The 72089-nt window shown below is 38.6% G+C and overlaps 1 protein-coding gene across 1 annotated transcript; it reads right to left on the bottom strand.

Annotated features, from left to right (window-relative positions):
* Positions 1 to 5796: 5796 nt before the first annotated feature.
* On the bottom strand, positions 5797 to 47911 carry cul3a (cullin 3a). Its single transcript, XM_079819951.1, has 16 exons — positions 47673 to 47911; positions 25213 to 25410; positions 24597 to 24710; positions 20604 to 20764; positions 20397 to 20511; positions 19231 to 19459; positions 18997 to 19142; positions 18606 to 18782; positions 17225 to 17395; positions 17040 to 17147; positions 16697 to 16821; positions 16362 to 16458; positions 11855 to 11989; positions 11569 to 11755; positions 7569 to 7714; positions 5797 to 7464 (listed from the first exon to the last, which is right to left on the bottom strand). The coding sequence occupies exons 1-16, from the start codon at positions 47754 to 47756 to the stop codon at positions 7333 to 7335; spliced, it is 2325 nt and encodes a 774-aa protein (XP_079676077.1). The 5' UTR covers positions 47757 to 47911; the 3' UTR covers positions 5797 to 7332.
* Between the last annotated feature and the right edge of the window lie 24178 nt (positions 47912 to 72089).

Consider the following 72089-nt stretch of genomic DNA (forward strand, 5'->3'; position numbering starts at 1 on the left):
AAGTATTAGTGTTATAAATGTACATACATAAAAATACAAAAATACGTTGCAGGATTTACGATATTGATGACCATTAAAACACGTCATCACAGTCTGTGAAAAGGGGGAAAAGCTGCTGCACATTGGACACTGAATGATATTTATTTAATATGTCAAATGTTTGTATAGTCATTAAACCTACACCCATGAACATTTTATGCTTAAAGCTTTACCTGATTGAATTTTGCCTTTTGGATACCATGAAAATTAAACTTAATTAAAATAATTAAGAATAAACTTACATATTGACCCGGAAGTATGGGAACGTCTTTTTGTTGGGTGCTGTTGCCATGGTGAATCGTAATTTCGAAGCCCCATTGATCGTGGCTTTTCATAGTTGGAGTGCATGAGCTTAACTCAGAGTCAGTCTACTCAGAGTTGATTGAACTACCTCAATTCAGCTGTTCTGAAACCCAAAACTCAGAGTTTCCCATCTCAGAGTAAGTCAACTCAGAGTTCAGGTTTAAACTCAGAGTTGGTTGAACCTCCTTACTGAAACGGGCCCCTGGCCCTCTCTCGTCCTCCACTCTCCGGGCTCCCTCATGAGAGGACTCGAGACCAGTGACTCGCAGGTGGTGCTCATTCTCAATCACCCACCGGTCCCGCTCGCTCCTCCCATGACCCTTGCCAACCTCGAGTACTATTAAATGCATTACATATGTCCTTATTAGGAGAAAATATGTCATTTTAACGAGAAAAATGTTGTTTTTACGACATAAGATCTCGTTATTACGAGAAAAGATGTCATTAAAACGACATATCTCGTTATTACGACATAATTGAGTGAAAAAAATTATATGTATGTGGCAGCAATGCGTCACCGTATTATCAGACTGATCTCATGAAATAGCGTATGTATGACACGCAAATTCGCTATGCCATTTTGGCGTGCTATCAAGACGCATAATCGCTTTTTAGCGTGTTTATCAACGCCGTTTCATTCTATCCCCCTACACTGCCCCTACCCCTAAACCTACCCATCACACACACACACACACACACACTGCCCCTGCCCCTAAACCCATCACAAGAAACATTCAGCATTTTTACATTTAAAAAAAAGCATCATTTAGTATGTTTATAAATCCATTTACATTGACGCGGAATCACACGGCGTACACATACACGCGGAATCACACGGCGTACACATACACGCGGAGATGATGTTCGTTTCGGCGTACACATACACGCGGAATGACACGGCGTAGACATACATGCGGATAGCTCAAAATGCGTACAGATAACACGCCATTTGGCTTTAGAAAGTGGCGTGTATGTTTACTCAAAGTCATGATGTCATGTTGGTAGTATTGTACTAAAAACATACTCAAGTACATTTTTAATGCATTTAATAGTACGTATTATTCACTTGGGGAGCCCTTTGAAACTGCAAATTGGACCTTCAAACTGTTGTACCCCATGAAGTCCAGTATATGGAGAAAAATCCTGAAATGTTTTCCTCAAAAAAACATAATTTCTTTCTCTCGACTGAAGAAAGACATGAACATCTTGAATGACTTGGAATGACTAAATTATCAGGAAATTTTAATTCTAAATTGAACTAATCCTTTAAGAACTCCATGGTCTCTGTCTGAATCAAAGTGGTTTTGGTGGCATTAGCCACGAAGGAAAGTCATTTCAGGTGGAAGAAGTTGTAACATTCTGAAAACAAACATTTTTGTCTTGAGAATAACATACATCAATGATGTATGCACAATTAAACCCGGAACATTTAAAAGTAAACGGGATCGGTTTTGATTTTATATCTAGCCTTATCTCAGGCTAGATGAGAAAACTTGAACACAAATGGTTCTTACAAAGTACGCAACCTGTGTCATTTCCCGTCTCTTTCCTTTGTCTCCTCCAATACTTTCCGCTGCACTATCCCATAAAGGCAAAATGCTCATAAATAATAAAACAAAAACAAGTGGGCGTTTGGCTTTGTCAGTTATTGTTATGCTGAAAACATCCTGTGTGTGGTTATACGATATGTGATGTGACAACCTCCAGGTGCACTTGAGTTATTAGCACAACATAACTACAAATGCTGCACATAAAACGGTGGTGTTGCCTCTTAAATTGCTTATAAACAACCTCCATGTGCATCATCATTTCTCCATGAGTATGTTTCTTGCAGCGGTCGTTGTGACAGGATGAAACAGATGTAAATCCTTAATTTCCTGTGCTGGTAAATGATTCATCACAGTCACTGTATGACGCACATGATGCTCTCACATCGCCAAACATCAAAATCATATTCAAAAAACACTACTGAGGCAAACGAGCACTGAAAGCGACACACAGCATTGTCTTCTCTCAGATCATCTGACTGCTAAAGTAGGAGTATTTTAGTAATAAACAACAGATGTTTGCTGTATTGTGTCTCTGTGTTAAAGAGTATAAATCCTAAGCAAACCCGTGCAGATCAAAGTCTGTGATTAAAGTCCACCTCATGCCAAGTCCAGTTGGAAAATGAAATCTGCATCTCCATAAAGTTGGTCAGCAGCAGGAAGCATGAAGTGCTCTAAAACTTCCTGGTATACGGCTGTGTTGACCTTGGACCTCTGAAAACACAGTGGACCAACACCAGCAGATGACATGGCACCCCAAACCATCACTGACTGTGGAAACTTTACACTGGACCTCAAGCAACGAGGATTGTGTGCCTCTCCTCTCTTCCTCCAGACTCTGGGACCTTGATTTCCAAAGGAAATGCAACATTTATTCATAGGTTTTCATACTCAGGTGCTTTAGTCGGCATTCAGAATTCATACATCTGCTGAAATATAAATCAATAAACATCACAATCATGAATGCCCGGTTTCACAGACAAGGCTTAGGCCTAGTCCCAGACTAAAATGCACGTCTTAGCTGTTTTAACATAAAGTAACTTGCACTGGCATGTCTTAAAATGTCAGTGCCATTGTTTTGTCTCAAGATGCACACCAGTAATGTTCTTTTCTAAGGCGTCTTTATAAAAGCTACGTAAATGCTCAAATTGAACTAAAGCCTAATCCATCCTGGCTTAATCTAAGCCTCGTCTGTGAAACCAGGGTTAAGCCATTTTTTCAATTACTTTTAATCGGCTGCTCTTAAGATGACTTTTAGCAGATGTATGAAGTGTCCAAGCAGAAGCAGGTGTAGTTCAGCATATTATTGGGTGCGTCTGACTATAGGGAACTGATTGAGACGCACTCTTTGATTGACATAGTGACCAGATATTAATTTGAACAGTAGCCTATATCAATGTTTTAAGAAGATGAAACAAAATGTTTCTAAGAAAATGGGGGAAAATTCTGTTTTTGAAAGAGATTTCTTATGCTTAAAGGAACACTCCACTTTTTTTGAAAATAAGCTCATTTTACATTTTACTCATTTTCCCCTAGAGTTAAATAGTTGAGTTTTACCGTTTTTGAATCCATTCAGCCGATCTTTGTATCTGGCGGTAGCACTTTTAGCATAGCTTAGCATACATCATTGATTCTGATCAGTCCATAAGTATCTCATTCAAAGAATGACCAAAGACACTTTCAATATTTTTCCTATTCAAAACTTGACTCTTCTACAGTTACATCGTGTGCTAAGACCAACTGAAAATGAAAAGTTGCGATTTTCTACACCTTTATGGCTAGGAACTACTTTCTCATTCCTGCGTAATAGTCGCGGCCGTACCATGGCTGCAGCAGCGCAATGGACTGATTAGAATCAATGATGTATGCTAAGCTATGCTAAAAGTGCTACCTCCAGATACAAAAATCGGCTGAATGGGTTCAAAAACGGTAAAACTCAACTATTTAACTCTAGGGGACTTGTAAAATGAGCCTATTTTTTTTTTTAAAAAGTGGAGTGTTCCTTTAAGACTGCATAGGCCTTATGCACCAGAGAAACAAGCGCGCAGCCATCTTTAGAATGTTGTCTTTGAACATCCGTTTTTGCGACAGCTCTGTATTTCTCTGGCATTGCTGTCGAAGAATTAGCTAACGTAAGTTATTATGAGCATTGTAATGTTTAAAGCAGATGTCTTGAATGTCAGTAGACTAATGCCGCGTTCCAGGCAACCCGTAACCCATGTTTTTCCAACCTTCTACCCGTGAAAGTGCACTGGAACGGCAGCCAAACCCGTGATTTCCCACCCGTGAACTCGTACAAGATCAATGTACTCCCAGTTACGAGTTTTGACGTCACATAGCCCGCGAAGCAACAATGGCAGCCCCTACGGATGCGGTGTTTATGAAACAAATACGCAAATAACGTAAAATAAAAGGTTTAACAGCTTTTCTTGCCGTCTGCGCTGTTTTTCTCCTCCGTTTCCCTCAAATAAGCAAGGAGTAAGCACCTTTGGCGATAGAAATGATTGTAAATGAGCATACACCCCGTCCGGTCCGCCATGCTTTGTTTACATCTAATTACCACACAATTCCTTGCGCTCAGGCAGTTTGGCGTGACTTTGCCTGGAACACTACAAAGTCGTGAGTCGTGGTTTGAAGTTGTAATTTACGGGCTCAAAAACTTGCCTGGAACGCAGCATTAGATATTAAAATGAACAGTTCATTCATAAATACTATAAGATCACTGTGGAAATACAAACCGGAAGTCAAAAGAACAGCGCAGCGCCAAAATTAGGAGGGGCTATAAGGTCGACAAAGTAAAAACAGCAATGTTTTGTTATTAATATTAAAAACAATTGTTTTCCATTTGAATATGTTAGAAATACATTACATTTTAAGTGATGCAAAGCTGAATTTTTAGCATTATAACTCCATGCTTCAGTGTCCTTCAGAAACCAATGTACCAATGTCCAACTCAATAAACATTTCTTATTGTTATGAATGATGAAAACCGCAGTGCTGCATACATACAGTACCGGTCAAAAGTTCGGAAACATTACTATTTTTAATGTTTTTGAAAGAAGTCATCAAGCATGCATTTATTTGATCAAATATACAGGGGGGAAAACGGTAATATTGTGAACTATCATTACAATTTAAAACAATGGTTTTCTATTTGAACATATTTTAAAATATAATTTATGTGATGCAAAGCTGAATTTTCATCAGATCCAGTCTTCAGTGTCACATGATCCTCCAGAAATCCTTCTAATGATGATTTATCATCGAAGTTGGAAACAGTTGTGCTGCTTAACTCTTAACTGTCACCGTCCCACTGGCGGGACACCTGGCACTCTTTTTTTGATCGCCTTTTTTTCGTATCATATATTTTAGTAATTATCATAAATTAGGTATAACTCGAAAGCTTACGAACTCAAAATTCATCCTGTGAAAACCGTTTTGAAATTGGACGTTGCGTTACCATGGAAGTGGTACTTTAAATTCTTCTAGCAGGCTCCTCCCCCTAGTGGGCGGTGTCATGCTTCATATTACAACATTTATTTGAACTACTTTATAATCAAAATCTTTGAGTCTTGAAAAAACACAGATCGTCGGAAAGGTCTGAGTCTCAAGGTTCCATATTTGGTGACCGTTTTGGGATGGAAGTGACATTTGGACAGAAATTTACAGGAAAATGCATCAAAAAAACAATCAATGGAATTTCAATGACACCCGGTGGCTATTTTTGGTATAGCGCCTAAAAAAAATCTCATGGGAACTTTAATTTTTTGTGATATCAACTTCAAATTTGGAACACAACTTGATTAGACATATGGCTTTGGTTTTATAGTAATTTTAGATTAATTTTTTTTTGTAAAATATATATTTTATATAAAATAAAAAATATTTAGTACAGTATTTTTTATTTACAGTAAATTTAAACTTCCATAACTTTTTCATAATTTCATATTTTGAATTTCCTTCACTTCAATCACATCTGCCGAGTGTCTGCTTTAAAACAAGATCAAACTTAGGTCTATATTCCAAAGCATTCTTGAATTACAGCCCTTTAAGTTTGGATAGTGCATTTTCATGTGTATTCTCAAAAAGGGGGGGTGACAGTTAAGGTTTTTTTTAATAACATGTGATGCTTTTTTTCAGGTTGTGTTAAATTGATAAAAAGTGATTCTGTTTGGAATAAATGCTGTTATTTATATAAAAAAAAGTATCACAGTTTCCAAAAAAAACATTAGGCAACTGTTTTCAACATTGATAACAGCGACTGACTTACAAGTTAGTCATCAATTAGTTTTCTTTAAGACTGTCTTTACTTTTTAAAGTCAGTTACATAAAAACATAGATTTGCCTAAATTGGTACGGAAAAGTAATTCCGATTACCCCGAACTAACTGCTAGTTGGCCATACAAGTTCTTAAGACACAGTCTTCACATAATGGCTGTTTATGCAACTGGTCTCTGATCAGTCGGTCTATCGCTACGTACACTGTTTACACAGAAGGAAATCAAAGCTGTGGATTTTGCTCCCTGCTGCTTTTATTTATTTTTTGGCAAACCTTTATTTCATCAGGGAGTTTCAGTGACGTTGTAATTCTTTCTTCAAACCTGTTACCCGCTGTGCACATGTGCAGCACTCATATCTGCTCTGCCCATTTCTGAAAACAATTTGATTGTGTTTGGACCGGGGCCACACATAATTCAAGCTTGGCAGTAATGGCATTTTAGAGGTTTAATAGCAGGAAATTGGAGATAGTGATGTACCGTCTAATTCTCTGAGTCATTTGGCTGCTTTTTATTACACGTGTCTCGGGAGGCAAGGCCACCTGGGACATTGTGGAATGTTTGTATTTGTTTAATAAACCAAGAATGAAATTACATCGACATGTACAGCATCCGTTTCATCTCGAGGTTACCATGGAAACCTCAATGGCATCTGCAAGAAAGCGGTAAGCGGTTCAATATCCACATTTTTATTGAACTTTTTTGAACTTATTTCCGTAGCCATATTTTGGCTGTTTTGTTAGGGTGTTTAATAATTCTGCCTTTTATACAGTATTGAAAAAAAAAAAAAAAAAACAACAACATGTGCAGTGCATTCACATTTTCCCAAGGGATTCTTTTGATTTTGATCTCTACGAGGGTAAAACGGTGAAGAGACTGAAGCTGAATCCATTCATAGCTGAGATTCTCATAAGAGTGGGATTGATCTAATTAAAAATAACCTACAACACAATTATGGATTTTCTTATTTTGCTTCCCGATTATTTCTCCAGATTGTAAGGTTTATGATTTCTTGGTTTGCTTTTCTTTTAAATGAAGTCCGCTACCCAGAGGTCATCTTTTGTTTAAAAGAAACGTCCCAGTCCATGCGAAGAGCAGTCCAGAATCTTTTTAATTTTCCTGTCTTTGTGTTGCTCACTCGTCTCCTTGTGCAGACATGTGATCCACTACGCAACATACGTGTAGACTTTACGATCCTCCGGCGTCCGGGCCAAATATTCTCTTTCTATTAGTCCTTCAATGCGCTTTTTAATTACCACGGGGCTCGGCAGGAACCGCGCCCTCAGCTGCTGGGTCACCTGACAGGAGACAACCAATCAGATGTTTAGAAATGTGCAGATACAACTTGAACCGTTTTTGAAATGTCAAACAAAATAAAGCGTGAACAAGAACACGCGCTCACCTCTGCTACCAGTACGTTGTGCTGCATCTTCTTCCTGGACTTCATGATGCGTACGATGGCAGCCTCGATTTCATGTTTCCTGTCATCGTCGACTTTCTGCCGCGTCTCCTTGCGCTCTGGGTCTGACTCGCCTTGCTTAGCAGCAACTGCAGAAGACGGATTCAAAGAGTTTGTGAAGCACATTTCAATATTAAAGACATCTAAATTCAGATCACTTGACACGTCGTAGGACCATATCTCTGATTCAAACGTTATCTACACCAAATATTTCATAAAATCAAGAGTATAACTCCAAAATAGAGGTATAAATATTTAAAGGCCTCATTAATTGTTTTGACAAGAGCATTGTTGGTGTATTTCCTATTTAAAAAAGGAAGTTGGAGCAAGAAGTAGAATGAACAGCTCATTCTAAAAAGCCAAAAGTGTAGCTATTGTTTACTAAAAGTATTGGGGTGTGTTCACACTCGTGGTTCGGTTTACTTGGTCCGGACCCCCATTGCGACTATGATGAGAAAAAACAGGTGTGCTTGAGCATTCTGTCCTTTTTAAAGTCGCATCTTGTGACATCTAGGGATGGGCATTTCAAGCAAAAAGAATATTCATTGATCGCTGGGAATTTTTTGAAAATCACAACTCCTTCCCCACGCATGCACAGGCTACACACATATAAAAAGAGAGATAGAGGGAGAGAGACCATTCACACTCTCAATCTGTGTGATGATAAACTGTTTAATTCATTAGGGAATAGGCTCTCAACTCAAGCCATATAATTATTGTAACATGCTGAAACATAACTGTTATTTGACATCGCCCCAAGTTACCGTAACCGTTATGCCATACATATGCCACGCAAGTCTACAGTGTGCGTGTGAGACAATGTGTTTTTACACTGGCAGTTTAGTTCGAAATGGGGCACGGTTCGCATGAAAAATTGCTAATGTGAAAGCGGTCATACAGAGATTGGTGCGCACTGAGGTACCGAACCCGAGAACCCACAACCTGAGCACAGTTTGCACTCGAAATGTGCCGCGATTCGTGTGAATGTGAAAGCAACACTCGGGTGCGCACTTGTTCAGGAAGAAAAGTAACCAACGCACGCGCTTTAGCCGATTACAATGTCATTAGTTCAATAACATGCATGTAAGAGATGATAGTGTTGATGATTTACCTTAGATACGATACTGTAAACCCAAGTGTCGTTTTCTCAGTTGCGAATAATAGCACCAAATTAGTAATAAAAAATAACAAAAGATTTATATATATATATTTTCTATATATATATATAGACCCGCGTTCTGTTTTCTATCATGCCTGTGCATGTTTGTGATGATGCAAGATGAACGCAAAAGCACAAAGGTTTAAGTTGAGTGTGAAACCAGACAAATGCTGTGGAGGCGCAAAGAAGAATCATGCTCGGACCGCAGCAAACGTGCCCAGTATAAAACACCCTGAGAGTCGATTGACAGCTTTTAGGTGCGTTATTGGCAGGGTCACTCTCTGATTACATGAACGCGTCACCACCACACCAGCACCGAAAACATGGGGATTTTTTAAGACGATAATCGCACAACCTATTCCGATATTCTATAATTAAATCATCTAATCGAATATTTAAAAATCGCGACTCATCCTTAGGTGACATCATGCCTCGTTTTTGGTTCGTTTACATGTCTTTGGTCTGTGTTGCGTTCATATTTCAGTCAAACCGTCAAACAGGGCTGTGTGCTAAGCCCGTTTCTCTACTCCCTCTTCACCGCCGACTGCAAGCCTGTGTATGGATCTAATTCTATCGTCAAGTTTGCGGACGACACTACGGTGATTGGTCTCATCAGCAACAACGATGAGACCGCCTACAGGGAGGAGATCCAGCACCTGGCCACATGGTGCGCTGATAATAACCTGCTCCTCAACACCACCAAAACGAAGGAGCTCATCGTGGACTTCAGGAAGGAGTCAAGAGGCACACACGACACCATCCACATCAATGGAATGGCTGTTGAACGTGTCTCCAGTTTCAAGTTCCTGGGGAAACACATCTCGGCGGACATGTCGTGGACGACCAACACCTCCAGCCTGGTCAAGAAGGCTCACCAGCGCCTCTTCTTCCTGAGGACACTGAGGAAGAATCAGCTCTCCTCGGCTATCCTGGTGAACTTCTATCGCTGCGCAATAGAAAGCATCCTGACCAACTGTGTGGCAGTGTGGTATGGGAGCTGCTCTGTTGCGGAGCGCAAGGCACTGCAGCGGGTGGTGAAAACTGCCCAGCGCATCACAGGGACTCCACTACCTGCCATCGAGCACATCCAGAGGAAACGCTGCCTGCATCGAGCTCGCAGCATCCTCAAGGACTCCTCTCACCCAGCCCACAGACTGTTTTCTCTCCTGCCCTCCGGCAGGCGTTTCAGGATCCACCGGACCAGGACCAGCAGACTAAAGAACAGTTTTTTCTCCAGAGCTGTCTCCTTACTGAACTCTAACCCCCGTTGATCCACTCCCCTCTTATACTGATAACTCTCCTACCTCACATCCACCTTCACTTTGTTATTTGCACTACCGACTGTTTATCACAGTAACAACTGTTTACTTATTCATTTTGCACTACCACACCGTAACTGGATTATGCTCATTTGCACTGCCGACTGTTTACAGTACCTACTGTTTACATTTGTATTTTGCACTGTACTTCTAACTGTAATATGCAACCACTTTCCACTGCACTTTTACACTTTTTTCGGATAGCTTCTGTCCATAATTTATTGCACTACCTTAATCCACTGCCATATTCCTCATTTTAGCCTAACATATCATTGTATACCTCTATCTGTAAAATGTATATTATATTATATTCATAGTACATATCCACCTGTAAATTCTGTTTATAGTATTAACCATCTGTATATTATTCACCTGTAAATTCTGTTTATAGTAATAACCATCTCTCTATTTATAGATATATTTATATATACTCAGTACATATCCATGTCCTGCACTTATGCAAACGTTGTATATCCTGCACTTGCTGCTATTGCACTTCTGGTTAGACCTAAACTGCATTTCGTTGCCTTGTACTTGTACTTGTGTAATGACAATAAAGTTGAATCTAATCTAATCTAATCTAAACCGCACCAAATTCAAAATAGCAAAACACCAAATGGCAGGTGGTGTTTATAATTGAGAGGGAGGGGACATTCTAGAGAACACTTTATTGGACCTGTATATGACCCTTAAGGCTGACCCCACACTGAAAGATATCAGATTTTCACAATGTGATTTCGCTAAAAATGATGATAAAAAAATAAATCCTATAGATCCTATAGTGCATTGAGTGCCGCGATGTGACCAAGACAGCACGTCACACAGAATCCATTCATAAACAACCACATTCCCAACTATGAACATGGGAAATCTTGCAAAATCTCTTGTGGTCAAATGTGACTTTAGAGTAAACAAACAGGGCGGACGACAGGTAAGAAGAAATGGCATTAATAGTGTTTGGACAGCTTTTTACAGAGAATTAGTGAAAGAAAAAACCCCCCAAAGGTTTGGATGAATTCGTGTTATGTTTCTGTCTGATCAATTTCTGCGTTTGTCTCGTTTCGTTCCGTGACAACCTACACAGTGTGGGCGCGTTTGTCCGCGGGGTTCCCCTTAAACAACAAAATTTCTGATTTGAGCAGATTCACTCACTCTTAGCACACATCACGGCACAGGAAATTCTGATAAGACAATCAGGACTTTACCTAAGATTTTTGGAAGGGGAGAATTAGGCCCAAAATCAGCCCGATTATCTTGTAGTGTGTGGATGCCTTAAGATGAATCATAAATATATTTGGTCTATTTTAAACGCATGTATCTGCTAAAAATATACATAATTCTCTCTACTTTTAGGAGAACACTAGCATATAGATGACTAAAAATTCCAATGTTGAACTCTGATTTCTTTCAGACAAGAAGTAATTTCTTTCTTAGTCAACAGCGCCCCCGTGTGGCAGCACAATACCTGTTTGTATTTTGACTCTGTGCAGTTTGGAGGTGAACTGGTCGTTGACTGTAAACACATGGCCGCTTTCGATCTCTTTACTCTTGGGCTCTTTCGTGAGAACTCTCTGGGTGGGTTTCCCGCAGGCTAGAGACTGCAGGGCCCGGACCAGTTCGCGCTCAGGGATGTCAGTCTCCTGCTGGATCTCCTGAGGGGGTTAGAGGTCAACAAGAGTGAAGGTTAAACCGATCATGTAGGCATGGCTTCATGGAGTTCAGATCTGGAACATTTGGATGGGAAGTTTTACCTCAAAGGTAAACTTGTCTCTGTTGTTGAAGAGCATGAGGATGGTCATCTGGAAGGTTGACACCTGCAGAATGTGCTTCCGTGTGTTTGAACCTGTTAGCAAAGCCCCGCCCACACCTACATCTGAGCCATCCTCCTAGAGAGAGAGAGAGAAAAAAGTCAATTAAAACAACACATTTTATAAATATTATTTAAAATGGCAAAAAAGCAACAAAATCACAGCCAATCAGAATATACTTGGGGGTTTAGTTTAATATGGATTTTGGACCAATGAGATTCCACTGTGGGTGGAGCTACTTAGCACAACATAATAAAAAAAACAACAACTGGAAACTGAAAAGTGCCTGATAAAATGTCGCGTCACCTGTCTTCTCATGGTCACGGCTGGTTAGGACAACAACAAAGATTAGATGGAACGCTTTATCAATTTATTAAGTCGTGCTTTCTGCTGTCTTAGGGTACGCTTCAAAGTTTACAGTTTAATCACTATATTAAAGGTGACTGAGAGCTCAACACGCTACAACTCAAGAAAACACATGCAAATAGAAAGAACACCAGGAAATTAAGAAAACACCTCTGATGAAGTGATTTGGACAGCCCTGATGAGTACATATATCATATTTATAATATTTTATTTGGGTATTATATAGGGCTGCCCCTAATGCTCGACTAATTGTTAGTCAACTAAAGAGACTTAGTCGACCAAAAATGTTATTAGTCGGTTAGCCGCAGAAAAAAAAAAAAAAACTCCACAGGAAGTTGCAAAGTCACGCAGTCTGTGAGGAACAGATCGTTAACAGCGGGTCTTGCGGTATTTACAGTATGTCGGGCAGGAAATCCAAACGTTCGACTTTCATCCATCAACTCAGGGCTCCAGACTAACTTTTTTCACAAGGAGCTAGGGCTGTACGATTAATCGAAAACTAATCAAAACCGAAATTCAGAACCTCTAACCGATGTATTTTTCCCATGTCAGTTATTTCGGTTTTAGTCACCTGACTTCGCCTCGTCAGTCACATCAAATGCAGTTTGCAGGCACACAGAGAGATGCAGGAGCAGTTATCTGTGTTTATAGATGCCCAGAATCACTATAGTAACTGCATGTTTTACACAGTTTATACAGGTAAGTTGATTGCCGTTCTTATAGCCTACGCTGCCACACACACACACACACGGCGCGCGCAAGCCCCGAAGCCAGATCGGTTTCATTTTCGTCCTCATAAAGTTTGTCAAGTAAATGCGTTTAAAGCCTTGCCAGTTTGAACATTTAACGCGATTGTGCACTATTCAATTACAACAATACGGAAAACTTATCTGTTGAGTGCTCAGCTTTTTTTCTGTGAGACAAATACCCCTTTTCCACCAAGGCAGTGCTAGAGCTAATTCAGAGCCAGAGCTAGTCCCAGTTCATAGTTGGTTCGACTGAGGAGCCTTCTAAGAACCGGTTTGCTTTTCCACGGGCTGAGAGCCACAACAGAGCCATGTCTTACGTCACTGTATACGTCTCATCTCTCTCAGCAACGCTAGCAAGGCAGCGGCAATGTTGCCAAGTATGTGGTTTTGCCGCGTGCTGTTTTTTTCATGTCCGCGGGATGAAGCGACCCCAATTATGTGATATTTAGTCCCGGGAATGCGAATTTTAGTGCCAAAAAACACATATATTTAACCCCAAATGTGATTTTTACTGGGGAATCCCCCCCTGGAACGCGATTGGCTTGTTTTGAGTAGCAATTGGGCGGGTTTGTTGTGAAAACCTGGCAACCCTGGGCAGCGGGAAACACAAACACACCAGGCTTGTTCGAGATGCATCGTCACTGCGCAGACCGATCCACGTATGATATAAAAAAAAGGCATGAGTGAATCAAAAGCATAAGGAGTCATGTGCTCTCGCTGGACTCAGTTATCATACGGCGATCGGTCTCTGCACAGCACCGCTGCGAACAAGCCTTCCATCAACAATGCAAACGTTGCGTTACTATTCATTCACATGGCTTTACGATCCTACATCGGCATCAAAACACAACGCAAACACAGCGAATCCAACGCATTCATGTAGTTCGCCGTAATTTGTATAGACGGAGATTACAAACGAACAGCAGCTGTTAGCTCCATTAGCTGCTATTTCAAAAATGGTGGATCTAAAGTTTACGTCAGCGCCTGACGTAATCGGTTCTTACTTCTAGCCCTGTTCTAGCCCAGCAATGTTTTGGTGCTACTTAAGAACCACTTTTCCTGGCTCGGAGCTGGGGCTTTGTGTGTGGAAACACAAAGAACCGATTTGAAACTAGGCTCTGGCTCCGATCGAGCTCTGGCTCTGCTTTGGTGGAAAAGGGGTAAAAGAGCCGAGCCGTGTCGCATCTCTGACAACGCGCGCGCGCCCTGAAGGCAGACCTCTTTTCCCGTGAAGATCGCGCGCAGATAGCAGCGCAGAAACGCAGTGTAAACGCTGTCCTGTGACTAAAGTAAAGTCACTAAAGTAGCTTAGAAACTCAACCGTTATTGGCATATATTTTAATACCTTTGAAGTAAGTACAAACCACAGCTTCATAATGAATAGAGACGGTATGAGTAATTCACACACACAATCACTCTCTCATTAATGCATTCAGAGAGATGTAATGTAGGTCTACTACTGTGTTAATTTATCTGTGTCTGATGTACAACAAGCAGAAATCAGCCCCATAGACAATAACTGCTGAAAGTGAACCGTTGCCTTCAAGTATTTTAAAAAATCACAAAGAAATGCACTTTCATTAGAAAAATTAATTCCACCTTTAATAGTAGAAAATATTTACAGTAAAAACCTTATCAGGAACTTACTCTAAAACCTTATGAGGGCAAAAAATGTAAAGAAAAAAAAAACAGAAAAAAAACCCGAGCAAAATAATCGTTCATTAATCGTAATCGAGGTAAAATGTTCAATTAATCGAGGTTTTTATTTTTGGTCAAATCTTTACAGCCCTACTAGGAGCACAGTGGCCCCCAACTGAAAATGTAGGGGCGCACACCGTAAATCAACATGCTAACCCCAATCTACTAATTTGCACTGTATTACAAATAAATACTTTTATAATACAGGGCTCCAGACTAACATTTGAGAGCAGTGGCACCAGCGCCACTAAGTTCTACAGATGGTGAAAAAATCAGCACCTGATTTTGAAACATGCAAGTAAATTGGTGGCTCGTTCTAATGTTAACCTAGATAAATGTGCGCTTGTGTTAGACACATATCTAAGTGTTTGTGTGGAGTGTGGAAGCTAAAGTATAGCACGCTTACTCTTACTGCTAGCCTGGATGCCAGCCGAACTTAGCCACGCCCGCAACATTTGTTCGGTCTGGACTTGATCCGTTGTGGAGCAACTATGCTCGAACCAGAGCTGTTCGGACCAATCAAATTGTGAGGGCGGGCTTTATACAATGATAGACAGATGATCAAAAGTAATGTAACCATCCACGTCACCAAAGAGCGCTTGGGTTTAATTAATTTACTTAACGGTGAACTTGTTCGTATATGCATTCACCTTTACTATTTCTCTCAAAAATGATGATCGTGTTGGCAAGTACTCCGTGCATCCTTAAATTCTTTTTACAACACCAGCCATGACCGTTTACACTCATCTTCTTCTTCTACTTCTTCCAGCGTGCGTGCAGTAGAGTTCTGTTGACAACTATGCGTCGCTCTGATTGGTTGTAGGTCTATCCAATTGAGTGCAGAGGCATTTTCGCCCCATAAATCACAGCCCAATGGAGCAGTATCACTCATATTCCGACTAGAATCTGAGTATGACGACGTCAGGCATGGAGGTATTGGTGTAATCACTTGCATGTCTTGATAATAGCGGAAACAACTTAAAATACCCTTATGCGTCATCTGTTCATTCGAAACAGTAAAAGGTCTGCTTTAATTGGTGCAAACTCACAATAACAAGAAATAGCGGTGCCTTTGTAAAATGAAGAAAACAAAATGGGATGCGCTTTCTGCAGTCTCGGTCTCTGTGAACTTGAGTGTCAAAAAAATAAACCAAAACTCAGTGCATACTTGCCTCACATACATGAGAAATGTATCTATAGAAAGCTTGAAATGTCAAGCGATTGTCAACCAATTAAAGTGGAAAACACATTCTTTATATATTACAAATGTAATCTTTATGAAATGTGCATACAGGCACATCTACTAATGCGGAGATGACGAGTCAGCATCGTCAACAATCTTGGCAGCCGAAAATACAGAAAACATAATCAATAAATTATTAAACTGTTTAGACGGTCTCCTTGCTGTTTTTTTTTTTTTACAACACATTCATAATCATTACTTTTTCCAGTGTACTGTGGCAAGCTTTATGTGTGCGTTTGAGCGCCGATTAGGCTATGTATTAGATATAAATCATAATAATGAGCCTTTCATTTTCCAATATGGCTTATTAATATACAAATGCAATTCGTGAATGAATGACTACTAGTCGACTAGAAAAAGTTGAGGGCAGCCCTAGTATTAAAGGTGTCCGTACCTTCTTAATGGCACCGTGGAAGGTGGCGTTGAGGTCTGCAGAACCCATGTGGTGCTGGAGTGTGAGTTGCCTACCGCTGTGCTTAGCCAAATAAAACCTGCACAGAGTTAAAAATCACATGAAACCAAGCTACAAGTAGTACAAACTCAGATAAAGACATGACAGACAGAGATTTTCAAACAGTTTCAGTCATATACTTACAAAAAAACAAAACAATAATGTTCGATTACAGTCAACAGACATGTAAAAATCCGGATAATTGTTCAACTTAAAAGGAAATGTACATATAATTAAATAAGGAAAAGGTTGTATGAGGGTATAGAGGCGAGTCATACCTTCTGAAGACCTCAAAGGCGTGGCGTGGGGAGGGTGGGATGTTGCATTTGGGTGTGGCTGACTGTGTGGGCCAGTAACCTGTGGTCAGTACTCTCACTGTGAGATCAACACCACAGAGAGACACCTGCGACATGAAGACAAACCACATATTTTTGCATTTGGTGTGGAAGGACTCAAAGGGTTGCTTCGCTTCAATTGACAATGTTCTTTTTCAGAAAATTTGGATGTGGTGTGAATAGGCCCCTCATGGCGCAGCAATTACAATTAGCTTATTTTAAGAACAGCAGAAGTCAAAGGGGCATGTGTGTGTGTGGGCATGTGTGTGTGTGTGCACATATGCACCTGTGATGTCTGCAGGTGGTGGCGGAATTCATCCATAGTGGTATTAGAGATGCTCATGTCTCTAAACATGCCCTCCAGTTTAGAGGTGAACTGACAACCGCACTCCGTCTGGGAGAGAAAGCACGAGTATCACATTAGTAACAGAGGAATACAGTGAAAGAGTAAAAAAAGGATATGGTGTGCACCTTTAATTTGGAGATCATATTTTTCTCGGAGTCGTCTGAAACGCTTTTATTGGTTAAGAGTCTTCTGGCCAGGTGCTGTTTGTAGTAACGCTCAAACACGTCCTTCTCCTGCATGAACCTGAACAACACCATGGCCTTATCCAGGATGGACTCCACTTCCTGTTCCGTCAGCTGAACACACACACACACACACACACAATTATAAGGAATCAATAAAGAGATCAGTAATAACTTTGCTTCTGTGTTCTTTTAAAATTATTTATATGCTATTATTGTATTTATTTATTAATATTGTAAATTAGCTCATTTTCATATTTTCAGTTTTAATTTTTAATTTTATTTTAAAGAATTTTGTGCTTTTGTCGTTTTTATTATTATTTTACCCCCCCCCCCCCATTTTTTGTAGTTTTTTTTAATAATTCAGTTTTAGTAATTTCACCTTATTTTTTTTAAGTGCAAAAACATTTTCAATTTTACTACGGTGGGAATAAAAGACAAGGATCATGCCAAATATTGCTTTCTAAGTCTTTAAAAGCCGTACAGTTTATTGCCATTACGTAACAATCCAGCATTTTTAAATATGAGCTCTTAATCATACATTATGACTATGGAAGCTTGTTTAAACCACAGAATAGAAAGAAAAGGTAATTGTGACTTTTTATCTCGCTATTCTGACTCTCTCGCAATTGCGAGTTTACATATTTGTGATATAAACGCGAACATTGTCGCAATTCTTTTTTCCTCAGAATTTGACTTTATAACTTGCAATTGCAGTTTAGATCTCACAATTCTGAGAAAAGAAGTCAGACTTGCAAGATATAAACTCGCAACTGTGCAAAAAAGTCAATTGTGAAGAAAAGACTTGCAAGTTTATATCACGCAATTCTGGCTATATCTTGCAATTCTGACTTTATAACACACAAATGTGACTTTTATCAAAATGATGTGATTAGGTAGCAGCTTACGAGTTAACATTCACTGCATCCATTAGAGCAGTTAATAGCATTAGCTATTAAACATCATTATTCAAAATACTACTCACACTTATCAAACTCACCATTCCTGAACATGTGCTTTCTGCAACTAGCGCTGATTGTTTGGGCCAGCGATAAACTCTTTATACTCGGCTAAAGAAATAACTTTTTTTAGAAGAATTTTAACAAGATTTTCCAGGACATTTTACATTTTCTCTAATTTTCCATGTGTTTTCCAGGACTGGAAAATTTGTCATCAATTTTCCAGGTTTTCCAGGACGAGTGGGAACCCTGAATATATAACATAACTCATATTCATAATATATTTGGACAGAAGTGTGGAACTATCGAAGAGAGAATTTAACCAATTCGTAGGAAGTTAAGATGGCCTAAAGCTAATCTCTTACCCCCTTCACTCCTTTCTTGAGTTTGTCGTCGATGAAGAGCGAGAGGTACTCGGGCGATCTGGAGTTGAGGTTGAGGAAATACTCGAAATCTCCAGCGATAGTCTGTTTGAAGAGCCTGTCGTTGTTGAAGGACTCCTGCAGGAACCGGTCAAAGCGCGACTTCAAGTCCAACAAACCCTGAATGATCCACATAAAAAAAGACCCTTATTACTACTCATTACAAACCTAAAGCTCGTTGGGTTTGTTGTATTTACACACTCTCACTAATCTTGGCAGATTTGTTCTTTGTTTATTCAGGATCTGACTCAGCCGGTTGGTTCTGAATTAACTGAACAAGCCTCTATTGTCAGTGCAGTTCTTTTTTTGCTACTTCATGTTGGTGAATGCGTACCTGAATGTAGTCGACGGGGTTCTTGCCCTCTACTTCCTCTGACACCAGAGCTTTACCCTGTTCTCTGAGATACCAGCTCATACACTCGCACATTGTTTTCAGTCCATTAGGAACCCGACCAAACAACTTATACATGCATGCCAGGTCTGAGAGAGAAAGAAAGAAAAGATGAGAGGAATCGAGTTAAATACGAAGCACGAGGAAAAATAAAAGCCTAATTAATTCCTTGCTCACCTTCGGTCTTCCCATTCTTGAGCATGTGAACCAGTCCCGAGTTCTCCATCTCTACGATGGTCTTCATGTGTTTGGAGATGAGCTCTCTCTCCACCACCTTCACGATCGGCTCCTCTGTCGATTTATCCAGGCAGTGCATCACTCGCTCAATCTCTTCGTTTATCCGAGCCTCCACTTTCTTGATGTAGACGCTGGCACTGTTCTCCGCTAGGAACTTTTGACTTTCCATCTGCACAGATACACACACAAATAGAGATATTATACTTAAATAATTCTTGACTGGCTGTCTTTGACTGGTGTTATTTCTTTCTTTACGCCATGTCAGCAACAAGGCTATTTTCATGACAAAAACAGAATAAACAACAGTTCATTCAATGAACAAAAAACTACATAAGACATTTCAGGTTATTATTACATGATAGAAATAACTTTTTTGCCAGTCAAGAATAAATGAGCAAATTGAGCAATTCAGGTCTTAAAAATTATGGTTTATTTCAGGTTAGTAGTGGATTTTTACTTGCCCCACTACAACAAATGCTACATCGGTTTTTAAATCAAAGAATTTTTTATTTTTTTTTCATTAAAAACGTGTACAATAATTATGCTTTTAATTTCTAATAATAGCTGGAAATGTTTTTATAGAATATGAAAATCTATATTTTATTAAAATATAATTAATTAAATCCATTAGAATTTAAATAATACACTATAGTTCAAAAGTTTGGGGTATTTGTTTTTAAGAAATTTAATTATTTTAGATTTCTGAAGGATCACGTGACCCTTCAAAATAATAAAAAATAGAACAGTTATTTCATAGAGAAAGAGTTATTTTTAATTTTAATAATATTTGATCAAATAAGAGACTTTATCCAAAAACAAACTTTTGCACGGTACAGTTTACTTTAATGAATACATCCCACCCATTTAAGTTGCTGAAATATCATTGTGAAGTTGCAAAAATGTGTAAATTTGCGTCTATTTGAACAATAATGCTATAAAATGTTGGCTGAACCTAGTGAAATCACAACACAACTACAAATCAAGTCAACCAATCAAAGAAAGATTTAATTCCTATATTATCTGTGGCCACTGCAGTGACAAGGAAATGTTGTAATATCCAAAATGACAAGCAAGCAGAGTTAAAGCAGTATTACAGCAGCACCCACCTGGAAAAACTCAGCAGACATGTCTAAGAACGGGATTTCAAAATCCTCCTCGTAGACGGACCGACCTTCTAACCCCAAGACCATCAGCATCTGACAGGCATTCCTGATGGCCCCCCTGCAACAAAACAGGACACCACAAACGTCATAAACCTGCATTCTTCTACTACCAACAGCCAGAAGTTTTCACTCTTTTACCGAAACACTCACCTGTCGACCACTTCTCCCCTGCGTTCTCGAGCGATCATGTCCAGCAGAGTTTGTCTGAGATGGTCTCTGATGCAGCCATACCGCACAACCTGATCTCTGAAGATGATCAAACCAAGATTGTAGACGTTTTCCACATTATTCTGTTGAACATACACACGGTCCTAGACAGAGAGAGAAAGAAAAATGTTCCTCAAGGTTTAAAACACAAGGTTCAAATCCCAATCCCCCATTTTCTCCTTTTTATAAATCATGATATGCCTTTTGTTACATTAACAACATTTTGAAAAGGAGTGTTGCAGGGATGACTAATTTCTGCAGGACAAAAGCCAGAAACGAGTTAGCATTTTAGCGCGTCCGGTTCCATTGTCCGGAAGTCAATGTGACATTGGTTAAATGCCTGAAATAAGGTCTGTGGTGAACACAAGCTCAAGATATTTTCACGTTTTATTCTACAACATAAAATACATCAGTAATACCCTCTTGAGATTGTTTTTTTTAAGCTTTTACTTGTCTTCAAAAAGGCGTTTGCTAACAAGTGGCTAAAATAGACTACAGAGGTTGTCTGAGACAGTAAACGTCATCAGCCGAACAGGTATTCTATTGTAGCTCAAGCTTTCAGGGAAAATGCTTTACTTTTTTAAATAAGCACTGACAGAGTTGGAAGCTTAATGGTGGTGATGCTGAAGTCATGCGACCATGGTGTAGTTCATTTATACGCCTACGCTGTGCTTTTTATTCCTGGTGATTTGTGTTAAAGATTCCCAGTGGTGAAAGGTTTTTAATGTTGTTTATGTGTCTATGTGGTGTTTTTAATATGCTTTAAGACAGACCATGTGCAAATTCATCAGTCAACACCAATGCTGAGTATTTTGTCCTTTAAACTACAGTTTACCACAGACAGTCTCAAAAACGCGGTTTGAAATAGCCATTGTTCTCGATGTCACAAACATGTTGTAACCAATTCCGTCACAAGGGGGGCTTTAGCATTAACTATGCAGTGAAGCAGGGGAGTCTCAAGAGAAGCCAGGTTATCCTGGTATATTTTTCTGTTGATATGAAAAATCGGGTACAATTCGCAATATAGCAGGTGGATTATGTATATGAAAATAGGTTTTAAAGCTTTAAGGGATACAATTATTGCCTGGGGGTACTGTAATTTGTAATCATAATATTTTCTGCAATAATCAAAAATCCTATTGGGTTTTTGTCAAGAAAACTAGGGTGATGCTAACTTCAGTTTTGGGCTACAAAAATGTGTCATCACTGCAGCACTTTATGGTCAGGTCAGTAAACAGAATAAGGATTATTAAAGCTTTTTGGTTGGTTGTGCGATCCTGTCTTAACACTCTAAAATCAACGAAAGACAATAGAACATTTGTAAACTTACTGACTGAGTAAACACTGAGTTGTTAGCAAAAAAAATAAAAGAAAAAAAATAATTATATATATATATATATATATATATATATATATATATATATATATATATATATATATATATATATATATATATATATATATATATATATATATATATATATATATATATATATATATATATATATATATATATATATATATATATATATATATATATATATATATATATATATATATATATATATATATATATTATTGCCTGGCTTTCATATATATATATATATATATATATATATATATATATAGGGTTTGACATTAACTTTTTTTGCTCACCAGCCAAAGTTACTAGCAACTCAGCTTTTTCACTGGCCACAATTTTGCTGTTTGGCAATTACATTTTATATGATTAAAGTTGACTTTGGCATGCTTAAATTACTTGATTTTGAGTCATTTTCATTGTATTTAGAAGATGTAAAACCCTTTAAAAATTTCAAATTCAGAGTGACTACCCAAATCAAGACTACATTGTATATCAGCTGGTATGTGCAGGTGGGCAAGGGGTGGGCAATATGAGCATAGGCTAATATTAGAAATGTAATATGACAAGTCATTTGTGTTTGCCTAAATAAAAAAACAAAGAAGCAAATTAAAAAAACAATAGTACATTTAAAAAAAAACTTTTTTCAGATACAGTAGGTTTATTTAATATGTATACATCTATTTAACATCTGTAGTTGTTTGATTAACATTAATGACAGACTGATTTATTTGGGCTGCTGAATGCATGGACGTTATATTCTGACACATATCCAGTTATTACCCACCTGTTTATGTAGACTACACTTAAGCCATAACCGACTGTGTTCATGCAAGATACTCCATACGATGGACATTTTGACATCTGTGTGCGCATGTATTAGACTATCCAGGCGCAAGGAAAACTGTTAACGCGTGCGACAGAGAGAGAGAGAGAGAGAGCGCACGCGAGAGCTGAAATCTACCCACATTTGGCAGGCTGGCAGGTGTTAAAGGATTAGTTCACTTTCAAATAAACTTTTGCTTATAATTTACTCACCCCCTTGTCATCCAAGATATCCATGTCTTTCTGTCTTCGGTCGAAAAGAAATGAAGATTTTTGATGAAAACATTTCAGGATCTTCCTCCATATAATGGAAGTCAATAGACTCCAAACGGTTCAAGGTCCAAATGAGAGGTTCAGTACAGCTTCAAAAGGGCTTTAAACCACATCAAACGGTACCAGACGATCAATAAGGGTCTCATCTAGCGAAACGATCGGTCATTTTTTTAAAAATAAATAAAGTTTAAGTTTTATAAGCACAAATGCTCGCCTTGCTCTGTTCAGGGATGCGCGCTCGTGACGTCACGTAAAACGCAATTACGTCGAAAAGGTCACGCTAGACGCAGGCGGAAGTACCGAGTCAGTGTTTACAAATGAGCGGAAGGAGGACCGTGTAGCGCTGCCACATAATGGGGGAATATTTATTCTGCTGTGAATTATTTTCATTATTAATTTCATACAGCTGTTTTTGTATATTGTTTTTCCCTTTGGTATATTGCCCGGATATGTGTTTGTGTTCCCGTTTTACTCATGCGAGACTTGTGTCGGGAAGGTCCAGGGAGTCCCCGTGACGTCATGGGGTCAGACAGCTGATTGTCACATCCGTTAAAAGTGCCGGCTTGCCGCCGTTCGATTCACTGTGGATTACGCGATCGATCGCTCTACACTACTGGTTGTCATCGTCTGTTAAGGATTATCTGGTTGAGGAAATAACAAGTTGGAGTATTTCACCTTTGAGAGACTGAACAGGACAGCGCTGTATTTCATCGTGCTCCCAGACTAAAAACCTTACCGGTGAGGCCGATCCAACACAAACACACACACAATGGAATGAAACGGACTATTCCACCGCATTTACATACATTTTTGTTTCTATATTTGATATACTGTTTTTGCCGTTTCTTATTGTTTGCACTTTGGGTTATCATTTATTCTGTGTTTATTGGTTAAGCAATTTATTCGAACACCTTTAAAAGAGAAGTTAAGAATTTTTTAACTTGTGTAAACTGCCTTCCTTAGGCTGAGTGTTACAGCCGTATCCACATATTCAAACGTTTTTGCGCCTGCGTCTAGCGTGATCTTTTCAACGTAATTGCGTTTTACGTGACGTCACGAGCGCGCATCACAGAACAGAGCAAGGCGAGCATTTGTGCTTATAAAACGTAAACTTTATTTATTTTTAAAAAAATGACCGATCGTTTCGCTAGATGAGACCCTTATTGATCGTCTGGTACCGTTTGATGTGGTTTAAAGCCCTTTTGAAGCTGTACTGAACCTCTCATTTGGACCTTGAACCGTTTGGAGTCTACTGACTTCCATTATATGGAGGAAGATCGTGAAATGTTTTCATCAAAAATCTTCATTTCTTTTCGACTGAAGACAGAAAGACATGGATATCTTGGATGACAAGGGGGTGAGTAAATTATAAGCAAAATTTTATTTGAAAGTGAACTAATCCTTTAATGTCAAGCCCTGTATATATACACACACATGCACACACACAAAACAAAAGAAAGTCTGAATAAACAACTTACCATGTACATCAAGATATCTCTAATCATGACCATGGCGGTCTGGTGATCATTCCACGCCTGATTTAACGTCTGCAGGAAATTGTTATTTAACGAGTGAAGCACGTCTTCTCGCACCTGAAGACAGGAAAAAAATTATCAAAGCTGTTATGAGAGCAGCTCAAGCACATGGGTTTCATCCACCTGTGTGTACAGTGACATCACCCGGTGAACAAACTCCACTGGGACGGGCAGGTTTCCACCATCTGCTTCATCTCCAAAACTGACATCATTAACAGCCAGCACCAGAGATAAAGCCCCAGAGTCTTCATTAAGCCACATATAAATATATATATATATATATATATATATATATATATATATGTAGTGAAGATGTGAGACAGTGTCCTTCAGATCTGTTCAATTTAAATTCACATCACTCACACCATCAAATTAGTTAAGGAGGTCTTTTAAAGCAATATCACTGTAACACACCATCTCTTGTGACTTACTGCTTATTAAACCGCATTTAACTTCAGCAACTCCTCGCTAAAGCCAGTGAGAAATTTACTCTAAAGGACCTCACAGGTTTTTCTCTAACATATTTCAAGAAAGATCTCAAAGCAAGAGGAGCTCATACTTTGTTGATGAGGTGTTCGGTGACCACCTCTCTTAGGCCCGTGTAAAGCTTCTCCCCATGTTTGTGAAGCACCATGGTGTAGGCGTTCCTGTAGAGCTCCTCAAAGCTCAGCCCACTGTTGTTCTTCCGCTGGATCTCCTGAATGGCGTTCTTCAGAAGATCCCAGATGTTATTCACATACTTCTCGTCCATGGTCATCTGCAAAAACAAACAAATCAACAAAATTAATAGAACATAAAACCCTTATGATAAATTGATGCAAAACGTTTTAGGAGGGATGCACATTAAGGCTGGAATACACTAGGGCTGTCATTTTTGTAAAAAAATCCTGTTCGATTTGAGACAAAAGTGTTCATTGAATCGATTCTGAATGACGTTTTCATTTTCAACGCTAAATATAGCCTACGCCAATCCACGGACAACTAACGGGCATTAGGATGAAAGTCAAGAGGGCGCTTGAGACAAGAGCAATATTTCTGATGATTTATTTTGTGCACAATGACAAACAGGAGTGCAACATTCTGGGAAAAAAAACATAAGCAGAGTGGACTGCCATAACGTCAAAGAAAAACATTAGCTACAGGCTTTAACATGGCTGTGTTTACGATTATAAATTCCAACAACAAAAAAATTGTAGCCCATGAAAAGAGGTTGAAAATAAAGCTTAAATTTACTAGCCTACACTGAATGTGAAGTTCGTGTGGATAATAATTTAAAGTAATTATTCAACCGTTCAAAATGAAACTTTGAATGAACTTAGCTTGCGAACAGGCCATGTGTTTTTTTTTAATTGAACGTAAACGACACTTAGGCTATGCGGGCGTTACTGATGAAACGTGCAAATAAGGCTCTGTTTCAAATTATTGGACAGGAAAACAAGTCTATCAACATTTTCGGGGTCCAGAGCAGAGCGTTTTTTATTCACTATATGCCCAGCTGTTGAGAAGACGCGCTCCGACCGCACTGATGTCCCAGGGACACTCAGGTACTTCATTGCCAGCTGCGCAAGGTTGGGGAATTTCGAACTGCCAATCTTCCACCACAAAAGCGGGTCGCTGTCAGCTGGCAAAGGTGGTTCCTTTTCATAAATCGAATTTCGTTTTATATAAATTGTTTCTTAATTTTAATCAATTGTTTTATCGACTAATATTGCATTGATTTAATAAATAATAAGAAAATATAGAATACAATGACATGGAGGCGCTGGCTCCGCGTGAACAACGGCTTAAATGAACAACTACCCTACTAGGAAAAAAGCTTTAGTTGGGGCAGCCCTATAGCCATTTATTTCAGATGGACCTATATTTGTTCCAGCATGTCACAAAGGGCATTTCGGGTTGAGCGAGCGGCGCTAAGAGGAATGAGAAAGCTGCTCTCCATTCTGGAGGAAATGTGTGCGTGCTGTGTGCGTAGAAAAGAATGAGCATTCATTCTTTTCTACGCACACAGCATTGTCACAATATGACCTCATGCAAGTTTTAAAAACATATTTCAACATATTAATAATACCTGTTAATAACTTTTTTATTAGTTTAATTCGTTCAAAAATAATAGTGTACATATTTGGTTAAAATCGATTCCCTATTTTCGTTTTTCGAAACTTGTGTTGGTTGGTCCGATCGATTGTGCAATCGATTTTCGAACGTAAAGTGACAGCCCTAGAATACACTACACGACTTTGTAAATTATTACAGAGAAAAGCTGGGCATCTTACACCAAACGATTGAGGATCATACACTACCAGACAGAAACATGTGGACGATTATGCTTGTGATTTTAATGTATCTTTGTTATTAAAAATAAGAACTAAAAACAGTAGTTTTCACATGAATTAGATATACAAAGATACATAATAAAGCTACAAAGGTTATTCAGCCTAGAGCACTGAGTGATTTTCTCTTTTTCTTTTGTTGTTTGACAGACAGTGACGGGTTTACTGTATTAGCAGGTTTACTGTATTAGAAGGTTTACTGTATTAGCAGGCTGTCACTAAGACCTAATGCACGGATCCTTTTGACACGCATTCAGTTTCTTTCCCCAATTGATATCGTTCATTTAAAGCATAACCGACTGTGTTTATATGGATACTCATTAAGACAGCCATTTTGACATAACTGTGCGTGTATTTGACAGTTTGAGTGTGTAACAAGGCACGAAACAGAACTGATGGGATCATACGCTTTCAGAAAGGCGGCTTGTGCGCACGTTTTCAGAGTGTGTATCAGACAGCGAGAGACTGCAAGGAGTTGTTTTTCACAAGTTATTGTGTTTAATAACTCTTGGTAATGTCACGCAAGTCACATAAGTAACAGTCGTGTTCCCAGTCTATTCTCTGCTATATCAACCTAAAATGTACACTTTTCACAATGTTGAAGTAGGGCTGTCAACGAATATTCTAAATTCGAATACATATTCGAATAGTTTTAAAAAAACGAATTTCGAAGGTGAAAATTAATATTTGAACAAATAAAAAAAATTGGGGAAAAAACGGCGTGGTAGTAGAGGCGTGGCTGTCTGCTTTGCAAGTGGGCGCGCTAGCGCGCCTGAAGCCGTTTATACTTTCGCCTGGCTCTGCAGCGCGAGCCCCTGCTGACTGCGCGCTTCTCCCCAGACGGACGTTTATACTTGACGCGCTCGCCGTTGTGCTATTCTTTGAGACGACAGAGGGCGACTCGGAGTAATTGTTCTATAAACCATCATGAAAAAGCGTCGAGAAGAAGTGGGCTAATGTACACAGGTGACGATATTTATTTTAGTACACTTCACCGAAAACCACACTACAAAAGAATAAAGTAAAACAGATCAAAATAAACCTTGATATTACTTGTGACATGAGAACAAAATGTATGTAGAAATGTAACGTTAACTTAAACAACTAAATTTATGATCTCTTAAATGTTTCCTAATTTCACTAAACACTTTCGTGAGTTTTCACTTTGTTTTCTTTTTTAAACGGGCTTTTTTACATGCTTTTGTAGGCTCATTTTGTAAATATAAGCAACTGGACCAGCCTTACTTTGCATCGCCCGCCACAAGCTCTTTGTCTGCAACACGACAAGGCCATAACGGAGAAATTAATTTCGTTCATTTGTAAGGACATGAGACCGATCAGTGAGATGCAAGTCATTCTCTTCTAATGCTATTGAAGTTCAAAACGTGTATACAAATCTTGTATGCAACTTTAGAGACGGTCCCTAAATTCGTGAATCTCGAACGTCAAGCCGACTACGCAAAACTACGTCTGGTATTACTACCTAAAGTCCACTTGCCTTGCGTTTGCAGATTTGACACGTTTCCCCCTATTACAGAGACTTTCTTCTGGCATGTTCTGCAGACAGGATGACCATCTTCGATTAAGTTTCCCTCAGGACTTTTGTAAAAGCCAAAATATGATCACACCTCAGATTTTGGTGCTGCAATCCCCCGAGTGCTGTCACTGCCTTCTGCCATTTCTTCTCATTCAAAAAACAGCGTTGCTGCGCCTGCACCTGACTGGACAGGTTTTACCGCGAGTTTTCAAAATCGTGATAATCACGCGCGGTTTTAATGATAATTAATTTATCACTTCATATATAAAGCGCAAGAGAAACTACGATCATGCAACGCAATTCATGAAATAAAAGTAAAGTACCAATAATAAATCACGTAACAGGTATGCTGTGTGTTAGCTGGGAAGGATTTGCATGCATTTTGTGCTAATAAGGAGCAGTCAAATGATTCATTAACAGTTCATGTTGGTATTGTGTATTTGCCATGCTAACTGTTGTTTCCGTAACCCCAAAATGCCACTTTATTTTCACTTTATGTTATTTTGTAAATAAATTATAAATTATTTCGTAAATTTAAGCTAGTGTGGTGGCTACTTCATTGTGTTACAGAAACTGCTATTTAATAGCTTTAACTTATAGGCCTATTTATTCATTATCAGTATTAGTCATATTCATACAATTTATGTCTTTAAGTAGGCTAAAGTGGGACATTACTTGTGTGTGGTCATTCATTTTTGTGGAATAAATTAGCTTGTTTAGTTTTTTTACTAGTCTAGACTAGTCTACAGTGGAGGCATTTATTTCATTTTAGTTTACTCAGGTTTGCTAAATGCTCTAAAGAAAACGTGAAGCCAATGTATAAAGTTAAAGAGTTAGAGATAAAGAGTAAAGATAGAGTTAATAAGTTAAATTATTGTTGTTGTTATTATTAAGTTAAAAGTAAATCTAGTGTTATTATTGCTGGTGCCCTGGCATGAATCCTGACCCACAGCAAACAGAACCGACCGTGGCTCCAAAACCGTGATGTGAACCAAACAGTGGCACAGGTGTATCGTTACACCCCTTTACTGTTGCTTTGAATTGAATGCATCCTTGCTGAATAAAACAAAATCATACTGACCCCAAACTTATGAATGGTAGTGTATATCGCTCTCTGCACAAATAACCTTGGAATTACATGAGAGGAGACCTTATTGACCTTAACTGACTTCCAACATTCTAATGTGCGTTTAATGTGTCGACGGGACTGTGGGTGACTCGCTCATACGCTCAACCTTTAGCAGATACTGGACCAAGAAAATCAATTCCTTTTACAACCAAACCAACAGTCCAACAACTTCAGAGCTCTTGATAGCTCCCAGTGACTCAGCAGAGCTAATCTCACAAAGAACAGGTCTGATGGCTAATCACATGTGTGAATTACATTTTTAAACAACTGTGTCTAATTATGCATGTCAAAACAACACTTCAGCATAGCTCACGTTAATTATAATGCTTGTCACTGTGTTAGTAACACAGCTCTTGCTATGTGATAAATCAACACACATTGTAGATTCAGACGCAGAGAACGCCTTGCTCGCACCTGTCTGTCTGTCTCAGTCTACTAAGCCTACAGACAGGTCTCGATACTCATGGACCTGTGCAGACTAGTCTGTGGATTAAAGCCATTTAGGTGGGTAAAATCAAGCGGCAACCTCTCTTGAAGCCAATACTGAAGTGACTTAAACTGCAATTCATCGACTGGCCGCTAGAGACAGGCTCCAAAAGTGAGCAGAATCTCATTGAGCCCTCTGTTAAAATGCCCAACTTTACAGCAGTACAAATTGTGGTTTTGGTTTATATATCTAATGTTGCCCTTCATGACAACTGTGAGGGGGTGATTTTTTTTTTATAACTCATTTGTTTACATTATATAAAGCCTTACATTTCTGCCTAATTGAAGGCCTGTACACACCGGGACGAATATCGCGCGCGCTTATCGCCAGCGTTTTTCGTGACGTTTTTCGGCGCGTCTTGAGTGTTCACACCCAAGTGATTTTCACTGGCGATGCGCCGAGTGAACGTGCACATTCAGTAGATGCGCTCCCGGTACACAAGGTGGTGCTGCGGAACTTTACGCTTCTGACACTCGCTTGTCACACAGAAGAAGAAGAGAGACAGTATTTACGTGCTTGCCAAAACCACAGATATATTATGTCTATGGCAAAACCATTCACACACTTTTTGCTAACTGGCAGGCAGCATTAGCAGCTCATCTTCTTCTTTGTCTACTTACTACTTCTTCGTCCTATCAATGTGTGATCGGCAAGACCGATTTTGTGCTTGAGCGCCAAGTCGTGTTTTACTGCCACTTCAGCAGCTCCAGGCACGTGAACAAAAGCGCTGATCTCATTGGTTGGCCAGTTTTTAACGCGCCACGTCAAAATAAAAAAACGAACACTCACATTGGCGCTTTTTGTTTAGTCACTAGGCGTTAAACGTCGGCGATAAACGCGCGCAAAAATTGTCCCGGTGTTAACAGGCCTTAAGGTCGTGGCCACTTTGAGTGACAGGTGGATTGCCATTTATCTGCTGTCTGATAGTCATCGCGTCACCTCAGCTCCAGCAACATCCTGCTTCTTTGCCCATTTTCAGTTATCCGGGAGTGACGCGCTGCCAAGATAGCCGACTTTACGCTTCAAAACTACTCATCAGAATCCTATGGGTGACGTCACGGACACTACGTCCATATTTTCTTTACAGTCTATGGGTAAAATCTGACTTAAAGGGATAGTTCACCCAAAAACGCTTACCCCCAGGGCATCCAAGATGTAGGTGCCTTTGTTTCTTCAGTAGAACACAAATGAAGATTTTTAACTCCAACCGTTGCAGTGTGATAATCGTATAATGCATGTCAATGGGGACATTATAGAGTATGAGAGAAATGAGAGTAAAAACACAGACATATGAATCCTTATTATACCATGCGGCTCATGGCGACACATTGATGTCTTAAGAGAAGTTTCTGCGTGAAACCGAACAGTATTTTTATGTAATTTTTTTTTTACCTCTTATCAGACGAATGTCATCTAGTAGGGATGCTCATATTGACAGTTTAACCGTTAACCAATAGTATTAATTAAGTATTAACGGTTTCAAAGTTTTTTTTTTGCTGCATGGTCACCACATTTTTATAAGAAACAATATCGAGTCTATGAAACACGAAAGAACAACAAATACATCGGTGAGAACACTCGTTTTAACAGCCTACATACACCGGGACTGCATATCACAATTTTCCTAATGTTGATTCTTCTTGCAATCGTAATGCAATGGACTGTGGCCTACATTAAACCTTTAAATAGGGCTGGGTATCGATTCAGATGTTCCGATTCGATTCGATTTCGATTCGCAAACTCTCAAACCGATTCGAATTCGAATTCGATTCTCGATTCGATGTTCGATTCTTGATTCAACTCAATGAATATAGATTTAATACAAATACTATATTTATAAAAAAAAAAAAGAACAGTGAACAAGTTTACAAGTGGGTAATTAAAAAGAAATAAAGAGCCACAAACCTGTATATTAAACTCTTTATTTCAGGTACACTTGTGTACATTAAAACAGAACCCATCTCTATATTTCAAATGCATACAATTATGTTAAATACAATACAATTGTGTTTTTATGGATATTTTGATACATTTATTCTAAAACATAAAAAGGATATTGAATATCGTCACTATCTCTGTTATTTGCGTGCCTTCCTTAGATGCGATTGCCATTCGATTTTATCTTTGCGACAAGCATATATGCGATACCGGGCAGGATCGACTGGAAACCCCCGGGACAGAGAACCGGGGCTGATCGAACGAGACCAGTTGAAACTTTAACCGGCTATATCTCGGAAATGCGCCAGCGAAACCGCAAGGCCTTTCGAGGATCGAGGTCATAACTGGGAACGGGTGCCATCTTGCTATGAGACGGAGCTCCCGGCGTCCGAGCCTCCCTCTGCACCACTCGTTACTTTTCATACACGAGAAGCGCGTTACTGGACACAAGAATTTGCCGTGGTAATTAACAATACCTTAACGTGCTGGCTTATGTGGACTAACTTTTATTTGAGGAAATCTGTTTATAATATAGGCTAAGCTATTAGGTTTGAATTATTGGCCCTGCGCTGTCTATTGACTGTTGATTTAAATGACAGGCGCACCTCTCGCTCCTTTGTAACATGGCGCAAGGCCAATAAGAGGGTGACATCTAGTGGAGAAGACTGGTAATTAGATTTACGTTAATTTTATGTTCAAATTTTATGAAATAAATATGGGGGGGGGAAAAATTGATTCTTGGCCTTTGAGAATCGATTTTGAATCGACCACATTTAAAAAAAAACGATTAATCGAAAAATCTTTTTTTTTTTGCCCAGCCCTACCTTTAAATAAAAGGTTTACACAGTCATATACACTAAACGAGCTTGCACAGCGACAGGAAATAAAAATTAACGCAAAAAACCTGCCTACCTTAACAGAGCATGTCAGCAAAGCAAAGCGGAGCTTCACTCATGAACCGCTCAGCGGTAAAATGACGTGCGCTCAAATCCCGCTCCGACATGACATTTCTCTGTACTGTAGCCTACTATACTAGTAGCCATTAAAACACGTAATTAGTTTCAGTTTAAATATTATAATGTTACTTTTTAATTTAATTTACGTTGAAAAGTGAACAGGACACATAAGATGCATAATGTCAGAAGACGGGGTCTTCAATAAGTTCAATAACACTTCAATAGGCTTTCAACAAAACAAAACTTTTCTTTAAAGTGAATTTCGTTTTGTATAAATTGTATCTTAATTTTAATCTATGTTTAATCAACCAAATTGCCCGGATTTAATAAATAATAAGCAAATAGTATAGCCTATAACAGACAATGACAGAGAGGTGGCGGCGCAGCGTGAACAACGGCTTAAATGAACAACTAGAAAAGAAAAAATACATTAGTCCTAACTATTTATTTCAGATATAGACCTATATTTTATCCAGCATGTCACAAATTGAGTTCTGGGTTGAGCGTGCGGTGCTGAGCGGAATGAGCTTCAGAAATGAACGGAATCGTTTTAAAAACATAATTCAACAAATAAATAATACTTTTTAATGGGCCACTTAAAATGTCTATTACAAATAAATTATTAAATTTTAAAAATGAATAAAATGAACAAAAATGTGCATTGCATTTGCAATCCTTTGCAGCACCCCCACTTCCCACGCCCCTGCACCACTTAGACATGCTACTTAAAAAAAATAATTTAAACCAGTCAAGGTGTGGATTGAGGTAGGCCTGCTATTTTTATATGATGAAAAAAAAATTAGTTTGACGGGAAAAAAACTATTCCGGTTTTTCAAAGCTTCAAACAGAAGCTTTTAAATATTTTATTCAGTTTTTCTCTGTTGTCAGAAATGCTGCAGGTGCGTGAACATTTGATAATGTGAATCCAGGTTCTGATGTTGTTGTTGATCTGTTCTGTATGCTGCGGTTTGCACAGTAAAATAAACCCGTGGAAAAAAGTGTCTTTTTAACGGGTCACAGACATTCTTCAATTGTATATTTATTTAATGCCAGTTCAATATTATAATCTTATCAGTTAACGGTTAAAGGGTAACTAAACCCCTGCTCAGAGCTTAACTCCACCCACTGGCAATTTTCAAAAAATGCTGGAAAAGTGGGCAGAGCCCGGCGGACACAGAGGGGACAAACCGAGGGCGGGGCTGAGCGAGCGGAGGGCGTGCACCTGAGACACGCAGAGACGGATTGATTGACAGCTGTCAGACTCGCGAGTCGCAAAGATGGAGAATGACTGGAGTGACGCCAGCTTTGCAACAGAGCGGTCATTTCTCCTACCTTCACCTGATGTGGAGGAGGGTGGATTGTCTGTAGACACAAACCCGGAGCCTTATCAATGCGAGCCGCTGGCTCAAACTGCGTTAACTCCCGATGCCGACGATGCTAGTGAAGCAGCCGCGCAAGAGAACTGACCTAATCTATCTGCGTCCGCGGCAACCACTTGCGTGTCAGGGTTTGAAAGCGCGTCTCATGTATGAAAATTATCTGTACACATGACGGGCGGCAATAATATCGCAAGAAAAGCCTGACGTGTACTGACAACTGCATTATTTAACCGTATTTTCTTCAATACAATGATAAAGCAAGTCTTAAGTGAGTTTCATTCATAATGTTTCTACTTCATGTAACATGACAGTTCATACTGGAGTGAAGCCGTTCTCATCATGTGATTGGGGGAAACATTTCTGAGGGCGTGGTGAGCTCGTGCCAGGGGCGCGGATAGTGAGCCGTTGGAGGTACCATCCTACGTCACGATGTACCACAACGTCCAATAGGAAAATTCAACTGCAGTAGCCACCGTTCAACCTTAAGAGGGCAGCACGTTGGCGGTTTTACACCATATTTTATAGAATTAAAACACTTTATACTCAAATGTCAAAACATTTACTCGAATCAATGAACAGCATTAATAAAGCCCCAGTATTACAGATCATTAACTAAAAAAAGTTGGTTTAGGGTTTAGTTACCCTTTAATAATCGGATAATGAGCAGCAGTTGTCGGTCGGGAAAAGGAACCGTTTTGAGCATCCCTATCATCTAGTATTCCCAGCGCCATAACTTCCGGCGAATAAGGTCAAAATACTAGCGCCATCAATGATGTATATACGAAGATGCCTCATTCGACCGATCCGCGCATGCACTAAGGAGGATTCTATGTATATATCTATGATTGCGCCAATATTTTGCATGTATTTTGACCTTATTCGCCAGAAGTGATGGCCCGGGGACGGCTGATGCAGAGCCATAGAAAAAAAATGAAAAACATTTTTAAATATGGATATTTTTCTTACACAAACGCATCGATTCACTTCAGACGGCCTTTATTAACACCCTGGAGCCGCGTGGAGCATCTTATTTGATGGGCAGATGCATTTTTTATGGACTTCAAAAACAGCGTAACTATTACTGCTATTATAATGCTTGGATTAGCCAGAATTTTTTATAGAACTCAGATTTTATTCGTCTGAAAGAAGAATGTCATGTACACCTCGGATGACTTGAGGGTGAGTAAATCATGGGCTAATTTTCATTTTTGGGTGAACTATCCCTTTAAGCTCAAGCAGAAATGGGTGTGAGTATGAACGTCCACTTCGCAACATTTTGCTAAAAGGCTACTTGAAAAACACACTTGCTTTGCCAATCACTGGATCCTGGAGGAGGAGTTTCATTTTTGAAAAAGTTAAACTAACACGAAGAGGAACCAGTTTTTCCATGAACAGGAATCCCTGAAGCAAAACGTGTGCATGTGTGTCAAGCAAGTAGGTTTCCTAACTGGGTTTCTGTAGGCTTAGGTCATGTCAATGCAAAGGCACTGATGAAGGACGAGAGCAATGAGACATACATTTAACCCAAAACATTAAACCCTGATCATTTCAGTATTGACACATTTAACATCCATGAATTTGCTAGATGCTTTTATCCAAAGCAACTTAGTTTGCATTCAAAGCGTACATTTTATCACAGCTTAGGACTGGGCGATATGGCCCAACATTTTTTTGGGGAAAACAAATTCTTGGAAAGTATGTGTTTTGAGCACCAGCAAATCTGAAGAGAATGTCCGTACACAACAGTGTTTGCCTTGCATTTTATGCTCAATTGGAAAGAGGAAATGAGCATGGCTTGCAGCACTTAAGTTAAAATACTCCCCAAAGAGGCTATGTGTGCACTCTAATCATTTTGAGGACAAAATCCCGCAAACTTCATCCCGATCAGGAGCTGCATGTAGGATATTAGCTCTCATATGTTTTCAGTGCAGGCAGCAGAAAACTTCGGACAGCTCGTGTCATCTACGCACTTATTAAACTTTGATGAGTGCGGCGCTGACAAAATACACTGTAAAGTGATGGCACTGTTGAGTAGGGCTGTAACGATTTGCCCAAAAATAAAAACCTTGATTAATTGAACATTTGACCTCGATTACGATTAATGAACGATTATTTAGCTTCTTTTATTTTTTTGCCCTCATAAGGTTTTGAGAAAGTTAACTGATAAAGTTTGTACTGTAAATATTTTCTACTATTAAAGGTGGAATTTTTTGTTCTAATGAAAAAGTGCATTTCTTTGTGATTTTAAAATACTTGAAGGAAACGGTTCACTTTCATGGGGCAGATTTCTGTTTGTTGTACATCAGATACAGATAAATGAACACAGTAGGCCTACATTACATTTATCTGAATGCATCAATGAGAGCGTGATTGTGTGTAAATTACTCATTCCGTCTCTATTCATTATTAAGCTGTGGTTTGTACTTACTGCAAAGGTATTAAAATGTATGCCTATAATGGTTGAGTTTCTGAGCTACTTTAGTGACTTTACTTTAGTCACAGGACAGCGTTGACACTGCGTTTCTGCGCGCAATCTTCACGTGATGTGCGAGCTTCTGTCTGAGTGTTCGTTTGTCACAATATATCAGGCATTAGTTCAACATAATACACATCTGATGGTCGAAACTCGCTTTAATGTTCAAACTGGCAGGGCTTAAACCACATACAAATGACAAGCTTTGTGAGGACGCAGGTGAAAGATCTGCCTTCAGGGCGCGCGCACGCGTTATCAGAGACGCGACACGGCTCTGTGTCACAGAAAGAAGCTCAGCACTGAATGGAGAAGTTTTCCGTATTGTTGTTTTTGAATAGTGCACAATCGCTTTAAACGTTGAAACTGGCAAGCCTTTAAACGCATACTTGACAAACTTTATGAGCACGAAAGTGAAAGCGATCTGGCTTCGGGGCTTGCGCACGCCGTGTGTGTGTGTCAGCGCGTAGGCTATAAGAACAGCAATTAACTGACCTGTATAAACTGTGTAAAACATGCAGTTACTATAGTGATTCTGGGCATCTATAAACACAGATAACTGCTCCTGCATCTCTGTGTGCCTGCAAACTGCACTTGATGTGACTGATGGGGCGGAGTCACGTGAAAACCGAAATAACCGACATGGGAAAAATACGTTGGTTAGAGGTTCTGAATGTCGGTTTCGGTTATTTTTCGATTAATCGTACAGCCCTACTGTGGAGCCATGCGCTTTTTAAACCTTTTTCATTGGTTTAACGATACGTGATCAGCTCGGAAAATACACTAATTTGTAGGGATGCACCGAATATTCGGCCACCGAAAAATTTCGGCCGAAAATGGCCCAAAAGTGCATTTTCGGTTTTCGGCCCAAAGACTTTTATCACTGAAACAACATGGCCGAAATGTTGTGATGACGCAAACAGAAACCGCGACCTGCACGTGCTTGTCTGAAGCAGTATATTTGAGAAACACCCACGTCAGCTCCATGCACAAGCACTGACAGCCAGAGCTCATGTTCTCGATGAGTTCCCACACAAACATCGATCAACATGTATCACGAAATTCAAACGATAAATGGCGTTTTGACGCTCTTTAATGTGGCATTACTGATCACATCACAGTTCAAGCCGCGGCGCGCGCGCGTGAACGCGATCATCTGTGAGCGCGATCGATCATCTCTTCCTTAAGAATAAACATGAATGAACATCTAAGGTATGTTGAGGATACATTAACACTCACTGTCACGTATCATATGGGGTGTAATCGCTCAATCAGTGTTTCAGCAGCGAAAAGACGTCAATATAACTGCTTGTAAACTAGCCTAAACAATGTCATGTAACTTTAGCATCACATTTACCTCAGGCAGTCATTCAGTGTCCACAGAATTTTATTCACTAGAGTAAATCAACTCTTTCACAAAATATATGACCTATATTAGCCGTTATATTCATTATATTCTACTTAACCTGTTAATGAGATCTTGATTATCTCCTGTATGTTTAAATAAACCTTTCATGAAAATGACAGACACTGTGTATAAATGATTCTATTTCAACAACGAATTGGAGAAAAAAACATTTTATTATTAGATTATTAGTTATTGCAAAAACTGCCTTATGTGAAGTTTACATGTTTGCATGTAAACATAAATAAAAAGTCATTTTGTAAAACTGCTGTACCGAACCGTCAGTTTTGTGTACCGTTACACCCCTATTCTATAGTTAACATATGGGCTATGGCAGTCTTTGTTTTGATACACTATTATGTTGAAGGCCTACAGAGAAAATAGTTTTATCTTTAAGCAGTTGCACTTGTTCTGAATGCACTTTCTTGTAGTAGTCCTACAGAGAAAAAATTAAAATGCACTAGACCTAAATGCACTTTGTTTTTATGAGAGAACATTTAATTTTAAAACCTTTCTGTAGGCCTGTACATTATTATTTAATGTACAAATGAGTGGGGTCAAGTTAAACATTTTAGTTTGAATTTTATTTTATACTGTGCATTGTTGCAATGTGCTAAATAAATATTGGCATGATTTGTAATTGATTTATTCTTTGAAACTTTAATATTAATTTATGCAATTACAATGCCTTGATTTTAGTAAAGTTAGTACACAGTCATAGCCATAAATGCAATGGTACTAATAATTGGCACAATTTATTTCGGTGTTTCGGTTTTCGGCCTTGGTTTCCTCTTTTTCGGTTTTCGGTTTCGGCCAAGAATTTTCATTTGGTGCATCCCTACTAATTTGACCAGAAACACCGGAGACAGGAAATGTAAAGCATTCCAGTACGAATCGTGCGAGACTTCCGTGTTCAGAAAAAGGTGGATAGTAAGCTCGCGCTGTGCTGCCTTTTGAACTTTGAGCGGAGCAGATAAATGGTCCAATGTGGCGTAGCTGTTTTATTCCACTTTTAGTGCATAAACATTATATCAAACTCGTTATCGTTTGTCAAGTAAAATTATATTGCGATAATTATAGTTTTATAATGCCTTATATCAGCTCATGCATTCAATGTGAATCGAACCCATGACCTTGGTATTACCAGTGTCATATGCTCAACTGTTTCAGCTACAGGATCCCTAAAAGCACTTCTAATCTTTTATTAAAGCAAGTCTGCAGTTTAAAAAGCTGGTTAGAATACTTTAAACTAGGGATGCTCCGATCGATCGGCCGATAATCATATTTTATGACTCGATCGGTACTCACTAACTTGGCCGATCTCAAGAACCGATTGCAATTTGATGACGTCATTGCGTGAGGGCGTAGGTACATGACGCGGGTAGTAGCAAATATTCAAACGAGAGCTTTGAAGGCAGAAGTGGAGAAGGGTTCCACGTGAACAGCAGTTGAACACGGGTCAGTCGGTCCTATGAGATGGGCGAACGCCGTTCAGAAGTATCGATATACAGTAGATTGATACGAGCGCATCTGAAAAATAGCGGAGTACACAGAGTGAGCTGATGCAGGGAAAGTGCATGATACAATTAATCCTAAACATGACATGCTTTATATGAAGGGCTTTAAAATAACTGGTAAGGTATTGTTAACACGTATAGTTTAAAGGTCCTGTTCTTCGTGATCCCATTTTTCAAACTTTAGTTAGTGTGTAATGTTGCTGTTAGAGCATTTATAATACCTGTAAAAAATTATAAAGCTCAAAGTTCAATGCCAAGCGAGATATTTTATTTAACAGAAGTTCCCTTTCAAAGCCTACAGTGAACGGCCGGTTAGGACTACATCCTGGTATTTCCTGCTTTAATTACGTCAGTAGAGCAGTATGTCGACTAACCTCCGCCCACAAGAACACGCGAAGTGTTGCGTTCGGTTGCGTTCGTATAGTTTGTTTGTCGCCATGTCGTCGAGACGCTGTTATTTTCATCCCGGAGTCAAGTCACCTTTGTTTGGCTTTCCCAGGGACGCTGTACTTAGAGATCATTGAGCGCATGCATCCCCGTTATGGTGAGAGGCGTGACCTTTCCGGTAACGTGCGCTCTGCGTGCGCTAAGCTGCTGTCCAATCACAACACGGGAACCGCTGGCACAATCAGAACTCGTTACGTATTTCTGAAGGAGGGACTTCATAGAACAGGGAAATCTTTCAAGCCGTTTTGAGGACAGTGAAAACAGCGGTATACAGATAAGTAAATTGTGTGAAAAATGCTGTGTTTTTTTACACGCGAAACATGAACACATGTTATATTGCACACTGTAAACACAATCAAAGCTTCAAAAAAACACGAAAAACGGGCCTTTAAAGCAGCTCGCCCTGTCAGACGCTCTGAGAGATACTTGTGCTGACAGACAGATCAATACCTGCTGTGTTTTATGCGTTTGAAATGTGGTGCTTTCCTCAGTGTATAACTTACATTTCCCAGGGATATTCTCCATCTGTAAATGTTAGAAAGTCATGCAAATGTCCTTTTTGCTGCCAGCAAGCCTCTGCATGTGAATCTCCACTAAAATTCAGACTTCCGCGAGCGCCGGCGCGCATGCGCGCCAAATAGATGGAGCGCAATAAAACGCAATAATTCTCACTTAAGTATACATTTTTCTAAAATATTTGTTGTTGGACAATAAATGTGCCATATGTAGAATTTTAAACTACAAGTATGTATATTTTTATGAAAATAAGTGATTATAATTGGGTAATAAAATATAGGCTAATATGCTTTTGTTTTTATTTTCATTTTTGGTTAATACATAAAATTATTAATACATCCTACATTACATTCACTGTATTTGTTTATAGCCTTCAATATCAACATTGTTTTTAGGACATCATTGGGCAGGATGTGAAATAAAATTACTAAAATAAATATATATATTTTTTTATACAAATAGAAAAACGTAGCAAATACAGCCCTATCGAGTATCCTGATATGCATAGTGTTATGCAGAAACCCCATTTAAAAGGCATATTGAAATGTTCACTGAACAATGAATAATTTTTGTGATTAATATTTAGTATCCTGTTAAAACAACATTACATTACATTAAATAATAACCATAAAAATGTAACAAAAATATAATAAAAGGCAACATCTATAGTTTTTTTTTTTTTTATCTGAAAAAAAAAAAAAGGTTAACAGTGATCAGAGAGCTTACAAATCAGTGAAGCATTGGAATCGGTATCGGCCGATCACCATGACAAGAAATCGGTACTCGGTATCGGCAGCAAAAATCCTGATCGGAGCATCCCTACTTTAAACCGACACAATCGCTCAAAAATTTGGGGAGAAGATAACACCGTGTGGCGAGGTTGACGGGCGAGAGACGTGGGAGGAGCGAGCGTGATCGGTGCTCGTGATTGAGAATGTGTCTTGCAGGTGACGCTCATCGGCCTCTCGAGTCCTGTCATGAGGGAGCATGGAGACATATAAGGATGAGCGACATTAGTGAAGGACGAGAGAGGGCCAGGCCTGGACTTTACGTTGTGTTTTGTTTACATTTTGGTATGTGTTTGTGCGCACGGCAGTCGTCCGTGAGGGGCTACCGTTTTTACTTTCATTTTGTGTTTATTATATGATTAAAGTATTTTAATATTCGCCGGTTCTCGCCTCCTTCTTACCATAACAACAAACTCTACTACACACTGGTATACATTTTTACATGATAAAAAAACGGTCATATCGTGCTATCAATGATATAGCTGTGCGATGACGTATGGTGCATTTACGTTCCTTAGCGCGCACAACAACAACACCTATCTGAGACTCATGGTGCGTTCACACCGGACGCTATTCGCACGAGTGATTTACATGTTAAGTCAATGCAGAGACGCGAAATGGCATTCTGCGGCGCGATTCGCACGATTGAGGCGGCGCGAAGGACGCGAATTTAGCGTTTTGAATGCGCGAATCGCTCAAGTTGAAAAATCTGAACTTAGGCGGATATTTCGCGCCGCCTTAACCAATCAGGAGCTTGCTCTAGTAGTGACAACAATGAGGAGAAAATCTGTATATTGATATCTGGTTCAGACAATATGATTATCACTGTGATAACATTAAATGACATGAAACACAACACAGTCTCTTTTTGTTAAATGCAAGTTTATGTATGATCAATAATACAAAGGTATAAGTAAAAGGTATAATAAGCTATACATGAAATAAAGCAAACAATTCAGTCAAACATTCAAAGTCAGTGCTAGTCGGCTAACGTTACAACTGCAACGTACAGTTATAGCCTAAAAAAATATAAAGTAATGAAACTTCTCTTTGCCTTCAGTCTAAACGATTTGCCAGGGAACAATTTATAGATCCATGAGACCAAAGATCGGCCGTTAAAAGATGAATTATAACTCGAGACACACCAGAGACATCAGAGCCAGCGGCAGAAGGACTGGCCGAGGAAAGGTTGCCCTCGCCGGCTCTGACGAGCGCGGAGCGCCGCTGTCCGCTGGAGCACACAACTCCGAAAACGCCAGATAAAATGTTCAAATAGGCACTCTTTATATAAAAAAAACACATATTTGAGCTTTAAACAACTACATTATCGACTGAGAAAGTCTTAAAACTACGTTTTGTCACACATTAACAGTAGATTTTAACAAAAAAAAGACGTGTAAACACAGCCCATGTCAGCCATTTCTCAACGAGACGAGCCGCTGACAGAAGCCCCGCCCATGACGCGAATTCGCGTCTGTTGTGCAGTGAATGTCACGCGCGATTGAAGCGAGTAAACTCAAAATGTGAATTATTCGCACGAATCGCGTCCGGTGTGAACACCACATTAGAGCAGCATGTCAGCCTCTGATGACGATTTAGTACATAAAAAGGGAGCTACTTCAATAGTATGGAAGTGGTTTGGTTACAAGAGGACAGACATCCAAAACAGACAGACAGGCAAAGAACCGGCCAACGCGAAGTGCTTATGCCATGGTCATTTGCCAACATTGACAACTTAAATCTGTTATTGATGTTTTCAGCGCAATGTTTGACCGGAAAAGCTGACGGTTATTACGGCTTGTGAGATCTAGCATTCTGCCCACTCTGTATCAGACACAGAGATAAAGTAGTGCATAAGATTACATTGATTTGAATGAATTATAGCATGTATTTGAATCAATTATCAAGAGCTAGAGAGAGAAATTCACACCTGGTTCTGTCCAGTGTCTCTCTTAACAATGAAGATGTACGTTTATTATTTAAAAATAGCGATGTAACCCCATCGTTGCTGAGAAATATAATGTAGTGATCCAGTAGCGAAGCTATTTTATGACTAAAAGTCACGGGGCGGCGTTAAAAACAAGTATCTGTGCTCATGCATGTTTGTGTGTGTGCGCAGCTCGATCTCCGCGCTCTGTATGCGAGTGACGTGTGTGTGTGTGTGTGTGCAGCACAATCTTCGAGTGATGTAGGCCTGTGTGTGTGCGCGCTTAAATGAAAACAGTGCATTAATATAGAACGGTGATTCAACTGACTTGGAACTATCTGTCCATTAAACGATTTTATTGCGCACCTTCCAACCAATCAGACAGACCATGGCATAAATTACTTAGTTGTTACATTCAAATGTTAAGGAGTTATGTTATACTTTTACTTAAGATTTCCAGGGAAAACACTACCAACAAGTACCAAAGATACTTTTTTACTTTGCTTACATTTGATTGCAATCACCAATAAAATGTTGTTCAAATATATATTTTTTTCTATATCGTCACAAATATCATTATCGCAAATATTCTTGAAATATCGTGATATAATTTTTAGGATATATCGCCCACCCCTAATGCGTACTATTTTGAAATGTTTTTGAAAGAAGTATCTTATGCTCATCAAGGCTGCATTTATTTGATCAAGAATACAGCAAATTATTTATATTACAACTTAAATAACTTCTTTTTTATATATACATTTTAAAATGTAATTTATTCCTGTGATGGCAAAGCTGAATTTTCAGCAGTCTTCCGGGTTACATGATCCTTCAGAAATTATAACAACATGGCGAGTTGTTTCTCAAGAAACATTTCATATTATTTTTAATTTTGAAAACAGTTGCTATTTTTGTGGAATCCTTAATACATTGCTTTGATGAATAGAAAGTTCAAAAGAACAGCATTTAATTGAAAGAAATAGTTTGTAACATAATAAATGCCTTTACTTTTGATCCATTTATGCATTGCTGCTTCATAAAATAAAAGGATTTATTTTTTTAAACCAAATTGTACTGACCACAGACTTTTGAATGGTAGTGAATATAAACTAGAAATCAACTTTCCACATTTCTACAAAATGATGAATCCTCCTAAAGTGACCCATTGGGACTGTGAGGAAAAGGTCAACATGAAACTCATCTCAAGTCAGATCACATAATTACAACTGACTATCTCCAGTAAGAGAAGTTTTGGAGGTAGAACAAAGAAAGAGCCATCAGGAGAATCATAACGGCACTGGTTAGGTCTGAATTAAGGATGTGCAGTAAAAGGTTTTTGAAAATGACAGCAAACACTAAACTTCTTTACACTACTGATTCTGACCAAAATACACTACATTGCCAAAAGTATTGAGACACCCCTCAAAATCATTGTGTTCTAATCACTTTCATGGCCACATGTGTATAAAATCAAGCACCTAGGAATGTAGACTGCTTCTACAAACATTTGTGAAAGAATGGGCCACTCTCAGGAGCTCAGTGAATTCAACCGTGATATTGCACAGGTGGCAACATAAGTCCATTCGTGAAATGTCCTCACTACTAAATATTCTACGGTCAACTGTTAATGGTATTATAACAAAGTGGAAGCAATTGGGAACAACAGCAACTCAGCCATGTAAAATCACAGAGCAGGGTCAGTGCATGCTGAGGTGCACAGTGAGCAGAAGTCGCCAACTTTCTGCTGAGTGAATAGCTACAGGCCTCCAAACTTCGTTTGGCCTTCAGATTAGCTCAAGAACCGTGCGTAGAGAGCTTCATGGAATGGGTTTCCATGGCCGAGCAGCTGCATCCAAGCCTTACATCACCAAGTGCAATGCAAAGTGTCTGATGCAGTGGTGTAAAGCACGCCACCACTGGACTCTAGAGCAGACGTGTTCTCTGGAGAGGCGAATCACGCTTCTCTGTCTGGCAATCCGATGGATTCCGGAGTCTGGGTTTGGCGGTTGCCAGGAGAACGGTACTTGCCTGACTGCACTGTGCCAAGTGTAGAGTTTGGTGGAGGGGGGATTATGGTGTGGGGTTGTTTTTCAGGGGTTGAGCTTGAACCCTTAGTTCTAGTGGAAGGAACTCTTAATGCTTCAGCATACCAAGATATTTTGGACAATTTCATGCTCCTAACTTTGTGGGAACAGTTTGGAGATAACCCCTTCCTGTTCCAACATGAATGCGCACCAGTGCACAAAGCAAGGTCCATAAAGACATGGATGAGCAAGTTTGGTGTGGAGGAACTTTGAAGAGTCCTGACCTCGACCCGATAGAACACCTTTGGGATGATTTAGAGCGGAAACTGCGAGCCAGGCCTTCTCGTCCAACATCAGTGCCTGACCTCACAAATGCGCTTCTAGAAGAATGGTCAAAAATTTCCATAAACACACACCTAAACCTTGTGGAAAGACTTCCCAGAAGAGTTGAAGCCGCAAAGGGTGGGCCAACTCCATTTTAAATCCTACGGATTAAGAATGGTATGTCATAAGTTCATGTGCATGTAAAAGGCAGGTGTCCCAAAACTTTTGGCAATATAGTGTCATTCTGATCTTTAATAATGAACTGCATGATTTTCAACAATAGCAAAACCATGACTGACACTATGAAAAGCTGAAGAGAAACTTGACAGACAGTTTGAATGCAGAAGGGAGCTGAGAGCGTGTGGACTGTAACAGGTGAGAATATGGGCCACATACTGAGAAGGTAATACCATGACGAAAGAAGTAAAGGCAGCTGTGAGATTTCTAATGAACTCTTCTGACAGGGTGAAACATGTCAGATCCCAAAAGCGAACGCAGCTTCTGCACGAGAGCAATGCCTTATCTTATTGCCACTTATCTTAACCAAAATGGCATTTGTTTAGTCCTGTGAACTTGCTGATAGGTGTCAGACTCAGAGAAGATTAAGGTGTATTCCAGGCCTTCAAGAGAGGAAAATAACTGCACGTGAACATTTTCTCTTTACTGCATATTATCAAATTATTCTGACATAATTCATTCCATCAGAGCATCACCAACAATCCTGCGATGCACATAATTTGATCTGAGTGGAGCTAATAAAAGAACGGAAAATTGCAGAAAATCGCAGAGATGCACGTCATGCTGCTGCAGTGACTGTGAAACAAAAGCAGAGCTGCCAAGGACATCTATCATAACTAAGTGTGACAATCTAGACAACAACACCTATAATATATGACAAATATCTATAGCAGGGCTTTTCAAACTGGGAGTGCTAGAGAAAACCAGTGTGGAAAAAAAGTTAAATAAAATAAAAAATTCCCATTAAAAAAAATAGTAGAATATCAATAAATACATTTCACAGTATACATTGTGTCTTTACACATGAAAATATAGGCCAAATATGTAGGCCTGGGTGCATTTGTAATTTTAGAATGGGGTCCCTCAACCAAGGATGATCATATTTGTGGGTCCCAGCCAGGCATCTAAAAGATTGAAGCCCCCTAATTTACACCGCGTGACAATAATATATCAGAGCCATCGGTGTAACAGCACCAACCACCATTCCAACAAACTACACAAACACCCACCAGAGTGTCAACAAAACACACGAAACCAAACAATGACAAGAAACTAAATTAACCAGGCAACACAGCCATAACAGACAGTGTGGCAATATATACCGCACCAATAACAACAACATCATCATCAACACCACAGACAACAATCAGTTACAACAAAACACACACCATCAACGGCCAGTCTGACAACACACAAGACCCAAAATCAGATTAAAACACTGAAAGAAACCAAGCAAATCAGTAGGAAAGGCTCCATGTTCTCTGCACAATCTACTCTTACTGTACATATTTAACGTTACAGCTTTATGGCCAAAACATATTGGCTGGACGAAAAATAAATCACTGAGTTTTGATCACTTTCTACATTGGCTGTTTTAATAATTCAAATCGCTCATCTCTTTATTAACCGAGCCATATAAACCTATTTAAAACCATGGATGTAACATTATCATGATTACAAGTATTTTCTATTGCATAGTCACTGTAAATCTCTCAAACGCAGCCTCAAAACATCTAAACCCGCTGTGGCCTACTGCTCTGCACGATCCACGGCTCTTGAGTTCTCCCCGCGGCCGCAGGAGGCGCGTGAAACCCGGCTTATACTCACGGGAAAGGCGCGGATCCGCATCTTGGTGTCCTTCTTGGTGCCGGGTTTAAGGTTGGACATGTTTGGGTTAGGGAGCGATGCCATCAATAGATGTTAGGGTGGGTGTTTTGAGGGGAAACACGGACAAATCTCGCCCTCTTTCCCCCCCAGGTTTCAGTCCCTGTAGCTTACTCTTTTTCCTCTGTCTCTACAGCGATGGCGGATGACGGTATGAGATCTCGCGACACTGTGATTATGCTAACAGGAATGCATCCAACATCGCGAGAACGGGGTCCAGCTTGGGCTGACATGTGGTAAACAGCAGTTTGGCGCTGAGGAAAGAACAACCTTCATGGAATCACCGGTATCGTAGTTTAAAATGTCATGAAGTTTGATCATGACATCTGATAGTATGGGAGTATTTCTTTAATATTGTTTCTTAATATTACTGTAACTTGTATTATTTGCATATTACTTTTATATTTAGTCATTTAGCAGACGCCTTTATCCATAGTGTTTTACAAACGAATGAAACTTACTGGTCATAAACAGGAGATTCCATGTTTTGAAACAAATATATTTGACAAGTAACATATAAACAATTAAGTGGACCAAAAAGTTTTGGACACTTAAACAACACTTAAAATATATTAATATTTTTGCATTCTTTTAATAGAATATAGTAGTGGCCTTTATATAGCACAAACGCACACCATTTTCAAGCAAAGCTTTGTACAAACAAAAGAAAAGGAAATCAATTAAACGACACACACACACACACACTCTCTCTCTCTCTCTCTCTCTCTCTCTCTCTCTCTCTCTCTCTCTCTCTCTCTCACACACACACACACACACACACACACACATTTATTATTTGTTAAATAACTAATTTCTTAGTAAAATGAAGATGTGTTTGTTAAAAGTTTATTGAGTCATTAAATTAATAGTGGTTAGTTCTGAGAAAAGCTCTTGTTTACAGATGTTCCTAGGTTTGAGATTTTGTTATATAATGCAATTAAATTAATGTGCCAGGGAGTGCCATAGCCTGAGAAGACTTTTGACTTGACTTTTGAGAACTTTAAAATCAAGTTTTAGGCAATATGAAAATTGTATACAGTTACAGTATTCTTGAGAAATGTTATATATAATATGGATAATATAAAACAAACCCCTAATGTGTAGAACAAAGTAAAATAAACACCCTTCACCCTGCAGGTCCTGCCCACACCATTTGCATCTGATGATTGGACATGGACACAGACAGGACGCTGGATTGTGAGTACTGAATCCAAACAATACCTGACAAAATCCATATGTGCTGGGTCCTTTTGGATTTGATAGTTCAGTCTGTGTGTGGGAAATGATACACTATTTCTTAAACCTTGTTGACTTACATTGATTGTAGCGATCACCTTGTTGTTTTTGCCTGGTTTCCCATTAAAGCTACTAATGTTGTTTCTGAGTGAGGTGTTAATGGGCCAGCAGGGGGTGTCCAGCCTGTGATTTCCATGGGTTTTCATGCCCCAGTATAGTAATGAGAACACTTTACTGTAAGAGCACCATCCTTTGATCAGTAAAATTGGTCAGTAAAACTCCCAAGGATTCTCTTGATAAGAGTAGCCAAATTTGCCCGCCTGCCTCTTTTAGTCGTAGCCTTCCTAATCATTGGCTCCTGTCCACTGATAGCTGGAGTGTGTTGGGCGTTCTGGTGCATTGAGAAGATCTGGGGTCAGTTCTTTGTATGTCGCTAACTCAGTTAGCTGGATTTGATTGTTGACGATTTGGCATGATCTTGGATTGTTTGGTTCTTCGGCGCTCATCCTGCTGGACTTGCTGTCATAGCAACAGGTCCGTAAACTCAAACCTGCTCGGGAGAAGGCTTATTTCATGTAAACAGGATTAGATTGCATCTTTCTAAGCGCCGTTGATACTTAAAATCTGTCCCAGCCACTGCTACTTTATTACAAGAGTTCCTTACTGAACCAGGGGCAATAATAATTTAAAATAATAAAAAATGTATTTGAAAATAATATTATATGTTGTGTATAATACTACACACAGCCACTTGATTGAGATATTTATTTGTAATGGAATAATTACTTTATAATTTTATTGGAGTCATACACACATGCTATACAGTTACTCGGAGCCATGTATTAATTTGAGTGGTGACAGATATTATGGGAGTGGCTTGATGCAGCGCAGGAGATGCAGATAACTTTATCTTGACCCTTAAAGGAGGTGTGTGTGTGTGTGTGTGTGGGGGGGGGGGGGGGGGGGGGGGTTATTGCTATTTAATGCATTTTGAGTGTTTAATACCGTTAAAGTTGAATTGTATCAATTGTGGCAACAGTCTGTTAACATGGGCTCAATTAGAAATAATATGTTGAGCCAATGGAACAATTAAATTTTCCAACACTGTAAAAAATGTCAGGCCTCTCCAATTAAAAAAATTCTTGTGAATGGTCACATCTACATTTATCAGTTGGCCAAATTTAATTTCTGTGAATTGATACAATTTAATTCACAGAAATTAAATGTGGCCAACTAAAAAATTTAGATGTGACCAGTCACTAGAACATTTTAAATTGGAGAAATGTTTTACAGTGAAACTGTGAGGTTGGTCCAATTAAATATTTTAAATTGTAGTAACAATGGTTTATTTCTAACTGTCCCAAAAGACAAAAATGACCAAAGACACACACATATATATATATATATATATATATATATATATATATATATATATATATATATATATATATATATATATATATATATATATATATATATATATATATATATATATATATATATATATATATATATATATATATATATTAAGCAAAATACAGAACACAGACAACAGGGTTGACATTTTATCACATTACTTTATTAACAAGTCAATTCCAACACAGGATATTTGGTGAAAATACATTATTTAGAAGTCAAGAAGTCTTAATGTGGTGAAGAAAACACGACACTGCATAGGCTAAAAACCTGCAAATAAAACTAACATTAATGACAAAGTTCCCCTGCATCACACTTGGAAAGTGACAGAACAGAAGTTCTTCATTATATACGAATGAACGGACGAATAAGAAAATCACGAGCTTGACGTGTTTGCTATTAAAAGGCAATAACTCAAGCCCTGAAAGAGGCCGACGCCAAATGCAATCTAACAGCACCGTGTTCAACGGTCGCATGGCGCACATATCACACAAGTGACTTAATTTACTTATTACCTATTATTTTAGACATATAAGACATGAGGAAAATAAAACTATTGGCTACCATTAGATAATTATGTGGTAAACGAGAACACATTCATAAAACCAATTTTGCGTATGCGTTTTTCGGACTTGTTCATCCAACGTGGATTTTTCACTTCGATTTCATAGATTGACTGAGCACAATTTAATATGTACGATGAATATACAATTTTAATTTTGAGTGAAGACTGTAAGCTATGATTAGTACAATGCATCTTTTTGCATGGGGATAATTATTTGGAAGTCATTTATTGGGTCAATATGTAATGATACATTTTCACAATTTCACAACTTTTTCAGTTTGGTCCGAATCAAAATTGCAGGTGTGAAACCTCCCCCGTACCACGTTCCGGACCAAACAGACGAAATTTGGTCCGACGAAAAGAGGTAGTCTCGGTCTGGATCAAACTGAACAAAGGTTCGGTTCGTTTCAAGTGTGAAAGCATTTTCTGTATGGTTCGGACTTTCAGACCATTTACAGGAAGTTCCTGTTTATGTTTAAATATTATAACGTTATTTTTAAATTCAATCTAGGCTACATTGATTATGAAAAGTGAAAATATGCGCAATACATGGATTTCTCGGCGACGTCATCACTGCTTGCGCACGCACCCGAGAGGCAGAAAGAAGAAACCTCTCGTGTTGTAGGTTAGTCTGTAAGTCTAAATGCCAAGGAGTTGCTGCGTGGTTAATTGTACCAACAGAGCCAGTGCTGGGTGCCTGATGTTTAACATACCTAGGGGGAAGCATGCGTTTGCCAAAAAAATATTTTTGTTATTGCAGGTACATTTTGATAGGTAGACGTACCCTGCCATGCATTTGCAGTTAGCCGTGAGGATGTACCCAAGGGCCTTGTGGACATACACCCAGGCATCATAAGGCTTGGCTTTAATCCCTTGCCTTTGACTAGGGAGCACACCTGACCTCAACACGCAAAAATCCGGTGCAGCATCAAAGTATTTAACAAGCTGCACATGACCGCACGTAGTTGTATGCATCAAGGGATTTGTACGCTCTAATACTTTCTCTAGTATACACACTTGGTGTCTGAATTAGATAATTGTATATATCAGGCCATTCAATTGCTGGCCATTTTTTGTCATCCACAATCCACAGATCGTCATGGATAGTGTAAGGATCTGGCAAGATCTCACCATTGCTGAGAGTAAGTTTTTTTATATATATAATCGGCACGGTCGGAGATACTAGGCTTCCCACGTAATCCATTGTCAAATATTTTATTTACAGTTTAGTATTTTGTGTATATATGTGCAGTCATGAAATGTGGCAGGTCGTAAAGTAACGTAAACAAGCTTAACGTAAATAAAAACAAATTCGCGCTGTCCAGGGGCCTATACCATGAAGCCGGTTTAGCTGGCTAGCCAGATATGTTTAAGCTTAGTTTGTGCTAATCCTGGGTTTTAGGTACCATTAAAGTGGTTTGGCTTTTAGCAGTGTTCATCTCCATAGTAACTTACGCTCCACGGCTAACCTGCTCCAGGGCAGGTTATGTTCTGGATAAGAGATCTCAAACTGAAATTGGACCAATCAACTGTGAGCAAAGTGACACACCTCTGATGCAATAAAATCACTCCCCCTGTTTCTACTCCAAATTAAAGGTCACTATAGCAAATGGCTATTAAAGACTAAAGTGTCTGTAAACTATAATTGTAATTTTGAATGATTTAGATATCATTTATGTAATTATTATACCCGTAATCAGTTACACATGTATCATTTTAGTTAATCAATCATTAATTGGCACTTAGTTGAAATTAATATAATAAGCCTATACAAAGGTCATACAAATAAGCTTTAAAATCAATACACAAAGCTATAAAAATTACTACATTACTCAATTCTTTATATATCAACTAAACCAACTTCATAACATTTACGTGCATTGACGTAGTGAATATTTTCTTTAAGTTGTACTCTTTTATAGACAGCTCTTTTCTTCTTGCTGTGTAAATTTGTTTAAACTCTTAATATTTTTCAATCATGTAATATTCTGTAGAAGAGAGAAATCAATCTCACTGCTTCTCTCGCGAGAAGTGAATCTCAGTTTCACTGATCCACAGCATGTGATTGGCTGGTCACTGCTGATGTCACAGCTAAACTCCTAAACTCAGTATCAAAGCCTGAGTTGACAGAGAAAGCGGATGATCAGCATCATGGGACCAACAAAGCCTGAATAGATTGGTTTGGTTTTGTCAACTCTAAACTAATCCTGTAACCCTGAGTTTGTTAAACTACCATCATGGTACAGGCCCCAGTAGATGCGGCTAGTACATTACTAGCCTAACATGATCATTCATACATGTATCACAGCAACACTGCAAAATTAAAGACAGACAAACAGATCCAACTAAAATCACGTTTTATTGAGTCAGCAGTTATATACAAACAATAAGGAAAGCTTCAATACTTAAGGTTGTTGCAGTAGCGGACCAGCTCAGCGATCTGTCTTTCTGCCTCCAGGATGCGCACGCACCCTGTAATGTTTGTAAACAGGAAACCCGTGTATATGTCAGTAGACAGAAAGTCAGAAATAATTTTGAACGAAATTTTGAATGATTTTGCTTAGAAAGCATTTCTTTAATGGGAATTTCGTTTTGTATAAATTGTATCTTAATTTTAATCAACGTTTAATCAGATAATTGCCTGGATTTAATAAATAAGAAGCAAATAGTCTATAGCAGACAATAATCACGGGAGCGATCACATGCTTTACACATGAACTGGAGCGGGTCTCAAATAAACCGAAACTCAGCAGGCTACTTGCCTCACAAACATGAGAAATATGTGTATATAAAGCTTGAAATGTCCACTTTTAAACGTAACGAATAAAAAAATTGTCAAGCAATGCGCACTGTTCAATAGTGGCAACCATGATATGCGTCCGTTCATTCAACTTGTCAAAGACGCTGACGTCAGACGCACGTCCGTTTACAAACCAATCAATGTCCAGATGCCGCCCACATAGATGATGACGAGTGGACGCATGTGCGTCATGTAAACTTCTTTAGTCCGCTCACATAATTGCAATGTGAAACCAAAACTAACCGAATATATAAAAAGTATCAAAACATGAACTTCGGTTCGGACTTTCAGGTGTGAAAACGCCCTAAAACTGGCTATCGGCGCGTAAACAACATGAACGTGACTCTTTATCTCCGCCCACACGATACACCTCCAGCCGCTCGGTTTTATTCAGAAAGACTCGGTACAGCGTATCTGTCTTTTATAAATCTGATAAAACCAAAGACTCTTCGGACTTATGAAGGATGCAATACTGTACTCTATAGGTACTGAAGATTAACATGAGATTGACAGAAACTCTGTGTGATACCTCTTTAAGAAACTTTAATTAATGCTGTCACGTAACAAATCTGCTTCAAATTGAATTAAAAATTAAATGAATTGCTAATTAGAACATTGAACTATAAATGTAAAGGGTGTACAAATACTATAAAATCGTGAATATAAATAATTGTGAATCATGTTTAAAAAAAACTGCACGTTTTATTGATCTATTATAACTTTATGTTGTTTTGATCGCTTGGCTGTTTCCTTATAAAGGTCCCTTTAATTCGTGAGGGGTGGGGGTAGCCACCTGGGTTTTTGTGCCAGGTGGCTTTTTTAATTATATGATGTCATTACATTGCTGTCTTGCCGCCAGCCATTCGCTGCATTGCTGATCGTGGTTTCGAGTATCGATGCATCTGCCCTCTTCAGGGAACACGAGAACGTGCAGCATTCTTAGATAACTTAATCCAGATATTTTGATCCAATCCACAAATTCGTTTGAAAAACCAAATTAGCCTGAGTTCAGTTATCACGATTAGAAGATCTGGGGTCTGTCAAATCATCTCAGATGTATTAAGCGAGGTACAAAGAACGGACCCCTGATCTCAGGTTACTTGTGCTGCACTGATGTTTAGGAACTGAAGATGACGTTTATCTTAGTGGCAGTTTGAGTGCTAAATCTGAAGACTTGCTTTTATGACATTTTTGCACCCTTTGACTGTTGTATTAACGGTAGAGTAGGCAATTTGCTTCAACACTTTTTGTTATACTGGTTGAAACTCTCTTCACATCCTGATAGCAATCAATAATAGAAGTGGTCTAAATAATTAAGTTATTTTGCTGGTTTATAATGATCTTTGTGAGAGAGAGCTCTGATTATGAGAATATGTTTGAATCCAGTGCATGACTAAGCAACAAATATTAAATGCATTTCTTTAGTATAGTTAATAAGAACTCCTGCATTTCTGTGCCATGATTGCAAGTCTATAAATAATGCAATATGCAAATACAAAACATGTGAATAGTCACTGATGCAAGACATATGCATAAGTAGACTTGATAAAATACATAGATTAAATGCATGCTTCTGAAATTAAATCTCTGTCATCATTTAGTCGCCGCCATGTCGTTCCAAACCTGTGGGACTTTCTCTCTTCTGTGGAATGTACAAGAAAATATTTTATTTTGTCCATACAATGGAAATCCATGATAACCAAAACTTGCTACCAAGTTTCTTAGTGTTCAGCACATTTATTTTGGGGTGAACTATTGCTTTAAGGGTTTAAAATATCATGTTTTTGGAAAATAAATTAAGGGATAAATGACTTCATACATTCAAATGTACAAAAATACATTCATTTCTAATTAAATTTAGTACTAAAATAATGTGGTACATTAGCTAATGTAATAACTAACATGAACTAACAATGAGCAAAACATTTGTTACAGTATTCATTCATCTTTGTTAATGTTAGTTAATAAAAATCCAGCTGTTCATTGTTTGTTCATGTTAGTTCACACACAGTGCATTAACTCAGGGGTTTTCAAACTTTATGATGCCAAGGACCCCCAAATGTGATGAACCTTTTATGAGGGACCCCCTTCCTAAAATCCATATATTTTTATGTATGAAAATACGGTTAAACTGTTAGATAAATAGTAAGTGTGACATTATAAATACAACATATTGTTTCCCAACTTAAATTGGCTATTAATGTTGGATGTATAAACCCGAAGAAGAATATTTTCAATTAAAAATTATTTGAATAAGCAACTTTCACAATAAATGTATGCAAGCAAGCAGTGTACGTACTGTGTTAAGAATACTGCCTTACAACCCCAGTGAGCAAGATAAAGGGGACTATAGTGAGAAAAACTCACTAGAAAGATACAAAGCAATTATACAATTCTGGAATGTATACGGCAAGAAAGGGGAGAAACATTTAGAAATGAAACCGTTAGAATATTCAGTAGACTTTATCCATTTTTGCTTTGTCTTTTTATTTTCTGAAATTTTCTGGGGACCCATTAGAACCTTCTGGAGGACCCCAGTTTGAAAACCCCTGCATTAACTAATGTTAACAAATATAACATTTGATTTTAATAATGTATTAGTAAATGTTGAAATTAACCAAATAACTAAGATTAATAAATGCTGTGGAAGTTAAATCTTAGTTCATGTTAACTAATGTAGTTAACTATGTAATCTTATTGTAAAGTGCTACCAATCATTTTTGTATTACTTTATTAATTAACATAATAATTTCCTTTATTTTCTGTATTTCTTTTTTTATTCTTTCATTTATTGTTACATTTATTTATTTATTTATTGCAGGGCCTTCATGATGAATTGCAGTTCACTTATAATAGCTAATATTGTGATTGCTAAATTATGTTAAATCAAACTTATATCATTGACAACGTGAACGTTAATTCCGATGGTAATGCTAAAGACTTGATTTCCACAAAGGTGCATTTCAGGACAGAGAAACCAGCACTGTTTTGTGAATGCCGATCCCAACCAGCAGGTGGCAGTGTAGCAGTTTAATCATAGGCTGACAAGTATGCAGTGTTGTTGCCAAATGGTTGGATACCTTAAATACTAGGTAGCTATTTGATATAATTCAATATATATATTGCTTCTTTGCTATGTGTTGGCGGAAAAAGACTTTCTCCGCTGACACTTGATTTTATCGGGTGAAACTGAGCATCTCTCTCGGCACTAAGTTGCACTCTGACACAAGTTTTTTCTTACTATATCATTCGAAAATGAACTAAAACTAAATGAAACCGAGCTCATATTAAACGTCTTGTATCAGTTCAGTAGATCATTGTAGGCCTGCTTGCTGTGCTGCCGTGCATTGAACCCAACAAACATTTCCAGGAAGCATTTTGGAGTGATGATGTTGGAAAACACACACCTAGGTGTAAAAACTGCGTGTTGCTCAAGAGTTAAGACACAAATGAAACAGAGACAAGACAAGGCAGGAGAGTGATGGGGTGTGGCTGCATGGGCGTCTGTACTGTCTGATAAATGTGTCAGCAGAAGGGGATTTTTATGCGGTCATGTCTAGATATTCAAATGCACATTGGTCAGCTACATGTATTTTTGGAGTTGGTCGTGGTGCTTGGCTTGCTGCATAACTCATGATACTGGAGTCTTACATTTCTGGATGGAAGATCAGCTTGGGTGCCTTTATAAAATGCTCAAAAAGAAGAGGAAAACCGACTTGGCGGGCGATTATGAACAGTTATGAGCAATTTGTCAGTTTAAAAACACAGTTTTGTCAGTTTTACCACCTCAGGCCAGATTAACACAGTCATAGTGGTGGGAAAAAAGATAAACCTTGTCCAAAGGCTTAGAATACAACTTAAAGAAATATCATTTATCGCTTGACAGTCCCTTAAGGCTGTCATTGTTCACAACTCTGTTATTGTTTCACTTTAACGTCATGGGAAAAAGTAAGCTGAGTGCAATTATCTTATTCACAATGCATTATTTATCCCGTCAATTATTACTTTACATATAGTAATCCTGACTATTTACATTGTCAGGATGTCAGTATGAAGGTAAAAACGTGCCTCTGAAAGTGCATTTATGCAAGAAATCATCAACAAATGTAGAAAAGGTCTGTGCACATATATTCAATGCACTGATTTATTCATTACGACTTATTTATAATTCATATTTCATAATGATTTCTGTCTCGTTTTCGTTCATTATGGCCTGCCTTGGAGAAATCAGTTATTTATCTGTTTTATACACATGACTGTGACGCTAATAGTGCCTCTGAACTATTTCCAAACGTTGTGGTGAAAGCATCTGAGGTGGAATTTAATATTGCTAATAAAGTCTAAATATAGGACTTTTGAGTGCATCAGCGTTTCTGTGCAGGGGTCAGCAGCAAACAGCATGGGCCGCTAATGAAGGTATGAAGGCAATTTATTTTCTTACGAATGCTCCTAAGTGCTATAATGTGATTTTTTAATGTGTTTGTTTTTCATTTTAAAAGTCACCAAATTTGCACTAGCATGGCAGATATTTTAGTATGCAAGGTCTCAGATGTCCGTGCATTTAAAGGGCTCAAATGTTTTATCAAAATGGACTGTAAAAGTTTTTATTTTTAGTAAACTAAGCTTAATGTACTGTGTTTATCCAATTGATTTGAATGTATTTTAACAAACAAAAAAAAAAGGTTATCTTAACTTTTAGGTGTAAGTAAAACTCAAAAAAGCCATGCAAATAAGAAATATAATGAGCTGAGTTTTTTTACATTATCTTGGCAGAAAAAAAATATTACTTGATTGAATGAGATATTTTGTCTTAATATATGGTTAGCTTATTTGAGCCAAGAACCAACAGCATAGAGAGATTTGATCATTCATGCATGAAAGGGTTAAAATAGGCAAAAGCCCTATTAGGGGCAATCGTGGTCTAATGGTTAGAGAGTCAGATTGGTAACCCGAAAGGTTGCGGGTTTGATTCTCAATACTGGCAGGAAATGACTGAGGCCCCCTTGAGCAAAGCACTTAACCCTCAATTGCTCCCTAGGCTCCATAGCAAAAAATGGCTGCAATATCCATAGTTTGCAGTGTGGTTGTGCTCACTACTCCTAATGTGTGTGCACTAGGGATGCACCGAATCCAGATTTTCGGGGTTCGGCCAAATACCGAATCCACTGGTTAAGATTCGGCCGAATCTGAAACCGAATACCGAATCCTTCTCCCATCCTCAGTCCACTATCACAGTAAACACATTAATGAAGTAAACAACGTCCACAGCAGTGTACGGATGCTATTGACCATTTAACCGTTAACCGAAAGTAAGAACTTTGAACGATTAATACTATCAGTTTAACTGTTTAAATGTTTTTAACGCTTTTTTGTTTGTTTGTTTTTTGATGCATGGTTAAGAAAAATATGCTGTATAGCGTTATTTGTTCACTCACGGAGCGTGTCGACATGTGCAACCACAAACCAGATATATCTCACAAAATGAAGCAATGGAAAAGCTTATACTCTGTGGGACCATTTCGACAGAAAAATACAGCAGCAACATAAGCTCCTGACTGGTGGAAAGCAAATGAAAGGCGCTTCCCGAGGCTGGCCGCTCTAGCGAGGCGTTATCTCTGTATTCCCGGGACATCAGTGCCATCTGAAGCCTTTTTTAAGGCTTTTAATAGTGTGGTTTTGGTCAAGTTTACTAAAGTAAACATTGTCGCGTATGTTCTTCTCGCCGCTGTTTCCTTATGGTTTATGTTTAAAAGAAGAACACAACGGAGAGCGCAGGAGGTGCGCGCACGCTGTCAGCCGAGGCTCGCGTGCTGTGGAGACCGAAGGATTGAGAGGGTGTTTTCTACCGCGGGCTGTGCTCCAGACTAACCCACATCACTTAGACATGTTACTTAAAAAACAAACAAAAAACATACAAGGTGTGGATTGAGGTAGTCTAGACCTTCTATTTTTATTTGACAAAAAAAAAAAAAAAAAAAAAAAACACGATTCTGGTTCTTCAAAGCTTACGGATTCAGTGTATTTTCGTTTTGTCATCTTAATTTGGTCATTATTTAAGTGAAAAATATTAAGTGTAAGCCTATGTATTTTATTATTTTTATTTATATTTTATCTGATCTATATGCGGCTGTTTGCACGGTAAAATAAAATACATTTTGGCTGCTGTCTGTAGATTCCTTCATGCACAACTCGTATTCTCTCGGATGTTTCATATGCAAATTTTTTAACTGCGGCTGTTGTTTAGTGTCCTTGTCATCACGAGACAAATTGGCACTGCAAATTGAACATGTAGCTCGACTTGAATCACCTTCTTTTGACTTAAAGTAGCTACTGCCACGTTTTCTGTTCATGAGTTTTATTTTCACTTTCAACGGCGGCGTCATTACGTTCAACCAGCGGGGCGCGCATAGTGCAAGCCTAGGGTTCGGGTTCGGTGGAAAAAAATTCTGAGGTTCGGCAGAAACCGAACCCCTTCAAAAAGCCCAATATTCGGCCAAATCCGAACCCGAATCCTGGATTCGGTGCATTCCTAGTGTGCACTTAGATGGGTTAAATGCAGAGGACAAATTCCAAGTCTGTGCAGGCCAGTCAATTTCCTCCACACCAAACTCCACAAACCATGTCTTTATGGACCTTGCTTTGTGCACTGGTGTGCAGTCATGTTGGAACAGGAAGGGGCCATCCCCAAACTGTTCCCACAAAGTTGGGAGCATGAAATTGTCCAAAATGTCTTGGTATGCTGAAGCATTAAGAGTTCTTTTCACCAAAATTAAGGGGCCTAGCTCAACCCCTGAAAAACACCCCCCACACCATAACCCCCCCTCCACCAAACTTTACACTTGGCACAATGCAGTCAGGCAAGTACTGTTCTCCTGGCAACCGCCAAACCCAGACTCGTCAATCGGATTAACATAACAGAGAAGTGCGATCCGTTTCTCCACAGAACAAACCACACAAAGTTTGGAGGTCTGTAGCTATGCGCTGACCCCTCTCTGTGATTTCACGTGGCTGAGTTGCTGTTGTTCCCAATTGCTTCCACTTTGTTATAATACCACTAACAGTTGACCGTGGAATATTTAGTAGTGAGGACATTTCACAAATTGACTTATTGCACAGGTGGCAACCTATCACGGTACCACGCTTGAATTCACTGAGCTCCTGAGAGCGACCCATCCTTTCACAAATGTTTTAAAGAAGCAGTCTGCATGCCTAGGTTCTTGAATTTATACACATGTGGCCATGAAAGTGATTGGAACACCTGGATTGAATGATTTGGAGGGGTGTCCCAATACTTTTGGCAATATAGTGTACATTGCAGCATCAATTAATTTATCAAAGAGTCTGAAAACGGTTCGTTCAAAGATCCAGTCCCTCTCAAACCCCTTCTTTTCTGAGAGCCTACTCTGCTCTGATTGGTCAGATGGCCCGGTCTGTTGTGATTGGTCTGCTGCTTACAGTGCGTGTCGGAAATGAAACGGCCATTACCATTATCAGAGTTTCAGCTCTGAAGGCTTGCTCAGCACTATGGCGTCGCTTTTTCCGTATCAATTCCAGTGTGAGACCTCATCCTTTTGAGACCTCAGCTACAACTAGGGCCGGTCAAAGTAGACACTGTTCACGGCAAGCCGATGAAGACCATAGGCTGACATTATGTGAATTTGTTACATTGTTACGTAGATTTGTAACAGGAATTGAGACTCGTTTTGGCAGTTACTTCAGACAATAACTTTATTTGTTGTGCACTTTGATCTTTAAAACTTTGTAGATCTTTTACATTCACATACAGTTATATATGCATGGAACAGATTCGAAAAGACATAATAGGGGCTAATTAAAATGTAGTCATATTACCTAAAAAGAAAATGTACTGTTGTTTAAAAGTACTACTGAAAACAAAGAGATTTGGATAAATAGATTGAGAGAGAGAGACTGTGTTATTTGAATTTCACTTTATTTTGTCAGCAGCAGTCAAATTCATGGCCCTGGGAATAAGAAACAAATGCAATTTGGGATCCAGGTGGCTATCCCAGTTTGCTTGAACTCAAAGACCATCTGTGAATTTCCACAGCCCTTTCCACAAATAATCAATCATCCATCAGGCAAAATCAAAGCGAGAGCAGTCACGCACCAGACTGCATCTTTCCCCCATACCTCATTCTCACTCTCTCTCAAATCCCTCTTCTGCTGAGCCTGTGGCCTTCGATCCACGTGTAATGGTTCTCCTTGCAGAAACACAGAATCCTGATTTTATTTCTGTGAAGCTTGTTCATTTGTCAGCTTTATCAATAGTGTGGCTGTCCGTGTGACTGACGGGCTGTCCTCGTGCATCACTCGAATTGTTTCTGCAAGTAAGCAATAATATCAGACGGAACTCACAGCTAAAACCTAACTAAGCATTCAGTTGAGCGTGGATTTGATTTGCACCAGAATTGCTAGAGCTCTTTTATTTATATAATAATCATAACATTTTAACTTTTGCATAATTTTTTTGCATACTAAACCAAAAGAACAAGAGTTGTTGGGCTACTAAAACAATGAGCCTATCAAGAATTACTAAAAAAGGAAAGATATATTCTTTGATATGCCAGATCAGCAAAAGTGCAGAGCCTGCTTGATAAGAGATCACAGATAAAATATGGGACATGCTCTAAAAAGTAGCTATCTGGACACTTGAGACACACTTAAAAATGGTGAGATAAAATCAAATCAAGCGCATTCATTTTTCAGGCCAGACATTTCACAAAAAGATGTTTTAAATGATAAACCTACAACAAAATTTAAATATGGACACTTTAGGGATTTTCACACTTAGTTTACCATGGGTCGTTCTAAACCCCGGGTAAATGGAATCCTGGGTAATTTTGCCTCACGTTTTACATTGCTCATAATTTACCCGGGTTAACAATTTATCCTGGGTATTCATAAGCTGATGTTTCACACTGTACATTGCTAAACTCTGGGTTAATGTTTTTATTTGTGGTGTCAGTGTCATTGTTTGGACAAATGCAGATATGTTTATAAAGGCATTGTGCATCCTCGTATTATATTTTGCAGACTCTTAAGTTTATCCTGAATGGACTTTTTGGACTATAAAGATAAGAATGAATTGGTTTCTTGTTCACTCCAATTTAGGGCTGCACGAAAAATATCTAATTGGGATTATTCTGGTTAAAATTGCGATTTAAAATGCGATTATTATAATTTTTTTATTTTTACAAATGAAAAGTGTGTATAACATGTTGTGTTTATATATTAATATGGCTAATAATTATTATGATGATTATTATTATTGCTAAATAAAAATAAGAAATATTACTATTACTATTAATATTACAATAACATTTTCATTATTAAAAATGTAAAATAGCATTTAAGAATAAATATAACAGTAAAAAAAAAATAAATAATAATAATTATTATTATTATATTTTACAGAAAATATGATGGTTTACCTGTTAGTATGCAGACAGCTTATGACTAAAAATCATTAGAAAGGTCTAAGGATTTATTTAAAAAAAAAAAATATTATTGTAAAAATCTGTGCTTTTTATCTGTGATATCATTTCTTAAAGTCTATGTCTTTAATATGAAATATGAGCCTCTTATGCATCCACGGTGAGAATTAAAAACTCCTGTACATTGAAGAAAAACATATGGATTGTCATATACATTTATTTAGAAGTATTATATTTCTTATATTCTACCCCAAAGTTTCATTCATACTGGAAGCCAGAGGGCGCCCTCGAGCAGAAACTCCACATTTTCCTCAGAGAAGTAATCGTTCGTTTTCAGGAAATCCCTAATGTGAAGCTTACGCTGTAGGCTGAATAAAACTAAGATAGAAACGCTTTGACTGATCAAACATAAAGATAATACTTCTGCGACAAGATATGGTGTATTGAGTTCTTCAAGCCTTCTCGAGTATTTTCATAATAATAAAGTATTAAGTGCTGATTGACATTCGTGTTGCTTTTTCAAACGCACGTTATAAGCGACTCAAACTCGCGGTGCTTTCAGACGGAGCAGCGTTTACTGATCACAGTGCCGCTCCTCACTGACACGCTGGGCATTCATTTATTTCATTAAAATCGCAGCCTTTGCGCTTTCATAACCCAAATTGCGATTGCGGTTCAGTTTGACTAATCGTGCTGCCCTACTCCAATTGTAACATTTTCTGTCACCGTTGGACATTTTTTCCATTCAGTCACTTAAAGGGTTAGTTCACTCAAAAATGAAAATGTTGTTATTAATTACTCACCTTCATGTCGTTCCAAAGGTAGAGAAGACATTGTTAAAATAGAGTTCTACGGCAGAACGGCGGCTCACCATTGGCTAGCTCCTGCATCAGCATCACACGCATGCGTCGTGGTGCTCATGTGAACAGCGTCGGCCAATGGTAAGCCGGTGAAGAACTCTGAAGCGCTGCACTATATTTACTACGTCAACAGCGTAGAAGACTGACACAGACGAGAAGAAATTGTTGAATAAAGTCATTTTATTTTGGGGGGTTTTGTGCACGAAAAAGTATTCTAGTCTCTTCATAAAATTGAGGTTGAACCACTGTAAGTCATATGGACTATTTTAACAATGTCTTTACTGCCTTTCTGGGCCTTGAAAGTTGCAATGACGTTGCTGCCTACGGGTGATTCAGAGAGCTCTCCAGTTGATAAAAAATATCTTAATTTTTGTTCCGAAGATGAACGATGGTCTTACGAGATTTGAACGACATGATGGGGAGTAATTAATGACAGAATTAAACATTTTGGGTGAAATAACCCTTTAAACTATTGTCTATACACAGTGTTGGGAAGGTTAATTTGGAAATGTAATAGGTTACAATTACAAGTTACCCTATTTAAAATGTAATGTAAATGTACATTTGATTACTTTTCTAAATTTCTAATGAATGTTTTCAACTGTTAATCATTCCATTTATCATTTAAACCAGGCAGGGTTAACCTTACAGTAGTACTCAACACTGATTTGTCAGACTTTATCACTTGAATTAAGATTATGAATTAATTTTAAAGCATCGCCACTACAAAATCTGACTTTAGCACCTTTTTTTTAAACTTTGAGACCGTTCTGAGGATTAGGGATGCACCAAAATGAAAATTCTTGGCCGAAGCGAATAATAAAAATTTACTTGGCCGAAGCCGAATACCAAACACAGTTTTTCGATGTTTTTTTCCATTTATTTTGCCAATTTTTTCACCATTGCATAAATTAAATAGTACAAATTTACTTTTTACTTTTTTGTCTTGCTTTTTTTAAAAGAAAAAATAAATTGAAAACCACAATTTAAAAATATTTATTTAACACTGAAAATGTTTTAGCATTCCAGCAGACATTATACAAAGCAGTGAAAGCACAATATAACTTAAAATACATACAATATTTTCTATAAATTTATTTAAAAAAAAATATTTGACCATCTTATCTTAGGCCTATTATGCCTACAATCAAATCACTGAGGGTGCTTCTGAAATCACTGAGGGTGCTCTATTAAAGTGCAGATGTAGACTAAGCAACGGCTCCACCACAGCAGTGAGCGAACAGTGAGTGAACAGTAAGGCGGTCGGCCGAAAGTTTACTTTATAAAGTTTTAAATATGGTTATTTTTCTTACACAAACGCATCGATTCGCTTCAGAAGGCCTTTATTAACACCCTGGAGCCGCATGGAGCACGTTATTTGATGGACAGATGCACTTTTTATGGACTTCAAAAACAGAGCAACTATTACTGCAATTCTAATGCTTGGATTAGCCTGGAATTTTGTAATATAACTCCGATTTTATTCGTCTGAAAGAAGAATGTCATATACACCTAGGATGACTTGAGAGTGAGTAAATTATGGGCTAATTTTCATTTTTGGATGAACTAAATAGAAAAAATAACAAAACTGGTCATTTTTTTGAGCAAGATGCTAATGGTCTAATCACATTCAATGATCTATGCTAAGCTATGCTAAATGTGCTTCCGCCAGACCTGGAGATTGGCTGAATGGATTTGAAAACGGTAAAACTCAACTGTTTAACTCTAGGGGAGTTGGAAAATGAGCCTATTTTCAAAAACAGTGGCGTGTTCCTTTAACATTTTCATAAGTAACTGTAATTTAATGGCTAATTTTTTTCTCAGTAATTGTAATGGATTACAGTTACATTTATTTTTGTTATTAAATGATGTAACACCATTTCATGTAACTGGTTACTCCCAAATACTGTCTATACCAGGGGTTTTCAAACTTTATGATGCCAGGGACCCCCAAATACGACAAATCTTTTATGAGGGACCCCCATCCTAAATTCCATCTATTTTTATGAAAAAAACATTTAAACTTTTTGATAAATTGTGTGACATTATAAACACAAAATATTGTTTCCAAACTTAATAAATTGGCTATACTCAATGTGGTATGTATAAACTTGAAGAAGAACATTGAACATTTTTCAATTAAAAATGATTTGTATAAGCAACTTATAAGAATACTGCCTTACAACCCCAGTGAGCAAGATAAAGGGACTCACTTGAAAGATACAAAACAGACGTATACAATTCTGGAAAGTAGCCTATGTATACGGCAAGAAATGAGAGAAACATTTAGAAATGAAACAGAATATTCGGTAGACCATTTTTGCTTTGTCTTTTTATTCTCTGAAGTTTTCTGGGCACCCCTTAGGACCTTCTGGAGGACTGACCCCAGTTTGAAAACCCCTGGTCTATACAACACGCTGTGTTTCAGTGATTGCCAAAGCTAGGCATGCGATTGGCTATTTGTTGCTAAGTGTAGGCGTTACACTCTAAAACTGCATCGTTTCACACTGCACATCAGCAATTTTCAATCGGAAGTGAGCATCCCTATGCCCTACTCACACCGAAGGGCAGAACATGACCATGATAAATGATAAATTACTTGACCATTGCATGTTCCTTTCGCTAACAGACCTGTGGAAGGGCCCTTTTGGAGGGATTCAGTTGTTCATTTTCACTTGGAACGCTCCTACAAATGGCTACCCCTTCCCCAAGTGCCCTTCAAGGGTGCAAAAACGCTGCATGGGATTTGATACAGAATGCACGGTGAACACTGCAAAAGCACTCGCTCCAGAGCTGGGTTTCATTACCCCAGGTAAAATGCTATGCTAAACCCATTTCTAAATTACGTGAAAAATCAACCCCGGGTTAAGATGTAAAAAAAACGCCTTTAAGTGGTTTTATATTTTTCTTATGCAATGATATTCAGGCATTATAAGTTTGACCTAGGCTACAGTAAGTGTCCAAATACATTTTTGGGCTACTATGCATGCTTGTCAAGTCATATTATATTTAAGCAATTCTAAATAAAAACATGGCCTGAGGTAAGCATATTATTTAAGGAGGAACTGTAATTTGTCACCCACAGTTTACACGTGCATTTGCCAAAAACAACTCTGTCAGTATAAAAATACATTTTCTTCCCCGAGAGAACACAACAGCTAGGCCTATCTATTTTAATCTGTTTATTCTTTTAAAATTACATTTTAAGATTAGCCCATCAGACCAGGAAAAGGCTGATCCTGCACTGTTTGCTGTGTATGATATTGTTGAGTGATGCTTTGTTGGCCTATCGTATAGGTTCCTGGTTTCTTTATATCACCCAAATATTTAGATTTTTTAGTAGAGAAACATTTCTTAGCGTAACATTAAAAGCTGCTGCTACTATGATATCATGCTGTCGGATTGTGTTGAATCTAGAAGTAACTTTACACTGGACTTTTGTAAAGATCTGTAGACCTCATTTCCCCTCGGGCATGGATGATATCAGTAGAAATTTCACACATTGCATCATCTGATCACACAGGTGATGTCACTGCATTATTAAACCCTCAGTGTGTTTGGACACAGTGTGATGAAGGCCTTGGTGTCTCAGTGTGTGGGTTGCGCAAATGACTGTCTTTAGCTCAGCTATTTTGTGGGCTGTTGTTTTCCTGTTGTTTTCACTTCTCTTCGTCTCTCACCCCCTCTACACAGAGTAATGTGCTAAACTACTAGATCGCTCCAATTGTAATCAGCAAAGCTGTTTATGCTTTCCATCTCATTCCATTTGCATTCATAAAGCTCAAGCATTCAACCCTATTACCTAAGTATCTTAAGAAAAGTTAATCAAACAGATGCTTTTCTTCAATTTATGGGAAATATACATTTATCAATAACTATAACTAACATTTGGTTTCAAACTACCTACTTATTGACAGCTTAATTTAGCTAAATTTACAACCCTGTTACCTATTATTGTATAATAAAAAAAATAATATTTAATTTATTTAAGTTTTATAAAATCACACTAATTAGCGTTTTAATCTATAATAAGACAAGCCTCAAACTTTAGTGACAAATGCGAACCTATAAAATAAATTATATAAACTATAACATATATATATATTTCATGGTGTTGTCAGGGAAAATGAGGAGAAGGATCTAATTGCAGCACTTTTAGGTCCTGTTCTTCGTGATCCCATTTTTCAAACTTTAGTTAGTGTGTAATGTTGCTGTTAGAGCATATATAATACCTGTAAAATTATAAAGTTCAATGCCAAGCGAGATATTTTATTTAACAGAAGTTCCCTTTCAAAGCCTACAGCGAACGGCCGGTTGGGACTACATCTCTGTTCATCCTGCTTTAATTACGTCAGTAGAGCAGTTTGTCGACTAACCTCCGCCCACAAGAGTACGCGAAAAAGGGGGCGTGGTCTTGTTGCTCCCGCGTGGATAAGAGGAAGTGTTGCGTTCGGTTGCGTTTGTAGAGTTTGTTTGTCGCCATGTCGTCGAGACGCTGTTATTTTCATCCCGGAGTCAAGTCACCTTTGTTTGGCTTTCCCAGGGACGCTGTACTTAGAGATCATTGAGCGCATGCATCCCCGTTATGGTGAGAGGCGTGACCTTTCCGGTAACGTGCGCTCTGCGTGCGCTAAGCTGCTGTCGAATCACAACACGGGAACCGCTGGCACAATCAGAACTCGTTACGTATTTCTGAAGGAGGGACTTCATAGAACAGGGAAATCTTTCAAGCCGTTTTGAGGACAGTGAAAACAGCGGTATACAGATAAGTAAACTGTGTGAAAAATACTGTGTTTTTTTACACGCGAAACATGAACACATGTTATATTGCACACAGTAAACACAATCAAAGCTTCAAAAAAACACGAAAAACGGGACCTTTAAGCAAAAACAGAAGAATTCATGACGAAGATGTCCAGTAGAAAACATGTGGGAGCATAGAAAACACAAGACAAAGAACACACACAAACACACACACTGTTGCCCTGGAGTGTGTGTGTATGTATGTATATATATATATATATATATATATATATATATATATTAGGGCTGTCAAAAGATTAATCGCGATTAATCACATCCAAAATAAAAGTTTGTGTTTACATAATATATGTGTGTGTACTCTGTTAATTATTATTTATATATAAATACACACACATTCATGTATATATTTAAGAAATATTTGCATGTATATACTGTATATACATTTATATAATCTATAATATATATAAATATAAATGTTTTATATATAAAAAAAATTTTTTTTTCTTAAATATATACATGCTTGTGTGTGTATTTATATATAAATAATAATCAACAGAGTACACACACATATATTATGTAAACACAAACTTTTATTTTGGATGCGATTAATCGCGATTAATCTTTTGACAGCCCTAATATATATATATATATATAATCCTAAAATTGTGTTGGTCTACCTTTTGCTCCCAAAAAAGCCCTGACCTGTCGAGGCATGGACTCCACTAGACCCCTGAAGGTGTGCTGTGGTATCTGGCACCAAGATGTTAGCAGCAGATCCTTTAAATCCTGTAAGTTGCGAGGTGGGGCCTCCATGGATCGGACTTGTTTGTTCAGCACATCCCACAGATTGGATTGAGATCTGGGGGATTTGGAGGCAAAGTCAACACCTCAAACTCGTCGTTGTGCTCCTCAAACCATTCCTGAACCATTTTTTCTTTGTGGCCGAGGCCACAGCCACCAAGTAATACCATTTCCTTGAAAGGGTGTGCATGGTCTGCAACAATGCTTAGGTAGGTGGTACGTGTCAAAGTAACATCCACATGGATGGCAGGACCCAAGGTTTCCTTGCAGTTCAATGCCCAAAGCATCACACTGCGTCCACCGGCTTGCCTTCTTCCCATAGTGCATCCTGGTGCCATGGGTTCCCGGCCATCCACGTGATGTAACAGAAAACATGATTCATCAGACCAGGCCACCTTCTTCCATTGCTCCGCGGCCCAGTTCTGATGCTCACGTGCCCATTGTTGGGCACCCTGACTGGTCTGTGGCTATGCAGCCCCATCACAACAAACTGTGATGCACTCTGTATTCTGACACCTTTCTATCAGAACCAGCATTAAATTCTTGAGCTATTTGAGCTACAGTAGAGACACGTCAGCTAACACATCAACTTTGAGGACAAAAAAAGTCAGTGATAGATAATGAGTGTTATTCACCTCACCTGTCATAATGTTATGCCTGATCGTTGTATAACCATTTTAATCACAAACCACTGGTCAGGAAATGAGCAAGAATTGCACAAATACTGTAGATAAAGTAACTTAGAACTTTCCCTTCCCCAACTTTCAGACAGCTTTTTCCTGGAAGAAGAGTCGAGTGGCTTCAAACTGTTCATGAGTTGAAAAATGTCCCCAGTTCTTTTGAATTTAACGTGAAAACAAATATACACGATAGGGTTCAAATCGGGCCAAAACATAAGCCTGATGGATTTGTTCTCAAGCCACTTCTTGGTTGCCTTTGCAGTTTGGGCAAGAGCATTGTCTTGTTGAAAAATAACATCTGACCATTCCTACTTTTCATTTGTGGGAAGCAAGCTATTCTGCAATATTCTCATGTACTCCAAAGCATTAAAGGACTTTTCTCAGTAAGCAGTTCACCAATACCAGCAGCTGAACAGGCTCCACACACAAAGACACTCTTCCTCCATGCTTCACTGTGTAGAGATACATTTATTATTATATTTCTCAGCACCACTCTGTAGCATCACCTTGCAATTTGTGTTTTTCTTTGTGATTCATCACTCCACACACAACTTCCCATAAAGTTTCAAAAACGTCATTCTGTCTTTAATGTTTTTTCTGAGACAGCGATGGCTTTTTAAGTAGTGCATCTGCTTAAATGTAGCTAATTTCCTGACCAATAATTTGTGCTCAAGACAATTTAAAGCATAGTGTTCAGCCATTTTGAGCGTGGGCCATTTTTTTGGCCTCGGAGTGTATAGTAATTCGTTTTTACATTTTAAAATAAAAAATAAACAAGACAAGTCTTTTTCTCTCTCTCTCGTTCGCTCTCTCCATCCTTCCTTCCTTCTACTACTCCCTATCCTTTCTTTGGTGGATGACTCAGGTCTGTGGAGTTTCTTTTTCCCCTTTTCTTTTTTCCTAACCCTCCCTTTTCTCTCTCCCTCGTCTTTTAGCGCGTGAATCCTATAAGCAGATAATGACATCCCAATAGAAGGCGTTTGTTGCTCAGTCTGGGCGTGGCCCTCTGCTATTTTCAGGCGTTGTCATGTGATTGGCTCAATGAGGGTATAATTATATCCAGTGCCTGAGAGAATGCACCCCCCCCCCCCTTCTCTCTCTCTCTATTGTTTTTAGTCTGGTGATGTTGTATCTTGTGGTTGTTAGGCTGCAAATGGCAACTCCCCTGGTTTATAATGAATAATGTAAGGACCTTGTAACTTGTTTGTTTACTTTGATCGAAAAGGGTGATCTGCAGTTCGCAACTCATGAGGGGAAATCTAAACATGCACGAGCAGGCTATTCCTCATGCTGGGGACTGTTTTTGTAAGCAAATGTAGACATGTAAACATGTAGCAAGGCTGCGTGTGTGGATTCGACTGGCACTTTTTTGGAAGTGATGGCAGCCTTGTGCCAAGCATTTGGGGTAAAATGGAAGAGAGTCCCTTGTTCTATCCTTCTATCTGTCATTCTGTCTGTCTGTCTGTCATTCCATCTTTCTGTCCATCCATCCATCCATCCATCATTCTATCTGTTGTTCTATCTGTTTATCTATCTATTAGAGGTGTAAAGGTACACAGAGAAGTCACTGTGTTTTGGAGTTACTGTTTTAACATTTACATGCCCCCGCCCCCCTTTCCTGATTGCTTAAATTAAAAAAAGTTAAGAATTGTTGATTTGTTGTGAGAGTTCATTAACATGCGGTGACAATGGCGGATCACAGAAAGATTAGCGAGAAGGTGCCATTAGGGCTGTGCGATTAAATCAAGCATTCTGCATTAGTTCAGGCAGGCCACGTAGTCAA

Source organism: Gobio gobio (genome assembly GCF_949357685.1).
Source record: "Gobio gobio genome assembly, chromosome: 6".
Classification (NCBI taxonomy): Eukaryota; Metazoa; Chordata; class Actinopteri; order Cypriniformes; family Gobionidae; genus Gobio; species Gobio gobio.

Coding starts and splice junctions, on each gene's coding strand:
- cul3a (XM_079819951.1), bottom strand. CDS start 47,756: ATGGCATCGCTCCCTAACCCAAACATGTCCAACCTTAAACCCGGCACC. Junction 17,396..18,605: donor TCAAGAAAGGAGTGAAGGGG/GTAAGAGATTAG, acceptor GTGTGTGTTCAG/CTGACGGAACAGGAAGTGGA. Junction 16,459..16,696: donor GCCTTTGAGGTCTTCAGAAG/GTATGACTCGCC, acceptor AACTCTGTGCAG/GTTTTATTTGGCTAAGCACA.